This window comes from Schistocerca americana, chromosome 9 (assembly GCF_021461395.2).
Source record: "Schistocerca americana isolate TAMUIC-IGC-003095 chromosome 9, iqSchAmer2.1, whole genome shotgun sequence".
Taxonomy (NCBI): Eukaryota; Metazoa; Arthropoda; class Insecta; order Orthoptera; family Acrididae; genus Schistocerca; species Schistocerca americana.
Genome location: NC_060127.1, coordinates 204805027 through 204877115, shown reverse-complemented (window position 1 = coordinate 204877115; position 72089 = coordinate 204805027).

The following is a 72089-nucleotide window of genomic DNA, read 5'->3' as shown; positions in this document are numbered from 1 at the left end:
TTTCTGAAAGTATTTGTAGGGAGTGTAGCCATGTATGGAAGTGAAGCGTGGATGATGAATAATTTAGACAAGAAGAAAATAGAAGAAGAATGCTGAAGATTAGATGGGTAGATTACATAACTAATGAGGAGGTATTGAATAGAATTGGAGAGAAGACAAATTTGTTGCACAACTTGACTAGAAGAAGGTATCGGTTGGTTAGGCATATTCTGGGGCATCATAGGATTACCAATTAAGTATTGGAGGGCAGTGTGGAGGGTACAATAGGTACGTGGAGATGAAGTAGCTTGCACAGGATAGAGTAGCATGGAGAGCTGCATCAAACCAGTCTCTGGACTGAAGACCACAACAACAACAATTTTCTATCATACTGTAACCATTATATCATGTTACTTTTAGTTCCCTACTTCAAAAGCAGTGCACATTGCGCTATTTGTTGTAATTTTCGTTAGTTCCTAATTTGTTTCAGTAGTTAGTTTTAACCATAAACTCGACAAAACAGTAATTTGAGATTCAACAGCGTCACAGCACATCACATCAAATCAAGTCAAAACATTCCAAAATGTATTGCATATGGCGGCATTTCCACAGGCCATCAATGGACTGCTGTCACAGAAACGTTTATCGCAAAAAAAGTCTTGATGGGCTCATCTTCTGCTAATGACAGAAGCTAAACTACTTTCGCTGCGTTCAGTATGTTATTGTGGTTTGTTTTCCATGGCAAAATGCAAATGTTCTATGACCACCTTGTATATTTTTTCCATTGAATGTTCTTCCAGAAGAGAGGCCACAAATATGAAAGTGAGAAATTATTTAGGTTTTACAACAACAGAATAGAGCTGACATTCTTACTGCATATAAACAAGAAATTAAATTGATTACGCAATTTTCATTAAAAAAAACGTTTTAAATGAAATAGACAGCTCTACAGTAGGAGAAAAATACAATGGTTTGTAACATTATTAGCTACTCATGGAAAAATCAGGTTTTGTTTATGCCCTTATAAAATTGTTTTATGTGTTCGTATGTATGTATTTTCGATGCCACTAAATGTCACAGTATTGAAATATTGTTTCACTTCTCAGCGCTTTTCCGCACAAAAATTGATCAAGAATATACATTATGCATTATGATGTTCGCTTTGGACATTAGTGAACTGTATTGTTGTTAATTCCCAAATACCAATGCTGTATTCTGACTTTTTGTAACACAGATGGTGACTCATCACTTGAATCTGTTCTAAGCAAAATACATACAATATATGATGGTCAGTGTAAATACCCCCTGCAATGACAGTGCCATGACATGACATGACGGGATGTGATGGTCAGCGGTAGTTGGTTCTAACAAGCAAAGAAGTGTATTTAAGACACCAAGACATGATGTCCAAACATAGAAGAGATGAAGGATAAGATGATCAAGGTTGCTGAATATACAGTTTCGACATGGACTACTAAGAGACGTTGATTTTTTGTTCCAAAGTACTAAGGAAGCAGGCATGGTGAGAGTGGTAGTCGATCCAGAATGAAACTAGATTTTAAAAATTTAAGACAGTTCAATTACAGACACAAAGAGTGAAAAGGAACATTGAGTGTACATATGATAAAGAGCAACTCTGTGAAAATGAAAATGACTTTCATTGAAACAGCATGCTACTTCTGCAAAATTTTTAACATTACCACTGAACGGACATCCTCCTAAATTTTTGTTTTCAAAAAGGAAACAGAAAGCTTGCATTATTCAATAAAGGAAACTATGAATTATCAGCTAAATGTTTGAAGGATGTATTGAGTAGCGTCAAACGAAAAGATTACTTCCCATTTCAATTCCTGATGTAATGTTTTTGGAATAAAAACCATCAGATAAGAAAGAACTTTTAGAAATTATTCAAGACATTTTTAAATATATGTGTATATATAAATTTATCTGTAATATATGAAGGGTGAACATTGTTAACAAAACTCACAAATAGGTTGTAACCGATTTTCTTTGAATTTATACATAATGCTCTAATGAACATTGGGATGTGCAGAGGGTAGATATTTTTTAATATAGACAATTGGCTGGTTGGTTTATTTGGGGTAGAGGATCAAACATCGAGGTCATCAGTCCCATTGGATTAGGGGAAGATGGAGAAGTAAGTCAGCCATGCCCTTTCGAAGAAATCATCCTGGCATTTGCCTGTAGCGATTTAGGGAAATCACAGAAAACCTAAATCAGGATGGCCAGACAGGTGTTTGAACCTTCATCTTCCTGAATGCGAGTCCAGTGTGCTAACCACTGCACCACCTGGCTCAGTGAATATGTATAATGTATTATTATATATGTAATGTAGAAAGAGAAAAGTTCCTGACCAATTTACTTTAACATTTTGCACGATACTCTAGTCAACATGCAGTCAGGTACAGGCTATATGTTGTTACAATATAAATACATATAAAATATATAAAGTGGATACATTGTTCGTGAAACTCATGAAAAGTTCTTGACTGATGGTTGGGTTGTTCAGGGAAGGAGACTAGACAGCAAGGTCATCGGTCTAATCGGATTAGGAAAGGACAGGAAAGGAAGCCGGCTGTGCCCTTTCAAAGGAACCATCCTGGCATTTGCTTCGAGTGATTTAGGGAAATCACAGAAAACCTAAATCAGGATGGCCGGATGCGGGATTGAACCGTCATCCTCCCGAATGCGAGTCCAGTATACTAGACACTGCGCCACCTCGCTCGGTCTTGACTGATGTACTTCAAATGTTTACACAATACTCTAATTCAGACAGACATAGCTATATATTTTAATATATATAATATCCAAATGTATATAATAGTACATACAGGTGAAACATTATTACCAAAAAACTTGAAAAGTTGTTAGCCAATTTACTTCAAATTTTCTATGATACTCTAACAAGCATTAGGACTGGCACCAGCTAGATATTTTTAAATATATATAACATATAAATACATAGAGAATATACAAATGGGAATTGTTGTTACTTAAATCTCAAGAATTTCTTGCCCAACTTACTTCAAATTTGTACAAATACTGCATTGATCATTCCGATGGACATAGGTAATATATTTTTAAACATATATATGTAATATAAATGCATATGTATTATATAAAGGTGAATATTATTATCGAAGATCTCGAAAGTTACTTGATATATTTACTTCACATTATTACATGGTACTCTAGTGTACATCCAGACAAACAAAGTCTATTTATTTTCATATGTAACTATATATGTAATGTACAAATGGGAAATGTTGTTACCAAGAATCTTGAAAAGTTCTTGACTGGTTTACTTCAAATTATTACTCGACACACTAAAAAACATTTGGATGGTCATATGCTGTATGCTTTTATAACAGACAATGAACAGGCTGTTTATTGAAACTGGCTGCAATTTAAAAAATGCTGTGCTGTGAAAATGTGTGCTTTTGATTTCTTTCTTACAGTCTCTTTCAGTTCCAATACAAGGGCATGTAAACCATTAAAAGAATTGTTTCTCCAATATATTAGGTCTCTCCTTATATATATTTTCCAAAAAAATTGTATACACAACAATCTGCTGGTTTGCCTTGTTTCTCACTGTTGGTCTTACAGAAGACAAAAAGTTGTATTTATGACTTATTGGCTAATTATTAGAGTACTAATTCAGAATCTTAATTGTCTGAAGCTTTGTAATCTTATCCATTTGAGGATTAAAACAATGCGAAATACTGTCACTGAAGCTTTTGTCCTCAGAGATCCACTAGCTGGAAAGATGTCTCTCATATCCTATATATCAATGATCCCAACTGATTTAAACTTTCATCTGCAATAGCAATAAGCAAGGCTCTAGGTCAGAGAGAGGTGTAAAAGAACAGAGAGGGGAGAAAGAAATTGATCCATAGAGGACGGAGGAGGAGTAAATAGAGTGGGGGAGGGGAAGAGGACATGGACAAAGAGAGCAGGGAGGAGGAGATGGGCACAGAGGGGATGGGAAGGCGTTTAGAATGTATCTGCAATACTTGTTCATTTTTTGTAATTGTGAAGCATTGTCAGATTCACTAGTGCTTATATAACAATGAATGTCTGGGTTTAACTACAGATAGAGAATTAGAAAATATTAAAAACCAAATGAGAAAAATGCTAAGAAAATGTTGAATCCATCGAAACAAAATGGCGAGTACAGGAACAGAAATAATGAAGATAAGAAAATGTAGAATGATGTTTTGTTACCATCTAGTTCACATAAATGGAAACAGTTTATCCAAGAGAGTTATAAACATGCCAACCATAGCAAAAACCCCTTGATGCAAGAGGCTCCAAGAAATCAGAACTCTTCCGAAAGAGATAAAGACTGAAGAACATGAAATTCTGAACAGAGATACATTTCGAAAGAATTCTCGTATTTTATATGCTCATCTGCAGAGGAAACGATTGGTGCTGACCTCTGTGCAGGTAGCAGCAGGCTGATAGATCCTTTGTGTGTTTATTTTAGCAGCTCATAGACAGAAATGAGTTACTCATTTAGATTCGCCTGTGTGGTTGTGTAGTATAACCGTACATTTCTTGTTTGTTTGTGTTTTTACAAGGCATAATCTCGTGTTTCAGTAACTGTGTAGTGTGCATTCACACTGTCATTTGTTTTCATTTTATCATCCAATGGCCATAGCAGATCTCAGTCAGGTGCTGAGCTCTGTATGAGCAGCACCAGATCACTTGTGTTTTCATTTTACGATCTTCTAAATAAGAGCGAGTGGTTCATTTAGATTTATCTGCGTGATCTGGATGTTTAATCATAAATTTCTAGTGTTTGTGTAGGATAGGCTTCCACCATCTTTAGTATGGATAGAGACTGTGCATGCTGTGTGCAGATGCAGGTTGATTGGTGAGCCTTTGCTCACAGTTCCAGGTGGTGCTGGCTTCAGTCATACAGCTTGAGACTGTTGCAATGGGAATCAATGTAGGGAGTCAGACATGGCAATCCAACAGGCGTCCAGCATGTTCCCGACTTCCTCTGATCATTTCACTACTGTGGCCGGCACCTATTGCCCACATTGACAGTTTCAAGGTGTAAAAGACTTTCCAGAGGATCGATCGAAAGGCCTCCCTAGTTTGTCTGACTTACAGGTTTCAGGTGCTATCTGTGGCTGATAAAGATCTTGTGCCAGCTGCGGTCACTTGCCTTGTTTGAGAGGAATCATCCTAGCTCGCAAGCATTAATGGAAGGTGGAGTTATTAGTACACTACTGTAAGGAAAAGTGTAACACTCAGAGACAATTGTCTATAACACGCCATTATAAGACAACGCGTAGAACAGTGGAACCATAATAAGTGATTTAAATGGCAGAGAGTTGGCGTGCATATTGGTGCAGCAGTCCATCGTTTTGTGTAAGTAGACGGGACAACATTACGGAACGCTTAGTCATCATACACAGTGGATATGTGTAATCAAGTGCCACTATGCGTCGCCAATATCACAAGGTGAAATATTGGCATCTGAGTGCATTCGAAAGGGGCACAATGGTTGGTTTGTAAGAGGTGGGTCTGTCGTTCCATGACATTGTGGCTCATAGAGGGCAAACTTCTTCAACAGTGAGGTGTATGCGGAAACAGTGGAGGGAAGAGGGCTTACACAGTGTCAACAGGGTATTGCAAGACACAATGTGATCACAGTGTGAGATGCCTGCAGTCTTGTCTGTTGGCTGGTTGGTTTAAAAGAAGTGGGATGGGACCAAACTACGAGGTCATCGGCCCCTGTAGTCTTGTCTGCTTGGTCGTAATGTACAGAACAACGTTATCCGCAATGTTCATTGACATTGGAACACTGCAATGTGTGGGGACACGTCTGAATTAACGGTTCACGCCGTCTTCTGTGGCTAAATTGGTGGCATGCAAGCTATTGCGTTGGCTTTCATTGACCACAAACCACAACACTGGAGACTGTAATGGGCGCATGTGGGCTGACACAAGCATACTAAGTGGTAAAATGTAGTGTTTTCAAACAAATTACACTTCAACTGTCCTTCAGTGCAGTGATCACTGTGCCATGGTGAACGCAATCGGACCGACTGATTGTTGAGTGGCACAGCAGACAACCACTAAGTGTAATGGCTTGGGGTGCCATTGCCTAAAACACATGATCTTGCCTCCTACGCCTTGAGGCCAATCTGAACAACGACTACTACATCAGGAAAGTCTCACAGCTTGAGACATTGCCCCTCCTGCAGATCGTTCCACGTGCCAAATTTCAACAGGGCAATGCCCAGCCATGTGTGGCTTCTTCAAGGAACAATGTGTGACACTGTTTTCCTAGGCAGCCATTTCGCCTGACATGTCACCCATCGAACATGCCTAGGATGTGGTTGGTCAGCAACTTGTTCATTTAAGTCCACCTGCAGCTTCAGTTATTGTTTGGGGACATACCTACAAACCACATGGCAGGGTATTCCCTAGCAGCGTATACAGGTTCTCTCTGATTCTTGCCACGACGTCTAGTGGTTCTCATTGCAGCATGTGGTGCACTACTCCGAGCTGAAATTCCAGTCACAGTGCATGTATAGGTCTGTAATGCTAATCATTTGTTTAGCGTCATGTCCCTAATCGGTGTGATAAATTTCATTGTGATCACGTCTCTCGGTCTTGATGTTTCACTTTTTTTAAACAATAGTGTAGTTGACAGCTCTAGTGTTAGAAGTGCGATTGAGCTCCTTAGGGATATAGCTGCCAAGGAAGGACAGAAGTCCAATGTGCACTTTGTGTGCATACCAAGAGGAGTCATCCCAGATGAACAGTTCCTTCTGTATGTCTTGAAGAGTGCAGGATGCAATCAGCTACAGGGGTGACTCATTTGGTACTAATGACATGTGTCTCTTTGGATTGGAAGTGATCCTCTCTGGTTTTCAGCAACTATCTGAAGCGGTAAAGACAGCCAGTCTTGCTTGCTAAATGTAGGCGAAGCTTATCAAGTTGTAGCATCATTAGCAGGACTGACTGTGTACATTCAGTACAGAGCCGAGAGGAAGGTCTGAATCAGAGGCTCAGATGGGTCTGTAACCATGTGGGCTACAGATGCCTTGACATGCAGCATAGGGTGATCGGGTATTGGATTCTTGCAAAAGTGTGGAAACGGGGTTCAGTCTCAATTGGAGCAGGTCAAACACAGGATGAATGTAGCCCTAGGAAACATCGGTATTATGCTTGTAAATTTTCGTAGTAGTGCTGGCAAAGAATCAGAGTTCCAAGCACTCATAGAAAGCACTGAAGCAGAATTTGCTATGGGAACTGAAGTTGCTTCAAGCTGGAGGTTAGTGCTGCCAAATGTTTTACTAAGAACCCCACAGTGTTCACAAAGAATAGATTAAATTCATTTGGTAGTGGCATGTTTGTTGCTGATACAAATAGTTTACTTTAAAGTGAAACTGAAGTAGATACTTGCTGTGAGTTAGCATGGGTAAAGATTAAAATCAACAACCATAATACATTAATAATTGGCTTCTTTTACTGCCCCTAGACTCAGATGATAACAGTTGGTGAAGAATTCAAGGAAGATTTGAGCCTTATCCCGATCAGATATCTGACTCATAAATTATAGCTGGTGGTGGCTTCAATATATCCCCAATATGTTGGCGAAAATGTGTTTTAAAGTCGGCGGTAAACATAAATCATCGTTCACATTTGTACTAAATACATTCTTTGAAAATTATTTTGAGTAATCAGTTCAGGACCCACTCGAAGCGTAAATGGTTGCTATAACATACTTGACGTCTTGGCAACAGATAATCCTGCGCAAACAGGGAGCATCATGATGGATACAGGAATTAGCGACCACAAGGTCGTTGTATCGAACATCCAACTCCATCAAAAGTAGATCTATTTAAAAAAGCAGATTAATGGACACTTACCTAAGAGACAGACTCTATTCACTCAAACAATGTAAAAGTAGCACAGATATGTCTTAAATTCAGAGAAATAGGGTTGGTGGCAACTGAGACATTTATGGCAAATAAATAAGTAAATAAATAATAATAAGAGATGGCACAGATTAGCAATAAATTTAAAAGAACATATTATCTCTAAGACTGATAATGTTGTAAAGCAGCTGGAAATTTAGTGTGGACTTCAAAGCAAGATGAAGATGCTTCTGATAGTTTCCAGAAGAAATCTGACTGAAAATTTAAAGAGATTCTGGAAGTACATAAAGTAAACCAGCGCCAAGATACAATCAAACTTTCACTGCACAATAGCGATAATACAGATATCAATGACATTGCCACAAAATCGGAGTTACTAAAGACAGTTTCCATCATTCTCTCACCAAAGAAGGTGAAGTAAATATTCCATAATTCGAATCAAGAACACCTGGCAGAATGAGTAATTTAGAAGAAGATAACCTTTTCTAGATTTTTGGGTGGCTTTTGAGTCCATCTTTCACAAGTGGCTTCTAATCAAACTGACTACCTATGGGGTATTGTCTCAGTAGTGCAACTGGATTCATGATTTACTATCAGAAAGATCACATTTCACAGTAATTTTTGGAAAATCATTGAGTAAAGAACAAGTAATATGTGGTTTTCCCCAAGGAAGTGTTAAAGGCCTCTCCTGTATCTAATCTACATTGATGATTTAGGAAAAAATTTGAGTACCCTCTTAGGTTGCTTGAATATAATGCTGTCATTTAGCATCAAGTAAAGTCAACAGAAGATCAAAACCAACTGTAAAATTATTTACACGACGTATTTATATCCTGGAAAAATTGCTGATTGACTTTAAACAATAAAAGGTGTCACGGCATCCACATGGGTACTAAAAGGAATTCATTAAATTTCAGTTACACTGTGAACTGGATAAATTTAAAGACAGCCTATGTAATTAAATATATAAGAGCTAAAATTATGAATAAATGAAAGATTTAAAATTAAGAAGAACTGAAATTGGAGTGTTCACATAGACAACGTTGTGGTGAAGGCTAACCAAAGTCAGCATTTTATTCATATAACATTTACAAGATGCAACAGACCTGCTAAAGAGACTGCCTACACTTGTCCATACTCTTCTAAGAAATTACTGCATGGTATGGGATCCTTGTCAGTTAGGACCGACAGAGGACACCGAAAAAGTTCAAGAAGGGCAGCACGTTTCGTATTCTCCCGAAATAAGGGAGACAGTGTCATAGATGTGATATCTGGGTTGGGGTGGCAATCATTAAAACAAAATCATTTTTCGTTGTGGCGATCTTTTCAACAAATTTCAGTCACCAACTTTCTCCTCCGAATGTGAAAAAATTTCAAGATGTCCACCTGCATTGGGAGAATGACCATTGTGGTAATATGCGAGAAGTCATAGTTTTCACAGAAGGATTTAGGTGTTCATTTTCCCTATCTGCCGCTCGAGAGTGGAACAGTAGATAAATAATTAGACAGTTGTTCGATAAGCACTCTGCAAACCACTTAAGTGAGTAGTAGGATAGTTGTGTAGATGTATACTGAATGAAAAATTAAGTAGAAATCAGAAGTAGTTATCTGTGTGATCTACAGGTCCAAACAAAGTAAAGGAAAAGTGCATGTACTCATGTAAAAGTGAAAATTTTGTGTTTGATTTCTATTCCTATGTCAACAAGACATCATAGCTGATCTGTTAGATCAAGAACTATCTATAATAATTACTCATACAATGCAAATTTGTGACAGACTGAAATCTATTGTTCTGTGTGAAATACAGCAACTTAGTATTTACAACTTACTATGTAAACAGACAATGTCAGTAAAAAGTAAATTCTCAGAAGGTTAATAAACAAACAATTAATTATTCAGGTTGAAGTTATGGTAATGAAAACCCATTCCAGGAGATAGCAGAACTAAGAAACGTTAAGTGCCTAAGGATGGTCTTCCATTACTCATGCAAAAGTAAATTGATTGTAACCACAGTATTAATTGCTTCAAAGGGTAAATGATGAACAGTTTTCAGGAACTTCGGTGTTTGCATTCATATAATTGGTGGTTCTCTTACTTTTAACTGTGATCTTGACATTTTCCTTCTTGGGAATCTGAGGTCTCTCATGATAACTAGTAAGAGGTTAAGTAAGGAAGTTAAGTAGTTTGCAAAGTCTGTTCCAGAGGTGAAATTCAGAATTCTATGAACGCAAGTGGGTTACAAATGGATTTTATCCAATAGTGCAGTAATTACCCTGCTGTATTAGCCCAAGTAAACACCCACCCAGGTAGCTGAGCACGTTATTTTATTCAATAGTGTAGTAATTACCCTGCTGAATTAGTCAAACACTGTAGTGTCTCGAGAATTCAGAGGCAAATTCTAGAGACCCTCGACTCTCCACCGTCTCGAACCCTCGATATTTTATGTATGAGCATGAGAAACGGGACTGTGTCTACTGCGTCACAATTATGTGTGTGCAGGACTGGCATGTATCAGGCAGTTGATCGGCGCGGGCAGGTATCTGCCCCCTCGCCTCTGGAGTTAGACACCCAGCACAGGGCGCAAGCGCGCCATACTCCATGATGGTGCGACATCACTCGTTATTAGGAACAGTGGAATGTTGTCGAAAGAAAAAGAAAAGACACCTATATGAATTATTCACTTACTTTCGTGAGGTCCAGATGGTGGACTAACTAGACCTTTGAAAGATTTATAGTACTTTGTTTATGGTATAGAATAAGTAATAGTATCTGATGGACCATAAATTGTTAAACTAACGAAAAATGATTCCTGCATGTGAAAGCTATTATATGTTGTGAAAATATAATGGGATTGTGTTCAATGTATCTTGAGTGTACAGTGTTATTTTAAGATTAGAGAAAATTCCTCCTAAGCAGCATCTTATCTTCGGAGAAGAAGTGGGGTAGACCATCGCAGCTGGCTATCCTGAAAAGAAGATCGGCAAAGCTACTTCGCGTAAGTTCAATAATCAAGGGGGAGTGTGAGTCTTGCACAACACCACACTGTTCCCTCTAATCACCGGAAACTGCCAGAACACCCACCCAGATAGCTGAGCGTTGTTAAAGTGTCACTTCCAGGATCAGATCAAATTCACCTCATGAATAAAAGACAAGGGCTAGTAAGCCAGCTAACATGTACATAGTTTTCAGGAGGTTTTCCAACTCCAGCTCTGGAAACAGCTGACTGGTACTCACATTCCACCTCAGGTATACGCTTCACAAACTTTTAGAAAATATTATCACACTTGCTCACTGGATTCACTCTATAGACAGACAGATGGTGTACACAGATTCTGTCCCTTAGGGGAATGCTGGTGTCAGGAAGGGCATACAGCCACAATCTGTCACTAACATGGCTGTAACCCACATACTCATAATAATGCCAGCACCACACATTAACAGGAACGGGCCAGGAAGAAGAAGATGATGAGTTGAAGTAAAGTTACCAATTAAAAAATAATTAGTTTTATGTGTGAAGCTTTAAAGGAAGTTTATCTGGATGTAACAAAAAAATATGACCGTACTGCAGCGATTAGTCAAACTGCGTGTTTGTTAAGAAAATGAAAGGAAACAGCTCTTCACATAGACAATAGAGCTTAGTAGGAGTAGACTGAGTGAGGGAGACATAGATAGCCACATTCTGCACCATTCTCCACATATTTATGTGTGTAGGTTCAAATTCAAATTTACAGCTATCTTGAAACTGCTCCACATGTGAATACACCTTACAGAGTTGGCTCCATTGCACTACAGCTTACGTTATGTTCAGCATACAAAACGCAGACATTTCTTTCTTTTTGGTCAATTTTTAAAAATCTAGTATACCTATTACCTTTTAGACTGCCACCACTCAGGTACCTTTTACTAATTCACAACTTTGCTGTAAGCTCAAAATCTATAGTATTCTGCCTCTGTAGGAACTATCAATGACACTTCCTTCCTCAGAAGGACATTCATACATCATATTACCTCCCACAAAGCGATCATAACCGCTACAATATATAGTTATATATCTCCGTTTCCTCACTAAGGTGTCAGTCCTCCCTTGTCAGTGCAAATACTCGTTTTCATTCCATACCTATATAAGGGCACAGTGTTCTGCCTGGAAGCACATACCTCTCTTCTTTCCTCTTTACTCCTGTGTTTTGAGATGACTTACTCTTGCTTATTGTGGACTCATACCTGGCTGCCTGGTTTCCATCCCTTCTACCTCTTAAACACTCCTCTATACTGCATTAATAATGATCAAAATGTATTATGATTCTAGAACTTGCACTGACTTACCAAACCTGACACCAGTCTGTAGTGCTATGGACCACAGTAAGCTCTTTTGTCTTTTGGCTCTAATCTGGATATTAGCATGATCTCTGATTTAAGCTAAATTGCACTTTCATCTCTTTCTTTCTTTCCCTCTCCAATCTGATGTCAATCTCTTAATGACATCAGATTGGAGAGGGAAGTAAAGCCAGAATGGAAAGTGCTTATTAAGATGTCATTCACACAAATAGAGGAGAGTTACCCCATAAAATAATACAATACGATATTAAGCTTTGGAAAAATTAAAAATAGGATGCTCTGACAAATATTGCACGTATGCAATCCACAAATCGCCGTAACAAATAAATTACTCTTGATAACTTGCCACAACTGTACCGCCCATGTTGACCGTAAGATAATTTATAATCTAAGTATACCCCCAAAAACTTAACATTACTTGGTTCATCTGTTGGAAGCTTGTCTTTTACACTAAATACCTTGAGCTGCATTTGTTTTGATTCAGCAGGAATGCATTTGCTTCCAACATATATGGTGCTTGATCAATTGTCTTTGGAACACAGGTTTTAAGAGTTCTAAAATCATTATTACTGTGAAGAAAAGTAGTATAAGCTGCATCTAGCACTGTATTGGATTTAAGAAAAAACACAGACAACTTGGTTATGTTGCTGCATATAAGGTTTTTAATAATTTAAAGGTGTCATTTCTGATGCCATAAATGTACATTTTGTTCAGTATGTTGTCCTCAATCATTAATAGCAATATCTGCATCTATATATGTATAGGATGAATTTTTTCACTAATGGTTCCATATTCGAAATCATGAAGGATGTACTCGAAGAGTTCAGGCAGCAGATTTGGAGGAAAATGTTACTAACACTGTGGAAGGCGACTGCCGTGCCAGTACCTGGCAGTTGGCCCACCAGTAGAGGGTAAACCAGACGACCGAGTGGAACATTCTCCATGACAATTGTTACTACCCTTACGACTTGCAGTATGTGCAGGGCTTACTAGCGACAGACTTTCCATGTCAGGAGCAGTTTTGTCACTGGTTTCTTCACCAGGCAACCATGATTCCGGGATTTGTGTCATCCATTCTACTCACAGATGAGGCCACCTTTACACAGAGTGGTATCTTCAACCTTCATTATAGTCATCTATGGAACAGTATGCAGAACCCCCCTGGGTTAGTGACAGCGAATCCTGGAATGTGTGGACTGGGATAATTCGCGGCTGTATTTTGGGACCAGCCTTCCTTTCAAGTTGCCTAACAGGTTGAAACTGCCGGTGTTTCTTGTAAGTGACTTTTCCTCCCCTGCTGGAAGAAGTGCCATTGATGATTCGAAGGGTTATGTGTATGCTACATGATGGTTCTCCAGTCCCTTCGCCGTTAACGTGCGAATGCATCTGTCATGCCTCCCTTGTCTCCTCTGTTGAGCCTCTACTGGACGCGGCTACATATAAAGATGCCACCACGATGTCTGTACCTATACGCTTGACACTACATATTTACATAAAGTACTTTTTCTCTTCGTAGTAACTACAATTTTCTACATGTTTATCATATGATCATCTCAATCATATTCAAATCATTAACGTAATTTACCTGTGAGAGTACAGCAATCTATGTGTTTGACTGTATTGCTTAATTTCATTGTATGGCTGTAGAGATATGAGCTATTTGTCCTTGAAACCGGCCAAGAATGTTTACAAGAGAATAGGATCCTTATGGCTCTGTAGCCAAATCTCGTTACACGTCTTTAGCATGGTGTAAGTAATGTATATGTATCGTGCATAAAATATTTCCATTTGAATTTCTTAAGTGTGACCCATTATTCTAAGATAAGTATACTTACTGTCATATTATGCTGTGTTTACTGCACAGCTACATACGACCTCCTTATATGATGTAAGCGTCTATATGGCGCCAAAGCAATCCTTAGGTTACAGATATGTGTGAAGAGACAAAACGGTTTTATCCCATGTGACTTAAGTGTCTTTAAGGTGTCAAACAATCTTTATGTTGCAAGCATATGTGAAGACATAAAATACTTTTGTCTTCACCAATAAGTGTGACACTCTCATATCACATAATCATCTATATGGTGATGGAACAATGATAACGATGAGGCAGGAACACACATATATGAGAGGAAATTTATTGACGAAGCAGTACAGTATTTACAGAGGTGGAATGTTGTGTGTTGTGTGTGCGTGTGAACTGTGTGTGGCAGATCCGTCATATTGGTTAATGTCATTCTGGATTGTTAGTAACGTGTGTGCCTGCAACTTCCAAGCGATTCTTTCATTGAACTACAAACCAAGCCTAGGCAGTGCCACTTATTATCAGTAAACAGTAATTTCACTATTCCTGTGTAGTAAAACATTCTGACAGCTTGTCCCAAGCAGTAACAGCGTCTGTGACATATTGTATCACGGCTTGACTTTGGGTAATATTCTCTCCAGTTAAATATTGAACTCACTGGTATTTTTATTTCTTTTTTTTGGCTCATTTGTAACTGGTTCGAGACAATACAATGAATTATAGTAATGAATATTAAAAATTTCATACAAACTCTCGGCGCTTGAGCATGGCTTTTTTTAAAAGGTCCAATCATGTATTTTCAACTGTGTTTCTTCTCGCTGTGTTAAATCGGACTTCTTGATAAGACAGCACCCTGCGACGATGGTGGATCGGCTGGACGACTTTTTGCTTAGATGTATGGAACCTTTTGCCATGCCAAGTCACCCAACAATCTTACAATGACTAAAGATACAAAATAAAACATACATAGGTTAGTAATAACAGTATATTCTGAAATAAAAACACAATTTAAAGTACGCTACTTACATTAAGTAATTGCGAGTGCCGTTTGGCTGCAACTTGTGAATGTATTAATAAAATAATGCAGTATTAATGGTGGTGTGGCAAAATGCATCCGATCTGGACAAGAACTAGAAAACAAAGGGTGCCTCTAATTCCCCCAGTAATATGACGATCAAAAATCTTAAAAATGTTTCCAGCAGCTGCATACAATATTTATATAGCCGTGGACTATATCTATTTCTTTATTTCATTACTTATAATTAGGTTTTCTGCTAGTAAAAGCTCAGCATGCAAATGTGCCTTTAAAGTATGTACGTTATTCAGAGTCAAACATCTTACGTTATGTAAGGCAAATATATTTGACTCTCAAGAGAAGGTATAGGAAATAATTCATATCTTTGAACTTGCATCCTATTCAAGTGAATAATACGTAATTTTTTCGGATATTCTACATATCTTCGAACTTGAAGCCATTTTAACCCAATTGACTGCACTGTTTTAATAATGCACTTACAATACAGGGATGTGTGTAAGTAAGAAATTCAAAGGTAAACATCTTACACTATTTTATGGAAGTATGTGTTACCTTCAAGTGAAGGTAATGGAAATAATGCGTATCTTTGGACTTAGTTGCAGAAGCTTGTATCTACATTCTGACTGGCTGCCTTATTTTAATATTTCACAGGGACTGGCTGGAGAGGAGGGGAGGTGAGGGAGGTTAAGGGTTATAAACCACAACTGGGCTTGTTCCATCATTTTTTATTCTTTTCCAACAGTGCAACTGGGTTAGTTACACCTTCTTGTATTTTGATTGGCTGTTTCATTTTAATAGCTCCTATAACACTGGGTTATGGTTGTCTGGAGAGGGTGGCAAAGAGGAGGGCGGCAAAGGGTGCAGAGAGCGTGGGAGTGGCTTCTTACATGGTGGTGTTATTGATAAGAGTGATGACATCACCAATAAGGGCGATGAGGCTTGCGACATCACAGATAGGATGCTGATCAGGGTCATGTTATGACACAAATGTGAATGAACCCATCTCAGGTCCAGGAAACTGAGCAATCTCCAAGTCTCAAATGGAATCGATTCACAAAAGAGCACCTGATATCCAATTATCACAGTCAACAGTGCACGACCACATTAAAAAATGTTTATAAATGGAATGATTCAGAGCAGTGTTTGTGAATGAGTTATCTGGCAACAGCATGGAGGACTGAATTGTAGCCTGCCCTGCTGCATTGGCACAATTTTCAAATGGTTATGTTGCTCACAAGTGTTATTTTCTGATCACCTTACGATATATTACAGTTCACAGAGGAGGAATGTGGTTTCATGGTCTAAGGAGTTGCAAGAGATGGAAAGGGATGCACCTCATGCTGTGATAGGTACTGGGATGTCATCACGATAACTGTTTGGGCTAAATAATGGGAAGTGTACGTAAATGGAAATTCTTATTTGGACACATTGCAAACATGGTTATTTATTTTGCTTATTTGTTTCGAATTCGATTGAGCCATGATGTGATAAATCACAGTGATATGGAATGAGCCAGGTTTACATCATTATAGAGATACAATAACAAAAATGGAGCAAACTGGTGAGTAAACTTAAAATTTTTAAGCAAAATTTAGAAGGTACATTTCGAGTGAAAGTGATATAAATTATGGAGAATAACTTAAGCTGTGGAAAGAGAATATACATACATCGATCACATTAAACAAGAAAGACGAATTATGACTAACATTATAAATATAAAGTTTTAAAATGTAAATACAAATGACAGTACAAAATTACAGAAACAATTATTGATTAGTCTGAACGTACTCATCTAGAGAACAAAATGATTTATCCACAAGGTATTTTCTTAATTCAGAATTAAATGTAGGCAAGATATTAATATGAACTTGAATACCTGTTAAAAAAATTTGAAAACTTTTGTGGCAGAATAGTGAACACCTTTTTGCACAAGACTTTGTTGTTTTTGATTGCTATGCAAATCATTTTTGACCTTGTATGTGATCATGGTATGCACTATTAGATGAAAAAGTAATGGTTACTAGACACCAAAAGCATCAAAGAAAACAAATATTGAAATGTGGTGGTTAATGTTTGGAGTGTACAGAACAGGTTTCTGCAAGGATATCTTGGATGAATGTCACTCATGATTCTAACTGCTTTCTTTTCTGCAAAAAGTTTTTCTGAAGATTGATTACCTCAAAGAATTGTACCACATGAAGTGAAGTGATAGAGTCAAAATAGCCAAAATAAGCAGCTTTTATCGAATTCATATCACAAACAGGGGTAATAATACACATGGCATAAGCTACTACAAACAGTCTTTTTTGAAGGTCTGCAGCAGTGGTAGTCAACCTGCTCCCTGTCATTAGCAAAAAGAGTAAGTTGACTGTCAGTGTTTGTACCAAGTGGAAGATCGTTGATGAAGATAACAAACAGTTAATGTTCCAAAATGTATCTTTGCAGCACTCCACATTTTAATGTGCCCCACTCAAATGAAACTGGACAGCCATCAGTACCATCACCTTCTGTTTCCTGTTCTGTTGATATGATCCAGTCCAACTACTGGTGCTGCCATTCAAACCATACAGAACGCTCTTCTTCTGAGAGAATGTTGTGGTCTTCAAACTCGAAGGCCTTTGACAGGTCGCAGAAAATTCCAATGTGTGATTTTTTTTTTACTTATTGACTCAGGAATTTCATTTGTGGGAGAGCAAATAGCCCACTCTGTTGATCTGCTTTTTGGAAACAAAATTGGTTTATGTTGAAAATGTGATTGTTAAGGTGGTTTAAATTCTTTTATACATCAGTTCCTCCAATATTTTTGAGAAGCCATTTAGAAGAGATACTGGATGGTAGTTTCATAAACTAATTAGTTTGGAACCTTTCTTGAAAAATGGTTTTACTGTAATAAACACATTGATCATGTGTGGATAGAGGAAGTCACACCTTCATGTACTTCCATAATTAACAGTTTCAACGCCACTGGATTGGGCATAGTTCAACAACATTTCCAGACCCATTGAAATAGCCACTTGAAGCCCAGACCTTACAACATTAATAATATTGGTCATCTGAGAGCGTTGTTGATGGTTTGCACAATATATTGAAAGATAGAGACTGCATAGCTTTAAATATATTGATGTTCACTCAATATATTGTACTGTGTATGAGTGGTATTGTTCAGTAAAGCGCAGTACCAGCTAAGATAGAGCGAAATTCAATTCGTTCTGAAGGAATTTCTTCAAACAACTGAACAAAGTGAATGACATAAGATCAGGAACGGTGGAAGTGGATTATCATATTAAGTCACAATGAAGTTCTTTGAGGAATGAAACTTTTTACTTTAGGAAACGCCAGGCACCTCATTATCCCCAGTAGTAGAGAGACCTGAAGATTTTAGTGTCTTGATATTAAGCAGAATTGTTTATTTTACTTGCAGAATTTATGAGAATTGGCAAGTATCAGGTTTGCTGTCCAGTGAGCATACATTGTTCCCTTCTTCCAACATTCGTCAAACCATGGACTTAAGATCACCTAAGTTTACAATCAGTAATCAAGAAAGTACTGTTTTATTTCATTTGCAACAGCTATTACAGTAGAGAAATACATACATATACGTAGGCAAGTAAGTCTTCATCATAAATAATGCACTTTACTTGTTTAATTTGTAACACACATACAGACATGATGGATTCACAATTTCATTATGTAAGTATTACAAAATACAGCACACAGTTTTGACTGTATTACTTAGACTGTGTTGCTTATAAGATAAGTAGTTCTTTTCCATTCACACTCCTACACACACATTGACATAAAGGAACAAAATATCTGTCTTTGTACTGATAATATCCACATTATTCAACTTACTAATTACCTTGATCGCCTTTATAGTGATTTAGTTCTCTTGCACGACACACTCTTACTCTATAAATTTGTACAAAACAGAATAAATACATATAGTAAATGCTTACACATTGAATATATCTTACCTTAATGAACTATCAGTAGACAATAAAACACATCGTCAGGTGGTAACTGGTTCAAATTCCAATATGACTGATCTGCCTCAAAATGACTGTGGGTTATGCAACATCTTCCAGTTGTTGATGGGGTAACTGCTTTAAAAGTGCAATGTCTGTATAGGTTCTAACTTTCCTGCAGAAGTGAATAGCCTTTTTAGCATCCTTAACACTAATAGAGGTGATACATGAAGTAATTTCTACAATTAGCTATAAAATATCTTATTTTATTAGTTTGTAACACTCTATATATGCTATGCAGGCTTTCATTGCCAGTGTCTATGTTCCTGGGGATTTTTGTTTCATGGGCATTATGCTGTTCTCCAAGGGATAATTCTCTGCCTAATGTTTTGTCTTGCAATGCTGGAGACATGCCAGAGGCTGTAAAGGCTCGGGTAGCAGTAGCAAATTTAAACAAGCCCAGCTAGCCAAAATTCTTATTCATGTCCGCCTAATGGTCAGTGTGTGCTGGCTAAGAACAGAGATTCACGCTGGCCTGTGTTATGGAGCGCTTAGTGGGGAAGAGTTGGTATTGTTCGCTTTATCTAGCACTAAAGCCAACAACCTCACTAATTACAGTTTTCTTTTATTCTGTCAAACTTATTTGTTCTGTGGCCTCTCTGTTAGTCCTACCATAATAACTACTAGATCTTGGTAAAACCATAGTATTATACCCCCGCCGGCGAAACATTGCACTTGACATTTCGCTTTTTGTCTAGTTAGGTTGGCTATACTGTAATAGCGATGTTGCAACAGCAGCCTCTATACACACAGCTGACGATACAGTTTTCCGTCCCGTCTCGTAAATGCAAGCGATTGAGCAATTACAGTGTATATAAAAACACGTTTTTAGTTGTACTACAATGACAGGAAGTAAATAACCGTATAATAATGCATGTAAAAGCATAACAATGCCCACCCTTTCGATAACGGAGCAAAGAAATACAAAAAACAAGCATCTGACGACTGGTACTTTAAAATCAATAATGTACGTAGTTTACAAAATAAATAATAACTGAGATTGCAATAAATAACCAATATTAGTAATTTTTCACTCACCAATTTACAGCGATAATGGTGCAATTCCATCCAGCTCGCCATCGTCACTGTTGTCCGATTCATCGCCAAAACCGTCTTCATCGTCATCAGCAAGACAAATCATTAATTGTTCATGGCCACTGATAATGCCTTCTATTGTCTGTGCTGCTCGTATAAGCTTCTCGACGTGCTCTACTTTTTTTTGTCCATGAGGCTGCATCCACAGTCACAAGAGCTTCACGCAACAGCTTTTCCACCTCTGTTATTGTAAAGGACTTGTTGTTGTTCCTTACATACATTTTTACATCACTCCATATTAACTCAATAGGGTTGAAATGGCAGTGATATGGTGGCAGCCTTGTTACAGTATGACCCTGCTCCTTGGCAATTTCGTCTACTTCATATGTAGGTGTCGTAGGCTTTATTTTCTTTAACAAGAGAATATAACAGAACCTTTGTCATACTCATATCCGCTGCAATATTTCGAGCCTGTAACCACTGCACCATAACTTCTTTCCGATCATTTGTGGTTGGGGCTTTGTTCTGTATCACTGAATGATATGGAGCATTGTCCATTACAATTGTTGTAGGGAGAGGAAATTGTTTTAAAAGGTTCCTGAACCACTCAACATATTGTGTGTGATCCACATCTTCATGGTAATCACCAGTCTTTTTTTATCTAAAAATTAAAGTGCATCAGGGACAAAAGCACTGGAGGAGCCTGCATGGACCATAATTAATCTAGCTCCTCTTCCCGTCGGCTGATGGCCGCTACTGCTGGGTGTGTTATCCGTCCAACATTTACTGACAGCTTCCCCGGCACTAACCCACGTTTTGTCTAGCCAAATTATGGAATGAATGTCTCTGCCCACAATTTTGTGCAAGAAAATGCTACGAGTGGTAACAATATGTGCCCTCTCTAGCAGTACTTTGCGTCCGTCTAGCGTTTTGTAGCGGAAACCCATGTTTTTTAGCACAATTTTTAGTGATGTTTTGCCACCCCTGAAGAGTTCACTTTCTTTTAAAGAGATTAATAACTTAGCTACAGTCGGATACTCTTTTCTGCTGTAGTAAGCATAAACATGCCTACGAATTTCATCAGTCTGGAAAGAATCTGAATCTGTGATAGGATTAGGCCGCTTTTTCTTCTTTCCCGGGGTTGATAAAAATGTATTATTTGATCCAGAAAGCTCGGAATCATTACGGCTCACTTCAGTATCTTCCAAGTTTTGTAGTAATACTCCCTTACTTACTACAGTTCTTGCACTAATACCAAGAGTTTTCGACGTACGTTCCACCACTTTGTCGGCAGGAATTGATGGCTGTCCATGAATGCTTACATAGTTTTTCTCCTGCTCGTAAAACTCACGAGTTCTGCGTAGTAACTCCAGTGCCTGGCTGTTTAGCGGCACCCCTAGACGCAAAGGATTGTCACTAGGTGAACGAAGTCTTTTTGGTGGCATTTTCCAAGTATGTACACTCACAACGTAACAAAAGTCACAACGATATAGCACACAGTACAACGAAAACATGCGGTAAACAACATACAATTCACGTTGTATACACATTCACTAAACAAAGCCGGCAACGCGGGAACTTTGACGTCACAGCACGTGAGTAACAGCAGTGCTCACTGCGCTGTGATTGGCTGGCGCCCCACGCTGAACGCCTAGCGCCTATTGTTCTTCACTTGTTACTCTGTTACGCTGCCAACTTCATATGCAAACGTCAAGTGCAATGTTTCAGCGGCCCGGGTATAGAGAGACGTATTTTTTGGTTCGCTGGTGCTTGATATGCTACAGTCAAATTATCTGTGTTTCTCAGATGATAATTACTCTTGTGTTAGTTAAGACTGGTGTTAATGCTTCTATTTGCAGTTTCTATGTACATGTGTGCAAGGAAGTTTGTAGACACCTGGTGTGGCAAGTGGTGGACATAGCTCCTTTGCCTGTAAGAGTGACGTGCACTTCCTCTTAGGATGTAGCCACTGACTTTGTTGATCAGCCCATCGACTGCTCGCATATCAGTAGCCTACTTCAGAACACAATCCTAAAACGACAACACCTGTCTTAACACTTCTGTTTCTTCATACTTTGTTAAGTCCCCTGTGCCAATGCAGTGTTCTGTAACCACAGAATTTGTTGATGGCTGAACTACGCTTTCTTCTGTATTCCTTCATCTTTCTTTAATTGTCTGCACTGTTAGCCCGATGTGTGTTTTACCACATTTATGGAACCCCAAGTCATCTTTTATCTTACTTCATAGTGCACACGTTTTCTGAGGTGGGTGGAAAACGCATTTAATGTTATGTCGAGCCAGGATCCGACGATTTTGTTCAATACGTTGCCAGCTTATAGCAGATACACCATTGTCTGATCCTCCTCGTCATGTCGTATTTTTTGTAACTGTATCTTCTACCTGAAAGTACGTCGGATTTGTCTCCTGCCGAATCTGTTATTCTTGAATACGTCCTTAAGGTGGTTGAGCTCCGTTGGTGGAATTTCTTCATTCGATGTAATACAGGTCTTGTTTACCAGTGTATGTAACACTCCTACATGCTGTGAAGCACAATGACAGCTGGCAACATCGAGACACAAATCAGTTTGGACACACTGTGTTCTATAGAACCATACATTTTGCGCTGGACTAAGAAGTCCAAACAGGGGAGTTCGCCATTCTCTTCCATCTACATAGTGATACTGAGGTGCAAAGAATTCAAATGTCCAGCCTCAGAGCATAGCCGAGATCAGCAGCTTATCAGCTGTATGCACATTGTTTACATCATTTAATTTAGTGCTATTCTAACTTGCTTCTGAGCAGAAATGAACAGTTTTTAGTAGTGGTATATATTTTTGTTGTAAGAATTTCCGTATTTTTCTAACTTTTACCTTGAGTGAGTTTACTTTCTAGTGTAGTTTTCCGCCGCCATGACCCTTTGTGAATAGTAAATATTCAGTAGACTTTCAGCCTCAGATTCTCGGAGTTTAATCTCACGTTTTGCGAGTGTATATTCAATTAACCAGTAGCATTGTAGGGACTCAGCTGTTTGTTTTGAGACGAGTTACCGCTGTAGTCAGCCTAGTTAGCCACTCAGTTTGGTGCCAGCTATCGCCTGTGACACATCTCCAGGACATCAAGTTATGTATTTAGCTTTTCCTGTGTTTTCGTAATAGTATATATATTTAATTGCGTGCGTGTTTTGGAATTTAGGAAGTTTAGTCTCGCTTTTTTTTAAATTTGTAAGTGTCAATTCAGGCAGTCTGTAGCACAGTTGTCAATTCGTCCGAAGAACCAGCTGCATAGTTCATCCATATATCTGCATGCCTTTGTTATAGGTCAGGGGGTTACAAGTTGCTTACCTAGGTTTGTGCCAGCTTTTACTGTTTACTGTTCAGTTAGTCTTGCTAGGATGGGTAGGATGTGCGCCTGCTGCATACAGATGCAGGAGGAGCTGGATGCTGTTTGCAAACAGTTGAATGTGGTCTTAGAAGAAACATGGGGGGCAGAAGTTTGGTAGTTATTGCAAGTTCCAGTGTTAGGCGCCTTATGGTGTTCGTTAGAGCCGATGTGGACTCCGTATATCTTCTGGGGATGTCTCATCTGGGATGTGGAGACGGCCTTGCCTGTTGCTATTGAGAATACAGGATGCATTTGTCTGCAAGCAGTGGCTCATGCGAAGAACAACGACACCTGTCGTATGGATTTTGAGGCCATCCTCAGTTCTTGCAGGCGGCTGGCGGAGCTATTGAAGGCTGCTAACCTTACACATGGGGTGCAACCAGAGCTCTCAATTTGCAGCATCTTTCCCGTAGTTGATTGGGGTCCTTTGGTTTGGAGGTCAGTGGAGGGTCTCAGCCAAAAGATTTGCCCTCTCTGTAATGGTCTTGGTTGTAGATTTCTGAACCTGCGTCATCAGGTGGGGATTTGTAGGACACCCCTTGATAGGTGAGGGGTGCACTACAGAAACGAAGCAGCTACCCGGGTAGTAGAGTGCTTGTGAAGTGTACATCGGTATTTTCTTAGGCCAGGCAGTAGTTTGAGGTACTCTCATGAAGACTCACCAATGGATACACATGTAGGGAAATCAGACCATGTTCAGAGTAAAGACAGTTCCATTGTAAAAATTTTATCAATAAATTGTCGAAGTATTCGTACAAAGTTCCTAAATTTATTGCCCTCCAGGAAAGTTCTCAACCACATATTATTCTTGGGACTGAGAGCTGGCTAAAACCAGAAGTAAAAAGCTCTGAGATGTGTAGCGAGTTTTGGAATATTTATCGGAAAGACATTAAACGCCGTAGGAGAGGGACTGTTCACTGCAGTTGACAAAAATGTTGTCTCTACTGAGGCTGAATGTCATAGTAAAGTTATCTGGTTGCACATAACAGGTCTAGGTGAAACTAAGTTAACTGTTGGATGTTTTTAGCAACCACCTGACTCCTCTGTGACGGTTCTAGATTCATTGAAAGATCGTCTATGGTCAATTGTGCATAAATGCCTATTTCATGCAATACTAGTTGGTGGTGACTTTAACCTACCGAGTATGGACTGGGATGTGTATGTATTTATTGCAGGGGGTGCAGACAAACAGTCTTGGGAAGTACTTCTAAACACGATTTCCGAATCTTGAGTAGCTAGTTTGGCAGCCCACACACAACAGGAGTATCTTGCACCTTGTACCGACCAACAGGCCAGACCTTACCGATGGCATCAGTGAAGAGATGGGGATTAGCGATCATTATGTCATTATAGCGACTATGGTTATGAATGTTAATAAATCAGTCAAGAGGGCTAGGAGAGTGTTTCTGCTAGAAAGAGCACATAAACAGTTGTTAGCATCTGCAATAATTTAGTTCCAGAATGATGGCCATAGAGGATGCCAAATTTAAACAGACGCAAAATCTCCAAGATTGGCAATCTTTTACAGAAGCTCGAAATTTAGTGCGGACTTCAATGCGAGATGCCTACAACAGTTTCCACAATGAAACGTTGTCTCGAAACCTGGCAGAAAATCCAAAGAGATCCTGGTCGTATGTGAAGTACGTTAGCGACAAGAAACAATCAATGTCTTCACTACGCGATAGCAATGGAGATACTATCGAAGACAGTGTTTCCAAAGCAGAGTTACTAAACACAGTCTTCCGAAATGCCTTCACAAAAGAAGACGAAATAAATATTCCAGAATTCGAGTCAAGAACAGCTGCCAACATGAGTGACGTAGAAGTAAATATCTTTGGAGTAGTGAAGCAACTTAAATCACTTAATAAAAGCAACTCTTCTGGTCCAGACTGTATACCAATTAGGTTCATTTCGGAGTATGCTGATGCATTAGCTCCATACTTAACAATCATATACAACCGTTCGCTCGACGAAAGATCTGTACCCAAAGACTGGGAACTTGCTCAGGTCACACCAATATTCAAGAAAGGTTAATATGAGTAATCCACTAAATCACAGACCTATATCGTTAACGTCGAGATGTTGCAGGATTTTGGAACATATATTGTGTTCGAACATTATGAATTACCTCGAAGAAAACTGTCTATTGACATACAGTCAACATGGATTTAGAAAACATCGTTCCAGTAAAACACAACTAGCTCTTTATTCACATGAAGTATTGAGGGCTATTGACAAGGTATTTCAGATCGATTCCGTATTTCTGGATTTCCGGAAGGCTTTTGACACTCTACCACACAAGCGGCTCGTATTGAAATTGCGTGCTTATGGAATATCGTCTCAGTTATGTGACTGGATTTGTGATTTCCTGTCAGAGAGGTCACAGTTCGTAGTAATTGACGAAAAGTCATCGTGTAAAACAGAAGTGATTTCTGGCGTTCCCCAAGGTAGTGTTATAGGCCCTTTGCTCTTCCTATTTGGGAGACAATCTGAACAGCTGTCTTCCGTTGTTGCACTTGACACTGTCGTTTATCGACTAATAAAGTCATCAGAAGATCAAAACAAACTGCAAAACGATTTTGAAAAAAATATCTGAATGGCTCGAAAAGTGGTAGTTGACCCTGAATAATGAAAAATGTGAGGTCATCCACATGAGTGCTAAAAGGAACTCATTAAACTTCGGTTACACGATAAATCAGTCCAATCTAAAAGCTGTAAATTGAGCTAAATACCTAGGTATTACAATTACAAACAACCTAAACTTGAAGGAACATATAGAAAATGATGTGGGAAAGGCTAACCAAAGACTGTGTTTTATTGACAGGACACTTAAAAAATGTAACAGACCTACTAAGGAGACTTCCTACACTACACCTGTCCATCCTCTTTTAGAATAGTGCTGCACAGTGAGGGATCCTTATGAGATAGGACTGACGGAGTATATCGAAATAGTTCAAAGAAAGGCAGCACGTTTTGTATTATCGCGAAATATGGGAGAGTGTGTCACAGAAATTATACAAGATTTGAGCTGAAAATCGTTAAAAGAAAGGCGTTTTTCGTTGCGACCGAATCTTCTCACGAAATTCCAATCACCAACTTTGTCCTCTGAATGCGAAAATATTTTGTTGACACCGACCTAAATAGAGAGGAACGATCACCACGATAAAATTGAAGGGAAATCAGAGCTCGTACGGAAATATATAGGTGTTCATTCTTTCTGCACACTATTTGAGATTGGAGTAATAGAGAATTGTGAAGGTGGTTCGATAAACCCTCTGCCAGACACTTAAATGTGATTTGCAGAGTATCCAGGTAGATGTAGATGTAGATGGTCAAAATTTAAACTGATTGCAAATCGTGATCTGGAAAAGTATGTGTCTAGTAAGTGGATTAAAGATGGAAAACATCCACCTTAGTTTAATAACGAAATTCGGAAAATGCCGAGAAAGAAAAGGCTGTTGCAATTTTGGCTCAAAAGAGGATGCGCAAATGACGACAGGCAAAAATTAGTAGAGATTCGTACGTCTGTGAAAAGATCTATGCTCTAAGCATACAACAGCTGCCACCGTCATACATTGGCTAAAGGAAAGGATCTGGTACACATGTCGCCAAGTGGACACATCTAAGGAGAATCCGAAAAATTCTGAGCCTTTGTAAAGTCTCTAAGCGAGTATAAGGCTTCCATCCAGTCACTTGTTGAACATGCTGTTTTGCCAGTAGAAGAGGCAAAAGGGAGGCCAAAGGTTTAAATTCTACATTTAAGAAATCGCTGACGTAGGAGAATCGTACAAACGTACGTTGTTTGACCATCACACAGAGTCCCGTATGGATGACATAGTAGTGTAGAGAAACAATTGAAAGCGTTGAAAACAAATAAGTCTCTGGGCCCAGGCGGGATCCCAGTTCGGTTCCACAGAGAGTACTCCACGTCACTGGTCCCTTACTTAGTTTGCATTTATCGCGAATCTCTCGACATGCACGAAGTGTTAAGCAACTAGAAGAAAGCGCAGGTGACTCCTGTATATAAGAAGAGTAGAAGAACGGACCCGCAAAATTACAGACCAATATCCTTAACATCAGTTTGTTACAGAATTCTATAGCATATTCTGAGACGGAAAAGCTCATATTCACGAATCAACAAGGATTTAGAAAGCACTGCTCAAGCGAAAACCAGCTGACTCTTTTCTCACGTGAGGTACTGCGAACTGTGGATGAAGGGCAACAGGCAGATTCCATATTTCTACATTTCTGAGAAACATCCGACATGGTACCCCGCTGCATACTGGTAACTAAGGCATATACATACGGAATAGGTTCCCAGATATATGACTGACGCGAAGACTTCCTAAGTAATAGAACCCAGTATGTTGTCCTCGATAGCGAGCGTTCATCAGAGACAAGCGGATTGTCAGAGAGCCCAGGGAAGTGTGACAGCACCGCTCTTGTTCTCTATGTACATAAATGATTTGGTGGACAGAGCAGGCAGCAATCTGCGGTTGTTTGCTGATGATGCTGTGGTGTATGGTAAGGTGTCGAAGTTGAGAGACTGCAGGAAGATACAAGACGACTTAGGCAAAATTTCTAATTGGTGTGATGAATGGCACTAGCTCTTAATGTAGAAAAACGTAAGTTAATGCGAATCAGTAGGAAAAACTGTTCTCCATCATTTGAAAATCCTGTAATGTTCGGATACAGCATTAGCAGTGTCCTGCTTGATACAGTCACGTCGTTTAAATATCTGAGCGTAAAGTTGTGAAGCAATACGAAATGGAACGAGTATGTCACGACTGTGGTGCAGAAGGCGAATGGTCGACTTCAGTTTATTTGGAGTATTTTAGGAAAGTGTGGTTCAACTGCAAAGGAGACCACATATATGATGCCAGTGCAACCTATTCTTGAGTACTGTTCGAGTGTTTGGGATACACACCAGATCGGATTGAGAAGACATCGAAGCTTCTAGGTTTGTTACTGGTATCTTTGAACAGAATGCAAACTATGGATATGCTTCGGGAGCTCAAGTGTTCGAAGAACACTACTGAGAAAGTTTAGAGAACCAGTATTTGAAGCTGACTGCAGAACGATCCTACTGCCGCCAGCATATATTTCAAATAGGGACTACGAAGATAAGATACGAGAAATTAGGGGTCATATGGAGGCACATAGATAGTCCCTTTTCCCTCCTCTACCTGAAGTGGAACAGGAAAGGAAACGACTAATTGTGGTAAAGTGTCCCCTTCACCATGCACTGTACAGTGGCTTGTGGAGTATGTATGTAGTTGTAGACGTTTTTCACTCCCATGTGGACACACCACAAACGTGCCATCAACGTATCTTAGGCTTCATTGCAGCTGTTCCCAAAGCTTTCTCTTCAAAATCCTTCATAAACAAGTTTACCACGAGCAGTGACAGAAGGCAACCCATGGCAACGCCACCCGTTTCGTCACTGAAGAGAAAGAATGGTGATGTGAGAACAAATTCGAAAAGCTTAGTCATTTCCGGGTTGAATTTCTCCCTGATCAACTCGAGAAAATCGGCAAACAGCACTCTGATGAAGAGGAAGATCACATCAGGGCCATACTACTTGCACCCATTGAATTAAATGTACAGAGTTCCTGATGGGGTGGCGGTATTTACCGATGTAGGGGCTTAATACTGCTGCTTAGATGTTTGCGGAATTGATACATAGCTATGCCTATGTTGCTCACAATTGGACATAGAGGAACATCTGCTTTATGAACATTTGGTAAGCCATGGAATCTTGGTGGTGCGGCAGCTCGTGCCCGAAGTTTCTTGACGATTTCCTTGGGCAGGGACTATCATAGAAGATCAGTGGTCTTCTTCTTCACTATGGTGGTCACCTCTCCCTTACAGTGACTCCTCTTCCACATCATCGCTGGGGAGGATGGAATTTACTTGGTCTATACCACTGATGAAATACGCAACAGGTGTAGCAGTCAGTGTTGGTGCGAAGTTGAGTCCATTTTACAGGACTGATTTTGTCACATTGTCAGTCTCTTTCCTGTGAAGCTGATTACGGTTTTTCTTTGCCCTTCTTGAGGCTTTTGCTCTCTTGTTGCCAGACACTAGAACTTGGAGACTTGTTCGGTAGTAGCACTGCATCAAGATAGTTCTGCATGAGCCCAAGAGCCAGTATCAGTCCACTCCCAATAATCAGGTGAGAATAGACAAGTCATCTGTGAGTGGAGTGTCAGTAGTTCCTTAGGTGTGTCCACTTGGCGACATGTGTACCAGATCCTTTCCCTTATTAGGGCCAGACTAGCTCTTCTTGTGATCCATTGGGAGGTTGCAGGTTTTAGATGATGTGTGATCCTTGCAAATGTTGGTATTATGTTATAGTCATGGCACCTCATCAGGAAGGCGAGAAAACTGTGCAGATGCTCTTTCCTGTGTCGAAGCTTATTTACATCTACATCTACATCCATACTCCGCAAGCCACCTGACGGTGTGTGGCGGAGGGTACCTTGAGTACCTCTATCGGTTCTCCCTTCTATTCCATTCTCGTATTGTTCGTGGAAAGAAGGATTGTCGGTATGCCTCTGTGTGGGCTCTAATCTCTCTGATTTTATCCTCATGGTCTCTTCGCGAGATATACGTAGGAGGGAGCAATATACTGCTTGACTCTTCGGTGAAGGTATGTTCTCGAAACTTTAACAAAAGCCCGTACCGAGCTACTGAGCGTCTCTCCTGCAGAGTCTTCCACTGGAGTTTATCCATCATCTCCGTAACGCTTTCGCGATTACTAAATGATCCTGTAACGAAGCGCGCTGCTCTCCGTAGCATCTTCTCTATATCTTCTATCAACCCTATCTGGTACGGATTCCACACTGCTGAGCAGTATTCAAGCAGTGGGCGAACAAGCGTACTGTAACCTACTTCCTTTGTTTTCGGATTGCATTTCCTTAGGATTCTTCCAATGAATCTCAGTCTGGCATCTGCTTTACCGACGATCAACATTATATGATCATTCCATTTTAAATCACTCCTAATGCGTACTCCCAGATAATTTATGGTATTAACTGCTTCCAGTTGCTGACCTGCTATTTTGTAGCTAAATGATAAAGGATCTATCTTTCTGTGTATTCGCAGCACATTACACTTGTCTACATTGAGATTCAATTGCCATTCCCTGCACCATGCGTCAATTCGCTGCAGATCCTCCTGCATTTCAGTACAATTTTCCATTGTTGCAACCTCTCGATCACCACAGCATCATCCGCAAAAAGCCTCAGTGAACTTCCGATGTCATCCACAAGGTCACAATCTACCTTAGTGCCTTCACACTCGTGTCTCAACAGTTCATAGGCGAAGTAACATTGCTAAACTGTTCGCTTTGATCCTGTACCCATTACACATGTTGTACAAATGGAGATGATATTTTAATTACTGACGACGCCTTTTGGCATAATTGTTTCATTATTCTCCAGTGCATGATGTAATTTTAGAAATGTACTTCTGATGAAGGTATATTTATATGTACCGAAACCTTGGTCAAGAATTTTAATAAAAAAATTCTACCCTGCAACTGTTTTTGGCTGCCATCCTTTATTGTGAAGAAATCATTTATGTATATTGTGAATAGCAATGGTCCTATGACACTCCCCTGCGGCACACCTGAAATCACTCTTACTTCGGAAGACTTCTCTCCATTGAGAATGACATGCTGCGTCCTGTTATCTAGGAACTCCTCAATCCAATCACACGATTGGTCTGATAGTCCATATGATCTTACTTTGTTCATTAAACGACTGTGGGGAACTATATCGAATGCCTTGCGGAAGTCAAGAAACACGGCATCTACCTGTGAACCCGTGTCTATGGCCCTCTGAGTCTCGTGGACGAATACCGCGAGCTGGGTTTCACATGACCGTCTTTTTCGAAACCCATGCTGATTCCTACAGAGTAGATTTCTAGTCTCCAGAAAAGTCATTATACTCGAACACAATACGTGTTCCAAAATTCTACAACTGATCGACGTTAGAGATATAGGTCTATAGTTCTGCACATCTGCTCGACGTCCCTTCTTGAAAACGGGGATGACCTGTGCCCTTTTCCAATCCTTTGGAACGCTACACTCTTCTAGAGACCTACGGTACACCGCTGCAAGAAGGGGGGCAAGTTCCTTCGCGTACTCTGTGTAAAATTGAACTGGTATCCCATCAGGTCCAGAGGCCTTTCCTCTTTTGAGCGATTTTAATTGTTTCTCTATCCCTCTGTCGTCTATTTCGATATCTACCATTTTGTCATCTGTGCGACAATCTAGAGAAGGAACTACAGTGCAATCTTCCTCTGTGAAACAACTTTGGAAAAAGACATTTAGTATTTCGGCCATTAATCTGTCGTCCTCTGTTTCAGTACCATTTTGGTCACGGAGTGTCTGGACATTTTGTTTTGATCCACCTACCGCTTTGACATAAGACCAAAATTTCTTAGGATTTTCTGCCAAGTCAGTACATAGAACTTTACTTTCGAATTCATTGAACGCCTCTCGCATAGCCCTCATCACACTACATTTCGCTTCGCGTAATTTTTGTTTGTCTGCAAGGCTTTGGCTATGTTTATGTTTGCTGTGAAGTTCCCTTTGCTTCCGCAGCAGTTTTCTAACTCGGATGTTGTACCACGGTGGCTCTTTTCCATCTCTTACGATCTTGCTTGGCACATACTCATCTAACGCATTATGTACGACGGTTTTGAACTTTGTCCACTGATCCTCAACACTATCTGTACTTGAGACAAAACTTTTGTGTTGAGCCAACAGGTACTCTGAAATCTGCTTTTTGTCACTTTTTCTAAACAGAAAAATCTTCCTACCTTTTTTAATATTCCTATTTACGGCTGAAATCATCGATGCCGTAACCGCTTTATGATCGCTGATTCCCTGTTCTGCATTAACTTTTTCAAATAGTTCGGGTCTGTTTGTCACCAGAAGGTCTAATATGTTATCGCCACGAGTCGGTTCTCTGTTTAACTGCTCAAGGTAGTTTTCAGATAAAGCACTTAAAAAAATTTCACTGGATTCTTTGTCCCTGCCACCCGTTATGAACATCTGAGTCTCCCAGTCTATATCCGACAAATTAAAACCTCCACCCAGAACTATAACATGGTGGGGAAATCTACTCGAAATATTTTCCAAATTATCCTTCAGGTACTCAGCCACAACAGCTGCTGAGCCAGGGGGCCTATAGAGACATCCAATTACAATGTCTGAGCCTGCTTTAACCGTGACCTTCACCCAAATCATTTCACATTTCGGATCTCCGTCAATTTCCTTCGATACTATTGCACTTCTTATCGCTATAAACACGCCTCCCCCTTCACTGTCCAGCCTGTCTCTGCGGTATACATTCCAATCTGAGTTTAGGATTTCATTACTATTTACATCTGGTTTCAGCCAACTTTCTGTCCCTAGTACTATATGGGCGTTGTGACCGTTTATTAATGAGAGCAGTTCTGGGACCTTTCTGTAGACGCTCCTGCAGTTTACTATTAGCACATTAATATTGTTATTCCCTGTTGCATTTTGCCTTCTCCTACCTTGCTGCGTCTCAGGAGGCGTCTTGTCAGGCCTAGGGAGGGGATTCTCTAACCTAAAAAACCCCCATGTGCACTCCACATGTACTCCGCTACCCTTGTAGCCGCTTCCGGCGTGTGGTGCACGCCTGACCTATTCAGGGGGACCCTACATTTCTCCACCCGATAGCGGAGGTCGAGAAATTTGCACCCCAGATCTCCGCAGAATCGTCTGAGCCTCTGGTTCAAGCCTTCCACTCGGCTCCAAACCAGAGGACCGCGATCGGTTCTGGGAACGATACTACAAATAGTTAGCTCTGATTTCACCCCGCGAGCGAGGCTTTCCGCCTTCACCAATTCCGCCAACCGCCTGTACGAACTGAGGATGACCTCTGAACCCAGACGGCAGGAGTCATTGGTGCCGACATGAGCAACAATTTATTCAGCTTCTTAAGTCTCTGATACATCTATTCCTGATAGAGGAATGTGGTATGTGATCTAAAGTTTCCTGGTGAATTGACTGTTTGTACTGTGTCCAGCTGGGAGCAGTCCTCTTTGTAAAGTGATACTTTGTCAGCACACATTGCCATCTTCTTTAGGTGATTCCTGTAGAATGGGCATCTTCAGCACACCCGATCTCTCTTATACAGTGATTGCTCCCCATCCCTTCCGACACTATGCAGTTGCACTCTATTTAAGGTGGAGTGGTGGAGGCACAGGATTTCCAAAACCTGGGTGCAATGTTCAGTTCCTCAATGCTTCTGTAGGAACCTTCGAACGTGGAAATGGCCCCCAGGCAATGCTCAACACTGGTTCCCAACCTCTGCTTAGGTGTCATCATTGTCTCTGTTGTTTCTCGTCTGTCAATAGGCTGCTTCAGAACGCAATCACTAAGTGACAAGGTGTAGTGCAACCCCTGTGATAGATTGACAATGCAGCTAATGTCTTCTCTATTGTTCACATACTTCATTGAGTCCCCTGTAGCCAAGCAATCTTTGGCAACTGCAGATTTTGTTTGTTGATGAGGTACTGTCTTATGACAGAATTACTATTGAATTTTATTATATTTTGCTAAGAATGAGTACGCATTTCTGTTTTTGAATGGTGTTTTTTGTACCACTGAGTATGCTTTATACTCTTGACTAAGGCAGTCTTCCTTCCAAATGCTAAAAATGCAACAGTAGTTATGCAAGTGTGTTCACATTTTAGTAACAGCTTTTTTTTTCTTTTGGTCATCAGTCTACTGACTGGTTTGATGCGGCCTGCCACGAATTCCTTTCCTGTGCTAACCTCTTCATCGCAGAGTAGCACTTGCAACCTACGTCCTCAATTATTTGCTTGACGTATTCCAATCTCTGCCTTCCTCTACAGTTTTTGCCCTCTACAGCTCCCTCTAGTACCATGGAAGTCATTTCCTTATGTCTTAGCAGATGTCCTATCATCCTGTCCCTTCTCCTTATCAGTGTTTTCCACATATTCCTTTCCTCTCCGATTCTGTGTAGAACCTCCTCATTCCTTACCTTATCAGTCCACCTAATTTTCAACATTCGTCTATAGCACCACATCTCAAATGCTTCGATTCTCTTCTGTTTCGGTTTTCCCACAGTCCATGTTTCACTACCATACAATGCTGTACTCCAGACGTACATCCTCAGAAATTTCTTCCTCAAATTAAGGCCGGTATTTGATATTAGTAGACTTCTCTTGGCCAGAAATGCCTTTATTGCCATAGCGAGTCAGCTTTTGATGTCCTCCTTGCTCCATCCATCATTGGTTATTTTACTGCCTAGGTAGCAGAATTCCTTAACTTCATTCACTTCGTGACCATCAATCCTGATGTTAAGTTTCTCACTGTTCCCATTTCTACTACTTCTCATTACCTTCGTCTTTCTCCGATTTACTCTCAAACCATACTGTGTACTCATTAGACTGTTCATTCCATTCAGCAGATAATTTAATTCTTCTTCACTTTCACTCAGGATAGCAACGTCATCAGCGAATTGTATCATTGATATCCTTTCACCTTGTATTTTAATTCCACTCCTGAACCTTTCTTTTATTTCCGTCATTGCTTCCTCGATGTACAGATTGAAGAGTAGGGGCGAAAGGCTACAGCCTTGTCTTGCACCCTTCTTAATACGAGCACTTCGTTCTTGATCGTCCACTCTTATTATCCCCTCTTGGTTGTTGTACATATTGTATATGACCCGTCTCTCCCAATAGCTTACCCCTACTTTTTCAGAATCTCGAACAGCTTGCACCATTTTATATTGTCGAAGGATTTTTCCAGGTCGACAAATCCTATGAGAGTGTCTTGATTTTTCTTTAGCCTTGCTTCCATTATTAGCCTTAACGTCAGAATTGCCTCTCTCGTCCCTTTGCTTTTCCTAAAGCCAAACTGATCGTCACCTAGCGCATTCTCAATTTTCTTTTCCATTCTCCTGTATATTATTCTTGTAAGCAGCTTCGATGCATGAGCTGTTAAGCTGATTGTGCAATAATTCTCGCACATGTCAGCTCTTGCCATCTTCGGAATTGTGTGGATGATGCTTTTCCGAAAGTCAGATGGTATATCGCCAGACTCACATATTCTACACACCAACGTGAATAGTCGTTTTGTTGCCACTTCCCCCAATGATTTTAGAAATTCTGATGGAATGTTATCTATCCCTTCTGCCTTATTTGACCGTAAGTCCTCCAAAGTTCTTTTAAATTCCGATTCTAATACTGGATCCCCTATCTCTTCTAAATCGACTCCTGTTTCTTCTTCTATCACATCAGACAAATCTTCACCCTCATAGAGGTTTTCAATGTATTCTTTCCACCTATCTGCTCTCTCCTCTGTATTTAACAGTGGAATTCCCGTTGCACTCTTAATGTTACCACCGTTGCTTTTAATGTCACCAAAAGTTGTTTTGACTTTCCTGTATGCTGAGTCTGTCCTTCCGACAATCATATCTTTTTCCATGTCTTCACATTTTTCCTGCTGCCATTTCGTCTTAGCTTCCCTGCACTTCCTATTTATTTCATTCCTCGGCAACTTGTATTTCTGTATTCCTGATTTTCCCAGAACATGTTTGTACTTCCTCCTTTCATCAATCAACTGCTACTAGAAACAATACATTTTAGCAGAAATCAATGTACTACAATCTTCTTACCACTCCAATGAAAATTTAAAAGCTAATAACACGCCCTCATGCTTTCATCGCTGGATTTACTAGTGAATTCTGTATAGCTCGAGTTTACTGAAAGCAGTATCATTCAATAAGGTGGAAGTACGTTCACACTATGTAACAAAATCCCATGTAAAACATGCACTTCTATTTAGTATATTTTTGCTGCATAATGGTAACTGGCATAATAACTACATGCTATGTCACTAATACTACAATGCATACTCTGTGGTAAAAAGCAACTCCATTCAAAGCTTAAATATGTATTCATTCCATGGCACGATGTAATAAAGTTGAACAGCAGTTCTGTCAATGAGTTATCTATTAATCGCAAGAAAGTAAGAAAAATGGATCCAAACAAAAATAAAGTAGCATGCGAGCAATATACTTACAGCACATTTAAAGTCAGCAGTTCTTACACAGATTCATAGGCAGGAACAAATGTCCACAGAATACCACGCAGCAAAATTAGCGTCTGTTTAACATCAGACAAAAGCAAATATGGACTCATTTAATCCTCCCAACACTATGTATGTGAGCAAACATCAGGCAGAACGTGAGAAACACATCACAACGCATTTTAGGATGTGCAATACACACACAAAGTCATATTCAGTGACAATGGTAGGAAAACAACCTCTGTTCTGAACAAAACCAAAACAGGTATGGCAGACTTTAAATCACCTAATAAGAAACCGAGATGATGGGTTCATAAACTTTTGTGCTCCAAGTAGCCTGCAGTGGAACAAGGCTGTCTTACTAGAAGTCCATATATGAGCTTCTCCCTCTGATACTGGTGTCATGTATTGCTGCTTCAACACGCTCCCATCAAAGTTTAGTGGCACTGTTTTTCAATATTACTTCAGTTGAGTATATCTGTATGGGCATTGGTCATTCAAGTTATGGGATTAGAACCGAGCCAAAAATCCTATAAAAGGGAAAACATACATACTGGATTTGGAGCTGGATTTTATACTGAAATAAACTTTTTGTGGGCTGTGGTGAATATATTTATCACTAATGTATTTCAATACAGCATTTATGGTAATATGGCGTACCAATTCTGTGCCCCCTGACATCTGGTGGTAGTTTGCTGCATCGGCTCTGGTTTCTGTTTGTTGTGAAATATACACTTGTTGGGAAATATATTTAACACAAAATTAATATGTCTTTTGTGAACGTTGGGTAGCATACTTACCACCAACTTAGTGGTTTTACAAGTCTTTTTTGAACATACCTTACTGGGGACATACCTGTAATCTTGTAATAGTACACTGTACCAGGTGCATAAAACTGCTACAACTACTACTTTCTGTTTGTTATGAGATCAGCACTATTGTCACTTGTGAATCTGGAAAAAACTGCTTCGTCTCTAGAGTGGGAAATACACTTATCAATGAAATAACAGCTCACAAAAATCTGTGGAAGGTATACATATCACCAGTTTTTGGTCCTAAATCACAAAAATAAAATTAACAAAAAATAAATATAGTTAGTTAATCACAAATATAACACGATACAAAAAAAATAACTTCGCTTAGTAGCTACAAAAAATGCGCCCACAAAACAGATAACACAATTGCATCAAACAAATTTGTAGTAGATTTAACATCTGTAGCTAAAGATTCATTCGTGAATTGCTTTAGAATACCAAAGGTCAGTATCGAATACTTGTTGAAGTGGGGTTTAATAGCTATTCAAAATACGGTACTCATTTTATAGGCGCAATCCTGGCTCTAATAAAGCTAGAAGTGACACTTTGATATTTGACATCTTGTGATTATCAGTCATCGTCCCCAGTTTTATACCACATTCCCAAAAGCATGATTTCAGGGTTCTTGTGTGACACTGGATGCTACTGGCAATGACCTAAAACTCATTTAAAAACTAATATTTTAGTCTTTCAGCCCCCACTAAGTAAATAAGATGAAATATTAAAATTATTCTATGATGAATTTTGGAGTTACGCTTCATGGAGCAAAAGGCACTGTAACACAATTGGTGATTTCCTTTATTAATGGTACACTCAATCTTTAATTATACTACCACCAGAAAACTTGTTACTCCCTTCCTCAAATCCGCTTGGCAAACATTTAAGAGCATTGAAGTTGCCATTACGAGAATGTTAATGTACGGCCAGTATCGCGTTGTTTTCCATCATTTATAGAATTAAATGAGCGGCAGTGAAACTGCAAATCACCTTTCACTAATATCTGAATAATACTTGCTTACTCGTACACTGAAGATCACAACAACAACAACTCATACATATCATATAACAGAAACATCATTCAGTTTCATCACATAAAGTAACTGCACCAGCAAAGCATTGAACTACCAGCAATCCTGCATGCAGACCATTAATATTACGTTCCTGTTAAACTACGTACCGTGGCTCAGGGCAGGTACCATTAAAAAAGGGAGAGAAAGAAAATCATGATGGCAGAGTTGCTTGGTCCTCACCATAGGGCCTACAAAATAACTCATAATCTACATTATTTTGTTGCCATGCCAGCTTACCATATAGTATATAATGATCAATTTAAGAGCAGTAGTAGCATTATTTTTATCATGCTGACACAAGTATCTCACAGGTATTTTAGAGAAAATGCTTGCTGTCTTTTTTCTAAATAAACTTAAAAGTAGTAAGTTTTTTAAGTAGGCTGTAATTTATTTGATTTATAACTATACAGTTCCTATGGAAGTTTCATTGATCGGTCTGTTTGTTTGCCAATTTTCGTTGCGTGTGTGAACCCGGCTTTATAGACGTAACACTCTTATGAAATTTTAGCACTTTTTTGGTCGCTGATGTAGGCACTGATAATGTATTTGTTGTAATTTTTACAGTACTTAAATTACGTTTCCTACAAACCATCCACAATATAAGCAATGGTTATCTTTTTCTCTAAATTACATGCCGATTCGCAATCCATACTCAGTGACATCTTGCATGTATAATTAATCTTGGTCGTAGTCACCCTTACAAAGAGACATATAATCTATAGAAACAAGTACCTGGAACTAAATGTGATGGGAAATGGGTGGGAATGTTCTTGTGCGTAGTCAAATCATTGCTTGCATATGCTTCTTTGTTATTGAAACATCTGAGTCAATTTCCTATTTTCCTGCGTATCTTTGATGATTTCCTGCCGCGCATACGAAATTTAAATTGTGCGTCAAATTCGAAAGGAAAATAACCTGGCTGATTATTGGCTCTTGTTTTATTTTAGTATCTGACAATAGCTTGGTTCTGAACTGTTCATTTGTTAAACGTGAAATGTGAGTATATATATTTATGGACGAAACAAGTACGAATCCATTAGCAATACGTTCTGTCAGGAACAGAACAGACGCAAATGAGTAGATGCAGTATGAGGAAAAAGGGTGTGAAATTAGTTTTAAATGGAAGACTACTGTCGTGCTGGAACATAACAAACATCTGTCATTGCGGGTGATACTGTTTTAGGTTAGATGCACTGTTTACTGTGCTGTCAACACGCATCTGTAATACTGTGTTTAGAAGTTATTAATCTATGTAGTCTCTGTATAAATGCAAAAAAGAAAAGAAAAACAATACACTTTTTACGTGTATTCATGTGACTTCCAATTTACAGAGGTAATAAAAATATACGGCACCTCAGTAAGCAGTTACGCTTATTCATAGATGTTTGAATTTTGCCCTTATATACCGAAATATAAATAGTTTTCATTGCGGGTGCCGACAAAATTAATACTTTATACGGAATTGCTTACCAAATTACCACTGACACTGCTGGTGGTAACTCTAGCAAGAATCGTTCATATGACGGAATAATATTTTTATTCGGAAAAAAAATATTCAGCTCTTCATGGGAAAACAATATTATTTCGCTGAAGCAATCTTCTCTGATTCCTCATATACGGCTTGCGTAATGTAGTTTTACTTGTACAAATGACACAAAAATATATGAAGATTCACTAGAAGTATTCCAGAAGTGCCTTGTTACACATATCATGAATAAAAATCAAAGTATCTTATGACCCGAGATTTTAGTAGGCCTTGCACAGTGCCAGGAAGCTGAGATGATGCATTATCTAAATTTTTCTGTGATAATGGCAACTTTTAAATAATGTTTTTAAAGGTTAAGGACGATTCTTATGTAATGTATATAAATAAGTCTTTACGAGATTCTATTCCTTTTACTCAAGTCTGTCTGCGTAGATATGTAATTATAGTTACATCAGACAACATAACTTTTTTTTTTAGTACATCAGATGAATTGTGAAAAGATGATTGTTCCATAGATTTACAGTCCAGACAATGTGATTCCAGTTTGAATTTGTAGATGAACAAGACTGGAAAGTTTTATTCAATTTATTAATGTCACCTGTTGGAGATTATTTCCTCAAGAGAAACATTTTTGAGTAAGGGTCATTCCATATCAAATCACCCAATAAAAAATAAATTTTACACCCACCTCCTTAGATTTTCATGAAATTTGGCTCAAATGGTTTTAATACCATCCAGACAACACCTGCAATTTTTTTTTTTTTTGCTGTATCTCTTACAGTTTTTTTTTTATAAATTTTTAAAGTTTTTATGCTTTGCATTTTCTGAACCTTCGGAAATGGTCAGTTTAATTTGTATTCAAAACTTTAAATTTGCTTATCTTAAAAACTCTTTTAGATAACATCATGAATTTTTGCAGCAAGTTTATTTATTATACATATTTGAAGATAAAAATGATGCTATTTTTTTTCTTTTTTTTAGCGGATGTTTTGTTTTATAAGAATTGCAATATCTCGAGTCTCAGACCTGATAGAATGCTCAAATTTGTTTTAATTTACTCTTAAACATATAGGCTACTTGATAAAACAAAAATAGTGATGGCTTTTTAACATGTTTATTAATTATAGTAGATTACATTAGAATTATGTACAAAGATAGTTTACTTACGACACTTATGTATAACCCAACTGATTGCTTGAAACATTGAATTTTTTGAGTAATTTTGTCTTTTTAACAAACATTAATGCTGATTCAAACTGTTTTTCCACTTCATCCAAGAGCTTTCAGTTCTTTTGATACAGTCTTTTTTGAAGTAATACATTCTCCCAGTGCCGCTTGATTGAGGTGTGTCTACTACACAGACTATGTGCTCCAAAGGCACTATGCAGGAATCTTCTCTTTCAGGCCAATAAAATGATGCAGCAGGTCCTGAAGGATGTAGAAACAGAATTTCTGCATCTTCTTCATCATTGAATATTGTTTTTACCAGTCCAAAGTACCAGTTACCATCATAATTTGCAGCCACATAGCAATTTATGGATGGTTCAACACGAACCCAATCAGAAGGAGAATGGAAAGAAAAGACTAATGAGGGTTTTACACTATCTGTAGTCCTTCTAATTTCAAGGTTGTTTGTTGGAAGTGGTTTGAAGTTACGAAAACTTCTAGTTCCAGGAATGGTTCGGGTTGCTGAAAAACGTTTTTCTAGTTTTAACCGTAGCAAATCAGCTTCTTTTTTGTCAATAAAGTGAAAATGAATGTTTTCAATATTTTTTTCACAAAACTTATACACATCGATTGCTGTCATTATTTGTTCTTTGTCTGAAAGCTGTAGACTGGCTTTCCTTAAAATTCTTTTAATAGTTCCTCCTAGGCCATCACAAATTGACTTCCCATGACTTGTTGCAAAAAAAGAGTGTTGGGCCTTCAAATTAAAGTCTCTCAAGTGTTCAGTCAAATTTTTAAAACTGTTTCTATTTTTGTACCGCCCAGCACAACCATCTGTAAAGTAGTGAACTGAGTCAATGTCAGTATGATGTAATGACTGCCACTTTGTAATTTCTTTTTGTACAAAGTTAACAAAACCAGTGGCATGTTCTTGGTCATCACTAATAAAACAGTGGTTGGAAACAAAAACATTGTTTTCCTCATTTCTTAGAAAAACTCCATCTGGGTGTAAGTACAACCACCTCTATTCCAGTGGTAACTTTGGATCTCATTTTGTATAACAAAGGAATAATTTTCACTGAAATCCATCACAATAATTGCTGTTTTGGGTGGTGGGTCTTCTTTCAATCTTTTAAAGGCTGCTGATTGGGATTTTTCTATAAACGAGTGTGGGGTGAGCTTTTCCAATGACCTAACCAATAAAGAAATGTAGTCTTCAACACTGATAGACTGTTTGATCATTTCTGCCCTGTCTGTGTTAACCCACTGACTGATTACAATTTCTTCTTCTAAATCATAATCTTCACTTAGTTTTTCAGTTAAGCACTCTGTTAGTGCAGTATTTGCAGGACAGCTATTGCAATGATGTAGCATGCAGTTTTGGTTTTCTGTGTTGCACACAAGCATCTTAATTAGGTCTTTATAAGATTCTTCAATTTTCACAGCATCCAGTAATAGTTTAACATTCTGGTGGATATTGCATACACATACAGTGTGTGGGCCTGCAGCACCAGCAAGGATACACCATTTAGGCCTCAAGAAACAAAATTTTGAAAATCCTACTTCTACCTCGGGATTCTCCCATTTGAAAGAATAATAGAGTTCTCTCAAGTTACACAAAATGAGTCTTTTTTGCATGTACACATTTTTTTGAACACTTACTTTGTCTTTTGTTCCAGGTAGCACTCTGGAACTTTCATCCTTTTCATAAAAATCTGTTACAAGTCTTACTGTATTTTCAGAAAGATTTTTACCTTTTTTTGGACCAGGAGTTTCCAAAATACCCTTTTCAGATTTTAGCTTTCTAGCTTGTCACACCATGTACTCACTTACATTAAATTCTTTCATCACTTTATTTCGAGTCCAAGAATCTGGAGCCAAGGTCAGAATCTGGATTTTTCGAGACCTCCCAACAAATGAAATCTTCTCTTTCATAAGAGAAATCATTACATCAAAATCCTTTGCTTTCTCAACCATACTTTTATCTTCTTCGTCATCATCAGAACTTGGTGCATCATATTTTAATGCTTTTGAAACCGCCTTTTTTGCAGTCTTTTCAATACTGCTAACCTTCCTTTTAAAATAAGACCCTTTACTTTGTTCTGACAAGCCATAAAGCTTTATCGGTGTTAAACCTAAATAATCAAGAGCAATGTTTGTTTGTACGAGGGATTCGTTTCTGGATTCCAATGATTCTAATTCAACCATGACTTCATCATCTGTTTCACTTTCATTGACTTCAACTCTTAATTTTTCCTCACAAAAGTTACGGCATGTTAAGCAAAGCTTTTGTCCAGGTTTTATGCTAATATTTTTTGTCAGTAATTGTTTAGAAAGATCCAAGCCTACACTTCTCAACATGTTGTTTGATACTTTTCAAAAACATTTAAAAAGTAGTAGCTGTGGTGTGAACGTATATTCTTAAATTCACACAGATTAATTCCAGATCGTAAGTGGATCAAATCTTTTTCTTCCTCACTCAATTTTGATACCGGTTGTAACTTTTTTGAAGGTGTGTAGGTTGTTTGGAAACAGTCAGATTTTTTAAATAACCCTACACTACAGGTTTGAATATCTGACATACTGATTTCACTTTTGGTCTGATTACTGTTCTAGTTACTTTTATAGGATATTGGAAAAGAATCTCTGTAAACTAAGCAACAGTACTTACTGAGAGTTCGAATAAACTTAATAAAATACTATCCAAGCACTATTTAACACTGTACTAATTTTTTACTTCAAAACACAGGAGTAACAATACAAAATCGAAGTGTACATTGTTACTCCAAGAAGACAAAAACTTATTTTCGGTGTCTAAGTCACTTGGCATTTTTTATTTTTAAAATATAATTAATATTATTTTAAAAATTAGATAACTATTAAACAGGTTAAAAAGCCAACATAATTTTTCTTTTATCTAATAGCCTATACAATTAAGAATATTTTAAAACAAATTTGAGCTTTCTATCAGGTCTGAGACTCTAGATATTGCAGTTTTTGTAAAACTAAACATCCGTTAGCTTTTTTTTTTTTTTAAAAAAAAACAACTTATAAATTTTTTTTAATTGGAAGAATTTAATATATTTTTTTAACATTAGATATAGTACACAAACTTATTCCAAAATTTCATACTGATATCTTGGGTATTCTTTAATATACAAATTTTTTTAGTTGTGAGGACACGTTTGAGTTACAATTTCCGACTGCTGAAACAAAGCCAAATCTAAAAACTTTAAAAATTTATAAAAAAAACTATATAAGAGATAGAGCAAAAAAATTTTACAAGTGCTTTCAGGATGATAAAAGAAGTAATTGTACCAAGTTTCATCAAAATCTGACATGGTTGGTGTCAAGGCCTGGGTGACTTGACGTGGAATGACCCGTAACTCTTATCTAAATCATTTTCCATGTCAGAAAACTGTGTAATTCAGCACTTGTAAGTTAGAGAGATTCCCATGTTTTATTACGAGATCTTTCTTCTTGATCACAAAATTGGATTATATTTTCATGTATTAATCGTGCTAAGTTGACACTCGGCGTGCTGGCCAGTGGGAGCGGTTTTAAATGGGAAATGCCTTTGCAGTCGCTCCTATCAACCGTCGCGCCGAGTGTCAACTTTGTTTGCCTGTGCAATGTAATGTATATGGAAGGCAACACTGATGTTTAAAATAACAACCTGTGAGATTCGCCAAAAAACAGTATTGAGAGGAGCTGAATTATTCATTCAGTACATAACAATCTCCTGCTATCAGCTATGTACCTTTTTGAAGAATGCCATGTTTGAAACATACCGTTGAACCACATTTGTATCAAAATGTAAATATAACCAATTATAATGCAACCAGCTGTAAAATATTTTGCATACAGAACAACACATTACTGGATTTTAAAATGCTATTCATCCCCAGAAACCTGACTCCTGCAAACACTTTTCACTGGAAAACTGTTGAATATTCTGTGCTACTATTACACACAATTTGTCTCAGTAATGTGAAGAGAAAAAAAAAGTTTGAATTGACAGTGGTGAAAGTACTGGGCTCATACTTGGGAAGAATGACAATCAAAACCCAGTCGATTCATCCAGATTTATCTTTCCTTCGTCAATTGAAGTGAACACTGAGACATTTCCAAGGACATAGCAAACTTTCTTCCCCATCTTTGTCCTCTTAAATCTTAAGTTCTAGTCCTTCCTTGCTCTCTTTCGATGAAGATAAGTTAAAAGTCAGGTTGAAATATCAACAAAATAAGGAAAAGGATAGATTATAGTTTAGGATCATTCCGCACACAATCATCCAGCCAAAAGTAGATATAAAACCCAAGGCTTTTGAACTTGTTCCAAAACTTATATGTGAAATGTATACATGAAGATAAGAAAATATCCAAAGTTTCATCGAATTCTAACAAGCACTTTCTGAGTTATCACTAGTTAAAGTTTTAGGCTAATTGTATTTCTGAGGACAATTAAGATGTAACTAAAGTGTGCATGCTTTTACAGAATTTGAAGCAAAATCGTTAGGTTTGAATCAAGAGCCTTGAAATTTTCACTGGTTTGTTCTAAATTAAACACTGAAACTGTTAGATCTACAAAATTCCGATTTATAATGTTCATTCATATCGAAAAACTGTACTGAAACTCAAAATATTGTTAATTTCAAAATTGTGTCGTAGGCGTAGAAAATTATGAATAGCTAAAATCTCTCCAAATAACTCAATACAACGATATATTTTTGAAAACGGCATAAAATTACCTTTTAAATGGTGCAAAAAAAATTGCTGGGGGTTCCAAGTTGTAACAATTTTATCTTATATTGAGGTCAAAACAAGTTTTATCTATTCAAAAGGTATGGAACGGCAGTTTAAAGTTCAAAAAGGTTATATAGAAGTAAAAGGTTTTAAAACTATAATTTGAAAGATCAGCAAATGAAAACAGTAATTTATTAGTACATTTTTTGTTATATATTTTTAAATTGGGGCAAAGATTTTACTGTAGTTGGGTTGTAATTTTATTTATGTTTTTTTTTTGTTTTATTTAGCTGAAGTTAGTCAAGAAACGTACAACATTTTTGGAGTCAAAAGTGTGTTAAAGTTCAGATAAGGCAGTACTACTATGCAAGTACGCACATGAAAAATTCAGCAGTCTGCCGGTTGTCTTCGTCAAGACATGCAATTGAAGTCACGACGTGAAACCCTCCCTCCCCTCATGTAGAAAACTGTTGAATGAGGCAATGTCTACTTTTCAAGATATTGCTCTACTTGAAAGTGATGAAGCAAATGAGAGTGAATTAACCACTGCAAAAAGAGTAGTAGAAACAGAAAAGTTGAACAAAATGCTTTTAGGGTTGGGTGTGACACCACTTAAACGTCAGTCATTATCTACCTAATCGAAGAAAAAATATGCTAAAAAGAAGTTTAAAAAGGTAAAAGACCAGGTTAAAAAAGTTGTTATTTGTTTTGAAAGTATAAGAATACAACAATTCAAGTGAATCTGACAGTGCAACTAAAGGTAATGAATTGAAGAAAAAAAATCTGAGAATCTTGATCATTTAGTGGATGCTATAAAGGGAAAACTGTAGACAAACTTTACCACATGGGAAAAAAATACAGATATTAACAATCACTCCAAAGTCTTAGTCTTGCAGAAAACTTGTGGAAAAATATAATGTACCAGAATATTTATTGCGAAAAGCCAGAATGCTTGCAAACGAGAAAGGTGTTTTGGCTTTGACAGAACCCAAACATGGCAGAATCCTTCCCTAAGAAACAATAAACCTTGTCCAACTGTTTTATGAAGATGACGAATTTTCTTTCTTGTTGCCAGGTGCTAAAAACAAAGTTAGTATAAAAAAAAATAGTTACAAGTAGAAAATAATTCTTTTATGTAACTCAGAGGAACTGTTTATTGTGTTTAAAGAAAAACACTCAAATATTAAAATTGGATTTTCCAAATTTTGCTCCTTAAGACTGAAATGGTGTGTGCTTGCTGGTTCACCTGGAACTCACAGTGTATGTGTTTGCTTGTACCACCAAAACATTGAGCTTCTAGCAAATGCTCTGCACCAGCATGATCAAGAATCAATACACACCATGATGGACAAATTGTTTTGTGATAGACAAAACAGGGACTGTAGGTTAAGACGTTGTGATGTGTGCCCGAAAACAAGTGAATCACTGTAGCAACATCTAAGAGAAATACTAGAAGACTATGATGAAGATGAAGACATTAAATTTTCGCAGTGGGTTTCAAGTGATGGCAGAATGACTTTACAAACAATGCTACCACCATGCAAGGAGTTTACTGATTTTACTATAAAAAATTGAGTCTCTGATACCTCATTATTATGTCATAAAAACTCAAAACTCTTACATGAAGCAGAGGAAAGAAAATTTGGCATTTAATGCGGTTTTAGTTCTTATGGATTTTGCAGAAAACTATAACTTCATTCTGCAAAATGAAGTGCAATCCTACCATTGGGGCCACTTGAGCTGCTCAGTTCATCCAGTAGTGATTTTTTTCTAAAAATGAAGATTCCACCATAAAAGAAACATCATTGTGTTTCATTTCAGATGATCTAAAGCGTGATGCACCATTTGTTTATTCAGTACAAGAAAAAACCATAGATTTCATAAAACAAAACGTGCCTGACGCTGACCAAATTGAGTATTTTATGGATGGTTGCAGTGCTCAGTATAAAAACTTCAAAAGCATGATAAATTTATGTTTTCATTATAAAGATTTTAAATTAATCACAAGCTGGTCATTTCATGCTATGAGTCACGGTAAAACAACATGCGATGGGATCGGGGGAACAGTCAAGAGAACTGTTACAAAAAAATCTTGCTGAGCAGTAGGCAAAGTGAGCTGATTATATACACTGAACAAATGTAAAATTTCTGTTAAAGTTTATTCTCAAAAATATTCTGCTTAAAGGAAGAAGAAATTGAAACTAAAGGAACAGTGCTTGAAACTAGATTTCAAACGGGTTAAGCAATAGTGGGTACATGAAGTTTCCATTATTTTAGGCCAACTTCTTGCGAAGAAATTACAGCCAAATGAGTGAGTTCAGACTTGGAAATTTTGTCGAAACAAAATATTTTTATGACTGTCCCAACTATTAAACCTAAGCTACATTCTTTTGTTGCATGTTTTTATGAACAAAACTGGTGGATTGGAATGGTTATGGGTTTCAATGAAGAAGAAGGGAACTGTGACATTCTTTTTATGCACCCTCATGGACCAGCAGGAATTTTCTTTTGGCCTCAAAAAGAAGAAAGATGTCCTGTTCCACCAGCCCATCTTCTATGTGTAATAGCTCCTCCAGAGATAGCACCTCAGTTCAGCAGATCATATAAGATTGATGCTAATTCCCAAAAGGAAACCATCAAAACATGGAACAATTTCAATTCTTTATTGTAAAAAAAAAAAACCTTAATGGACATTTAAGTGTAGGTATTGTACATACAGCTTCATATAAACGTAGTATAGTACTTCAACCGAATAATTATTAAAGTTATCGAAACCTCTTTGTACAAAGGATTTGTTTGAAAACGAGTAATTGCCAATTCATGTATTCCAATGTAAGTAAACCTATTTTGTAAAATTCTCAATGTGTGTGTCTTTTATTTTAAAATAATTTATGCATAAAACTTGAGTTAATCTGGTATTTTCACAGTTGAATTGACTTCAAATATTTGATTATTGTATCAAACATGTATTTTACAAAGTAAATTACAAAATTTGATTTCAATTTGTTATATAATTGTTACAACTAAGAACCCCACCAATTTTTTGCACCATTTGAAATGTAATTTTATGCTGTTTTCATAAATAAATGGTTGTATTGGGTTATTTGGAGAGAGATTTTAGCTATTCATAATTTTCTACGTCTACATCACAGTTTTGAAATTAACAATATTTTCAGTTTTAGTACAGTTTTTCAATATGAATGAACATTATAAATCATATTTTGTAGATCCATCAGTTTCAAGGCTCTAGCTTCAAAACTAATGATTTTGCTTCAAATTCTGTAAAAGCGTGCACACTTTAGTTTCATCTTAATCACCCTCAGAAATACAATTAGCCTAAAACTTTAAATGGTGATAACTCAGAAACTACTTGTTAGAGTTGGATGAAACTTGGAAGATTTTCTTGTCTTTATGCATACAATTCAAATATAAATTTTCATAAACATCTGTGACAAGTGGGTGCAGGGCCCTGCATGACTTAGTATAGAATGACCCTTTAGCTGTATTCCAGTGTTTGCTGTGTTTGTTGTTAGAAGTGTGTTAACTATTGCCATTGATACGACAGATTCTGTTTTGTTTTGTATTGTATTAGTCATTCAGCTATATATTAGTCATTCAGCTATGAAAATAACTGCTTTGGTGGTCATAATGTTGTTATAAAATTTTCTGACACCGGAGAATATCCTGTTCATGTAGACACACAAGAATATCCAAAATGAAAGATTCACATAGAACAGAATACAGGGTCTATGTACCGCAATAACTGATGACATCAGTACAATTAACCATGAGTAAAATGTGGTAAAATGCCAAGTTTCTGCATTCAGATACCAGGTAGTATTAAGTGAGATACTTGTAGATGCTATACAGGAACACTGAAGTAAACAATAAAATTATTTTGTGACTCCAAGGGGACTGTCAAAGAAAGTCTCAAAAGTATGACTTGGTAGAAATAAAAAAGAAAAGCTATGGTATATGTCCTGGACATCTGCTTTGGAAATTCCAAGAACTTGTTTTCTAAATAAAATCTGTAGACTCTTCTTGGCTTATACATGCAATTCCCAAAAGTACTGTAAAAGTTATATTAGATTAAAAGAGTGTGTTACTGGATACGGACCCCCCCCCCCCCTCCCCCTCCTGAAATCTTGGTTGTTGTGACGGAGTGATCGGTAGTGTAGCACGAGGTCTAGGTTAGGCAGAAGTTGATAAGGTATTTGTGATCTGACGAAACCAGTGAATGTGGAGCCAGAATATAGGTTATGGTGACAGATGGATCTGTAGCATAGCCTAATTTTTATGTTTGCACCAGATGCATCTTATGTACGTATATTGCACATAAACTATGAAAAATGCAAGATGATCCACTACACAACTTTTAACCACAATTTGCACAAAGGCATATCATATCAGCATCCATTTGACACCCGATGTGTGATTGGGACAGGAAGGAGTCACAGCACGTGGTAAAATAAAAAGATTTTTTTATTATGCCTGTTCCATGGACATGGAGAAGTAATTGTATTGGTGAGGGCAGGTAGGAAAGGTTTCACCACCAGTTAACAGTATTCTTATCAATAGGCTTTGTTGTCATAGTCCTATGGTCTCAAACTAGATTGGCCATTTCTGGTACTGTATCCCCCTTGTTTCCTTTCATTCCCTTCCAACTGCATTAAATGTATCCTGCTGCTTTTGAGCCCCCCCTCCCCCCCCCCCTCGTCACCCTGTCACCCCTTCCCACTCTGATTTTTCCACCTGTGATTATTATACTTCCCTTTCTTGTAACTTTACTGCTGTGGCAGAGTACCCTCAATGTAGTTTCGTGTTTTTATTTGAATTCTCTATCCACAACTGAGAAGGGACATGAACTACAGACAAGAACACATACGAATGATGAATTGTCTTCCACAAAATCATTAAAACCTTTCTCAAGCATTAAAAACATAAAATATACCCTTCTCCAGTAGCTAATTTTTTTTTTATCTATACTCTGTAAATTTGTAAGATCATGTCAGAGAGCAATTTCAGTTACATTCCATCCATTAATGTGATATGGGAAGAATGACCATTGAATTTATCTACAAAATACAGAAAAGGATAGATTGCTACTCACGGTAAATATGACACATTGAGTTGCAGACAGCACAACGAAAAGACTGTTATGATTTAGCTTTTGGCCAAAGCCTTCTTTAGAAAAGAAAACACACATACGTTTATTCAAACAAGCAAGCACACCTCATGCATACATGGTCGCCATCTCTAGCAGCTGAGACCTGGGAACACTTCTATTAGTGGACAGAGGAAGCTTTAGAATATATCCAAATTATGTCTCAAGAAAGCAGAAAAAATGTAATTTTCCATTTGTTTCTTACCTCAGCGGTTGTTGTACATCTTAGAAATCTATCACTATGAACAAAATGACAAACAGTAACAGCTACAAAAATGCATACTGCAGAATTGTAATAATAGTATAAACAAGAATATCAAACACAATGTATTAATTTAATGTGTTCAGTGCCAGATTCAAGAACTGCAGGTGCAACTGAAATGCATTAAAAAAACAAATTTTAAAATATTTTGAGTTTTTCTTAACCACTGCATGAACTCACAAAGTTAATTCAAACCAGCCCCTCTTCATAATAAGAATGAAATTTTTTATCTGTGCACGCATTATCGGTAATCGTCAGTAGGCCAAGATAAAAATCACAGAGCAGACTACATTATGATGAAAACTGTAGTGGAATCTTCTTATTCATATTACCATCCCTGTTGAAATACAGCAAAATTTAGAAAATTTATTTATTTTGCTTCATGGAAGAAATATAAGAGGAAACTGGCTCATACTCTAGTAATTCTAGTTCCAATTGTAAACTTGGATATGCCTCGGGAAACCACCCCAAGCTCTCATTAAAAATGTTGATACAAAGGCTTGTCGTGCAGTCTACTGTCAATAACAGTATAGCAGTATGTGCTGTCAGCAATACCAATCAAAAGTGCCTCCTTAACACGTTCGCTGCCATCGGCGCACCAGCGCGCCCGGCCGATACTAGTGCACATGCCGTGGACGCGCCTGCGCGGCGAGAGTCTCAGCTGTTGCGAGGCACCACGGTTTAGTCGGGCACAGCCATTCGGTGTGGTTTATTGCGCGCAGGCACTCTAAGAACGTATTGCTTTCAATTTTTACGGGTGCGGTTCGCATTTTTCCCCTACAGTTTTTCTCTGTTGTGGGACTGAAAATGGAAAACAATCGTGACACGGCGGGCCCTTCAGAACCTAAGAAACGCAAAATACGGGACACCATAAACGTAGAAAAACTAACGGATGCGGAATTATTACGAATATCAGAAGAAAGAGATTCGGAAACGGAGTTGGCCAGTGGGGAGGACGGGTGGGAATCCAGTGAAGAGTCTGACGGAGCCGAGTTTGCTTTAGATAAGACAGTTGTGAATCCAAGCGACAGGGAAAGGGCAGAAGGGGTGGTAACAAGTGGTAACGTAGCTGATACAATGGTTGCATGGGAAAGCGAGCCAGTTGGAATGGTAAACTGCCCGTTTATAAAAAAAATGAGCGACTTTTAATTCAACCAACAGGAAACACTCCTTTAGATTATTTTCGTCTCTTGTTGTCGGATGAATTTCTATTGAAAGTTGTAGAAGGAACAAATAGAAACGCAACTGAATTATTCCTTTCTGTGGGAACCAAAGAACAATCACGAATAAATTGTTGGAAAGATGTGACAGGTGGCGAATTGTTAGTGTTCTTGGGAGTTTTCCTGCACATGGGAAATGTAAAGATGAGGAAGTTGCAGGACTATTGGAAAAAGAACCCTTTATTTCACGTGAAAGGAATTGCCGATAGTATTTCACGAAATCGTTTTCTTCTAATACTACGTACATTGCATTTTTCTGAAAATCCAAAACACCAAAACAGGGCGAACCAAAACCATCCGACAGGTTGTATACAATACGTCGAGTTACCAATTTTTTCAATGAAAGGATATGCCATGTGTACTACGCTGGACGGGAACTGTCACTGGACGAATAAATAATCCTTTGGCGTGGAAGATTACTTTTCCGCCAATACATCAAAAATAAAAAGCACAAATATGGCATAAAGCTATATATTTTGGCAACTCCCACTGGAATGGTCCTAAAGTTCGCGGTATACACTGGCATGCTGGACGATTTAGGAGGAAGAGACATGCGCAAAAAATTGTTCTTCATTTACTGGATGAAAAGTTGAATGCTGGTCACCACGTGTACATGGACAATTACTATAATAGCTTCGCATTGACTAAGTTGCTCCTGGATAGGAAGTCTCACTGCACGGAAACTCTGAGGGCGAATAGGAAGGATACACCAAAGGAAATACAGAAGGCAAAATTGCGAAAAGATGAAGCCGTTGCCAGATTTGCGGAAGGAGTTATGATGGGTAAGTGGCGTGATAAGAGGGAGGTTGGCTACATTTCTAATGCATTTACAAATGAAATGGTTGAGGTTGAAAACAAAAGAAAGAAGAAGAAATCTAAGCCCTTGGCCATTGTAAACTACAGTAAATTTATGTCGGGAGTTGATCGGCACGATCAGATGTTTTCATATTACCTCTTGGGACGAAAAACCATACGCTGGTACAAGAAACTTTTTATCCACGTTATGAAAACGATGCTGACAAACGCACATGGCCTACACAATAAATATTCTGGCACAAAAATGCCTCTCCAAGAATTCAGACTGTTATGAGTACTTTTGCCACAAAAGCAGGTATATCGGCCAGTCATAAATCCCCAACATGTTGTGGTAAAACGTGAATCAACTGGAAAGTCAAAAACACCGAGGAAAAAGTGCAGATCATGCGCCAGCCGAGGACAACGAACAGACACGATTTACGAGTGCCCAAATTGCCCAAATAAAGCAGGGTATTGTTTGAATTGTTGAGTTAGTGTTATTCACTACCTCTAAAGCCAAATAGCACTTTCGCTTTTCGTTCATTTTTCGGCAGTTATGTGTAGGTACTATTCTTGAACTTTGTATTTATTTTATTTGTTTGAGTGTAGTCGGTAAAGTTCATGATTTTATCTTTTCTGAGATTTGACATACATTGTATTTCAGACGTTTCTTCAAGATCTTGTGTTTGTTTTTGAATGCTGTTTCTACTATATTTTTTGTTCAATAAATATGTCGTTTGTCAGTAGGATGTTTCGGAAAAATAAACGAAACTCACTAGCGTGTCCATGGCCACCCGCTACAGAATGTGGCCTGATATGCCGCTGACTCCTTAGTGCACAAAAAAAAGAAAAAAAATCACAAGAGTAAAATTTATCTTTTACTTATAAAATAAATACATTTTATATTACTTTTAGCAATACGGTTTGAGATTCTATTAGACAAATAATTGGTTATGTGGCAACGCAAGGCCAATTACAGTGGCAGCGAACGTGTTAATAACATATTCACCAGAGCATTTGAATGACACAATGTGTGTGTCAGCCTCAGGTGAAACTGAGTAACATAAATTGTTACTCAGAGATTCGTTACTGTCACCTGACATTGAGTATGTGTAATTTAAATGTACTTGGAGCAATTCTGTGCTCTCTCTCTCTATGGTATGATGTGTGCGTGTGCATGTGTGTGTGTGTGTGTGTGTGTGTGGAAAAAAAAAAAAAAAAACTCTGCGTCTCATTGTTACGGTTTCTTCCGATTCCATTTGCTTATGGCAGGAGGTGAAAGATGACTGTTTAATGTCACTGTGTGGTCTGTTTTAGCCTGACTGGTCTCTATGGGATTGAAGTGTACGGGGATGTAATGCTATAAGTTGCTTGATTCCTGATTTAATTCTGTTTCTCAAAACTTTGTTAGAAGGCTTTCATGGGATTGCTCCCATCTGTCTTCAGGTGTCTCCCAGTTCAGGTTTCTCAGTATTTCTGAGATGCTCTTTGGCAAGTCAGGCAAACCTGTGACAATGCTGCCTATTATATACATTAAGTATCCCTTGTTCTATTTGGTATGGGTCCCATACATGTGAGCAATATTCTAGGATGGGTTGCATGGGTGTTTCATAAGTAATCTCCTTTGTATGTTGACTGCATTATCCCAGTATTCTATTAACAAACCACTTTCTTCCAACTGCTTTATCCATGACTGAGTCTGTATGATCATTCAATTTCATATCCCCACAGATTGTTACACCACGTACTTATATAAGGTGACTGATTCCAGTTTGACTCAGTGATATTGTAGTCATAGAATACTGCATTTCTGGACTTTGTGAACTAAAGAATTTTACATTTCTTAGCATTTGAAGGAAGGTGGCAGTGAAACTTCATGCTAGATTGAAACTGTGTAACAGACTGAAACATGAACTCAGTATCTTGCTTTTTCATTATGGCAAGTAACCACACTTTGAAATCATATCAAGATCTGAATGGGTATTTGCATAACTTTCTGGTGATTAGTATTGAACATCTGGAGCATATTACATCAACTAAATATTCAGGGGTAATACCGAGAGGCAGTACAAAGTGGAACAAACAAGTATGGCCTGTAATAAGTGAGGCAAATGGAAGACATAGATTTTCAATTACAGTTCTTGGGTTTATTACAGAATAACACTGTGGAAGTCCCACAGCAGCTGTCCGACTTCATCAGGTGATGGGTATTACTGTAGTCACTGCTGCAAGACGTGACTGGTGATACATAACGGCATCAATGTTTATCGAGATCATGAGCAGGAATTGACATGGCTGAGAGGTGCTCACAGTTGTATGAAACTAGCAATCAGAGTACCCCCTGCTGAGACCCGAAGAGAGGCTTTCCACATGTGTACTATGAGCAGTGATGGTGCTGTTGAACTGTACTGTGGTTAAATGCTGAATTGACTCTGTAATGTATTGCATCAGATCAGGGATTGAAGGTTCTTGTTTCTCTCGTTTTAATTTAATGACAACCAATGCTGGATTCCAGGTAGTGCTTGGTTGAAATCCAAAATCACTGTTGATAAGATCATCTGCTGTATGGATATGGATGGTCTCCTTAACAGTACAAACCTAGACTGATGACGCTGAAGATAAAGCGTTAGATCTCTCAGAAGACATCCGATGCTCCATGTTCAGACAGTCCACCTCGTTGGTTCGGTGCATGACTGTTGATAGTGTGGAACATAATGTTGTAGCACAGTATGACACGTCTGCCCAGTATAAGACTTCTCACACTGCCATGGTGTTTCCAAGATTATATCTTTTCCTCAATTTTGGTGGTGGAAACACACATAGTGTGTCTCGAGGATCTTTTCGATTCTTGAAGACTTTCTGCCAAAGTACAGCAAGAAGACCACTGCAGTGGGTATCTCCGCATCTTCATTCACATCCCTCAATTGAACTCACTTTGATTCGAATGCATTACATATCTATTTAACAGAATAGCCAGACAGACTATTGAAACATTGTTCTTAGGTGTTGCAACTCACCTGGCAGGTTGTCAGTATCTGAGACCACATGTACTTAACAGATCACACACTTTGACTTGACTCCCAAGCGGAGAGTGCTGGAAGAGAAAGCTTGTGATCAGCTCATAGCACACTGGCTGCTGAGACGTGCCACACCTCCTTTTCCCAGAGCAGCCTTTCTATAACTTTTAAAGGAAATGAATATGAAACATATTTATACATCGTAGACGTGACACAAGAAGTTGATGGTGACTTGCTAGAAGGAACAGATATGGCTTCTTCGCTCAGTAATTGTAAGTAGCATTAACAGTCGCTATGCACAACACCACACACGAATCAATACTAGCTCTGCCATAACTACTTATTGCTATGGCGTAGAATACAGTTATGTAACTGAGGTTAGCCACGTGTGTGAACAATTTGGAGTGGCACTTTCATCAATCAGAGAGGGGCTGAGTTAAATTGTGCAATCAGTTTGTACCCAGGGGCACAAGACATTATTGCTTTGTCCAAGACGACAGGTTTGATCTGCAAATATAACTGTGTGAATCTGTTTGTGGTAAACATTTGTGTCCCAGTGTTCTGTTGCTTTTTCTTGTAAACATGACATCCAGAAATGGTGAGCTGCCAATTTTTTCCACAATGGTGGTGAATTGATTATTGAAGTTGAGTGAGTTCAAATGCTATAGAAACAGAGGTCAACATACCATCAATAGCAGGAAGATTGGAGAGTTATCAACCGCAGTCCTTTTGCCTCAAAGTCTGCTATAAAATAGTTTGCCACCTTAGGAGACATGGGTCTTCCCATGTCAACATTTCCCACTTTTTCAAAGTAATGGGTGGTAAATAAGAAATAGATTGAGATAAGCACATATTTAAATAATGACATAATGTCTTTCTCAAACCTACTGCTAATAAGCTCCAGTGAGTTCTGTAGGGGCACTTTCATAAATAAGGATTCAACATTAAAGCTAACTAAAAGATCAAACAGTGGAAATTCCTGGTATCACTATCAATAGTGTAGGAAAAGGCAGATGGCTACTCACTGTAAAGAAGGCATAAGTTGCAGACAGGCGCAATTAAAAGACACATCTATAAAGCTTTTGGCCACAGTATTCATCAGCAAAACAGAAACACACACCATTCATACACACAAGCAAGCACATCTCATGCACATATGACCGCCAGCTCTACATGGCAATATGTGCCTGGTTGTGTGTGTGTGAATGGTGTGTGTTTCTCTTTTGCTGATGAAGGCTGTGGCTGAAAGCTTTGTGTAAGCATCTTTTAATGGTTCCTGTCTGCAACTTAACGTGTCTTCTTTACAGTAAGTAGCAATCTGTCTAACCAAATGATCAGACAGTTGTAGTGTAACTGTTTTCAGGCATCCTATGAAAGTCCTTAAACCCCAAATGTTATGGTTACATTTGCCTACGAGAGGTCGGAACAGTGATGTAAGATGTTTAGCCAAAAAAATAAGTAAGTGCTCCAGTGTTATTATGGTCCACCTCCATAGTTCAGTGGTCAGCATATTAACGGCTGTGTAGAGGACCCAGGTTTGATTCTTGGTACTGCCAGGAATTTTTCAGTGGTCTGAGGACTGGAATGGAGTGCACTAAGGATTGTGAGCTCTATAGAGGAGCTACTTATTGAAAAGTAGCAGCTCCAAGGGAAGCCAACAGCAACCAGGTGAGTGGTGTGTTGATGTGCTGATGCTGACCCATGCCCTTCCATACAACATCAGATGATGCCATCTGCAAACGATGATATGACGCTCAATTGGTTAGTCTGGGCCGGAATGTGCAGATTTGCTTCTGCAGTGTTGCTATGGGCCAAAGAGGTGGCCTATTCTTCTTAATCTTAGATAGGCCCTCTAGTTCTGGGGGAACCACAGGCTGTTGATGCAGGCACTTGATGTCTGCCAGAATAAAACTCATCTTGAAGTCTTAGAGTTTTTGTGAGAGTCTTGCCTAACCAATCCTCTCCTTGCTTGTGATATGCAGGATCATAACACAATGCATTTATCTTGCTGTTGTACTCAGTACGTATGAGAAGGACGACAATGATCCCTTTGTTGGCAGGTAAACGGATGAGGTCTTGGTCTACTCTTAAGTCTCACAGAGCGTCTCCTTCTGCTGAAGTTATACTGAATCTTGGGTTAAAATTCAGCAGATATGTCACTGAATCTCTTCTGCAACCTCTCTGGAAACTTTCAAGATTGCCTGTGCTATTCCAGGTATCACATTGTTGACTGAGGCTGTACCAGGTGTCATTGCATAATTCAGACTTTCCTCAAGCACTGAATCCACTGTATTATCCTAAGCCTTGTCCATGAGATTAAAACAGTTAATACATCCACAAAAATAATCAATGTCGAGATTTGCTTTTGCAGTGTTGCCACGGGCAGTTACATTAGATTAAACACAGTCCATCATTGTGGTACATTTTCTTGTGATTGGCTTCAAGTGGGGCTTACTTTGCCATTTGGTGAACCTTTGCTTGTTGTTTGGTCCAAGCACTAGCAGATTCTCAAAAACAGATGTAAACTATCCCGAGTAAGTTTATTAGCAAAGCTTAAGAACTGGCTGTAAATGATGACTAGGAATATACTGTAATCCCATGTATATCACTCACTTAGAGATCTTGAGGATAAGATTAGAATAATTACAGTATTCACAAAGGCATTCAAATAATAATTCTTCACACACTCCGTAATTGAGTGGAACGGGAAGAAACCCTAGTAACTAGTGCAACGGGATGTACCCCCTTCACTCCATCTCACAGTGGTTTGCAGAGTATAGATGTAGATGAAGGTGTAGTGAAAGTAATTTCATGAGCACAATTTGTAGCTCCTGTCGCATGTAACTTACCCTCTCTCTCACAAGGACTGCACTCACTCGTCACTTAATTCTAATAGCAGATGCCAAGTCATTATTATGTTTAAATTTAGCAAACATAGGAAAAGTCTGCTTGTTATGGTGTCTCAATACAAAGGACCAGTGTGCCCAGCAACTACCTCTCTTAGTACATAATTTGTCAAACTCGTTTATATCTTTTGCCATGTTCTACCTGTAGAGGTACCGGTCACGACTTTTCAGGCTTTCCTGGCCAATCTTGAGGAAATATTCTTCTCAGGTTTGCTGCCAGATGTTATTGTGCAGGTCCCAGACTCATTCACCGAAACAAGTATTCGACATCATCAACTGGTGGTGGTAGTTGCTCTGAACACTGTCACAAGATGCAACTGACAGAACTTGCGCATCTTTCTTGAAATTTATCGGGGCCACGAGTAGGAAGTATGCTTGCATTGAGAAGAGCTCACAGTTAGATGAAAGTAGTATTTGTAGTGTTCCCTGCTGGGAGCCAAGTATCACCAGTTGCATCTTGCAACAGTGACAATAGCAACTGCTACCACTCAATAATGTTGAACAGTTGTTTCGATGAAATATTGTGAAGCTCGCACGGTGTTATCTGGCGACATATCTGAGAAGAGTATTTGCGGCGATCCACTGGGAAAGCCTGAAAGTCAGACATAGATTTGTTGAAAAGGGTCTGGGAAAGGCCGATAGATTTGGACATCGAGCCACTTATGAGACACTAGTGCGAACAATTTATACTGTTGCTCCTGTCTGTGTGACGTCTTCATCGAGTGGGCATGATGGAAGATAGTGAAAGAATTGAGAGACACGCTGGCAGAATTGTAACAGGTTGGTACAGTGAAAGTGCAATGGATATGCTCAGGAAACTAGAATGTGAATCTTTGAAAGAAAGGCAGCATTGTCTCTCAAAACCTTGATGGGTAAATTTAAACAACCAGTATTTGAGGAAGATTGTGGGACAGTTTTGCTGCCACCATCTTATATTTATTATGAGGATATTGAGAGTAAGGACACACAGAGAAGCATATGCAGAATCGTGTTTCCCTTGTTCAGTACACAAATGGAATAGAACAGAAAAGTGCAAATACTAGTACAGAGTAGGCTCTGCCTCCCATGGGACAGTGGATTCCAGAGGATGTATGTAGATTTACATGTGCAGGTTCAATGTCTAAAAGAAGTTCTCTGAGACTGGATTACAGTGCCTCTTGTGAGGTAGCTTGTGGGTCTGAAAAAAGTTTATGAATAAAATTCAGATTCTAAACTTTCAGTGAATTTGCTGTTAATTATTTGTTTTGCAAAATCATTGTCGAAGTTCACAAATGTCACTGAAGTGTATGTGAAGGGTGGGAAAATTAAATTAATCCAGAGAATATTTATAAGACCACAATGGAACTGAACTTTGTTACTGAACATGAGAACTGCCATCACTGAAAATGCTGGAAACTGTGACACTGATGCATCAGTCACTTGCTTTTATAACCTATGGCATGCTGTTACGTGACTGCGCAAGCACATCTCCCGCATTCTCTGTACTGAGTAGTTCACTATGTCATTACATTTGAGTGAGTGAGAGGAGTAGATGTGTTTAGTGACCAGTCGAATAAAACACAAAACGGCGTTCACGGTAAATAGCATGTGTTTATTGTTGTGTTACGCGAAACACATTTCGTGGAAAATGTGAGTGGAACTGCTTGTGCAATGGTTTAAGATTGGAAGGATTTGCAAAATCTTCCACAAAGTCTACAATGCAAAAGTTAGTGGAAAAATGGAGCAAAATAGGCTCTGTAGTGAATAAAACTGTTACTGTCCAAAAACAGTTTGAACACCAGAAAATGTTGCACAAGTAAAGGAAAGGCAGGATCAAAGTCTGAATGACATTTACCTGTGCAAGTGGGAATTAAGACATCATCTTGTTGAAATGTTATAAAAACAGACTTGCATCTGCATCCTTACAAATTTACTATTATACACAAGTTAAAAGCAACCAATCGAAGTTTTGCATGTTCAGTTCTACCTGTGATTTCTGAGTGAAATGGAATCACGATTGTTGTTTCCTTAGTTTTTAATTTCTTCAGATGAGGCACATCTCAGTCTGTCAGGGTATATAAATTCATAGGACATATGCCATTATGCATAGAAGAGCTACTGAAGTAGTTGGAAGACCCATCACATAATCTTGAGATCGATGTTTGGTGTGCAATTTTTGGTCTCTGCATTGTAATGTTAGTATTCAACCAAACTGTTAATGTTGACTAGTATGTCCAGAAACATTCTAATCTAAATTAAGATCAACTTCCAGAGGGTGAAAGACTGTGTGGAAATTTTCATCAATACTGAGCAATAGCATATACTGCCCCGACAACCTTATCACAGGTGGAAGAGGCATTGCAACCTCCTGGTCACCTCAATCCCCTGATCTCTCTCCCTGTGAGCTTTACCTGCGGGTTAAATAGAAGTGTCAGATGCAGTCAAATAATCTTGACACGTTGGAAGGGCTACAGCAGTATTGCTGCTATCCCTCAGACAGACCTGCTACACATATCCCACAGTTCGATAAACTGAGCACAGTGCTGCATCGACAGCAGTGGTGACTATTTCTAGCATCTTCTGTGGTGTTTGTTAACAAGGATCAGTCTCATATCAGTCTCATTGTAAATATTTTCTTGGTCAGTTTCATTACGACTCTCCTACATAACAGAAGCAGGACAAAAATTTCAACAAGTCTGTTCTGATAAAAGTTGTGTTGGCTTTGTTAGTAACCTTAAGAGAAAATAGCGGCATACGCATCATTATTAGAAATTAGAGCCACAGCTTAAGCTCTGTTGTCCACAGCTTCTGTTTTCTTCAGAATGAAAGCTCACCGAGACTCTCAGCAGAGGCGACGAGTGTCTGTTGTCAGTTACATCCACGCGACAAGTGGTCGCCTTCGCAGACCACCCAGGGTGGAAAGACATGCACCAGCTCGCCGCTGTAGCCCAAGCAGTGGAAGAGCTAATCAACTTTTGCCAGCTGTACTCTCTCAAGATGATGTGGAGCCTGAGGAACCTCATGCTGTTAGTACCAGTAGAAGGTAACACCAGCTTTCTGTATATTATGTTTTCACAGAATGCTATTAACTTGAGAACTTGAGTTTTGACACTGTATCAAAGTCAGCAAAGAAAAATTAGAAAAAATTGTGCAGTCATAAATTTGTGTTCAGTGGTAGGAGGGAGTGCCGTGAACAACACACTAAAAATCCGTCACTTTTTTATGTTTTTCTTTAATTTCAGAACTAAGAAGGCTAGTGAAAATATTTCCAGGTACAAAATTAAACTACATTAAATTTCCTACAAAAAAGGTCCTACTCAATTTTTCTCTAGGATTAATAGTTTCCGTGTTCAGGGGATGGAAAAGTTACAGATTATTAAAAATATTATTTTAATGGTGTGAAATTAATGTGTCTTTAAATGAACAAAACAAATGTTAAGTATATGTATCATGTCTGAGTTCAGTAGAGCCGTATTAAGAGAGAAATTGTGTCCTGGGGGTGTTACATGGTGGAGGGTGGTCAGTGTGGGATAGAAGTGCAAAGGGAGGTAGGTTGTTGGATTGCATTCGTGTGCGTCCCTCCTTCATAGATCTGGAAATTGAAGGTTGAGCTGATGAATACCCATGCTATGTACCCCACTGTGTAGCAAGAAGCAGCTATGGGGTGTTTCACAAAGTTATACCAACACTCCACAGTGCACTTTATGAGTTACTAGCAACTCAGTGTACATATTTTCTACAAAATGCATTAACACTAAGCAGAATGCAGATATGAGTTACTAATAATGCTAACGCAATCTCTGCACACCTATGCAGCTGTAGGGAAAATTGGTTCTTAGCCATCCTGTATGGCAGGTGTAATGTTCTTCCAGAAAACACAACTTTCCCTACCATAAGTGATGCGCACTTTTCAATTTATAGACAGGCTATACGTCCCCAGCATTGCCTACCCAGTTCTCTTACGTGAATTGACAAAATAACTTCACTGAGCTTGTCTTTATACCATGGAGTCATTTTTGGTTTATTTAATGAGTATGTATTTGTAAGTGTGTTGTTGTCATTGATGTATGTGGTGTTGGTGAAAATGGATTGTATTGGAAAATATGGCATCTTTCTGCTGTCTACTATTGACAACATATTGTAAAGCGTGTAGTTATGTTGTAGTCATTGGTGGAGGATTAATGAATGACCAGAAAATTACTTCACTTCTCTTACCATTAATTGTGTCACTGATAGACTGCATAAATATTTTCTATTTGGAAGTTGGTGACACTTGTAGAGTGGGTTGCACTGAGTAGAACCTCTTACCATACATCCAGAGTATGTCTTCCAAGATGGATGTGAATATGTCTGAGCAGTAGTTCACTATAATGCATTGCTTGACTTATTTCAAAATATCTAAAGTCGAGGCTGGAGTGACGCACTTGATACCCTTCACAGTGGGAAAAGTATTCCATACAGTGATAGTGGAGACAAATCGACATTGTCGAATAGATATTGGCAGTGTATTATACTTCAGACAGGTTTGCTGTGTGGCAGACAGTTCACAGTTCTGTCTTGAGGTTTTTTACGTAAGAGCTCACTTAACAAATGCAAGGTAGTACTCACTTAATAAACTGAATATAAGTTTACTATATAACCAAGTCTGATGTGATGTAGTGCCGTAGATAGAGTGGAGAATCTTCTGATTGATTTTCAGTTTGCAGACCTGAGAAGTAGGTGCGTGCATGAACACAATCCAGTGACCTATCCTTCTCTTGTGCTTCTACCCCACACATGCCCCTCCCTCCTCCTGTCCATACTGTTAAACTCATGCATCATGATTTATCCCTTAATACAGGTCAGCAGCATGTAGACATGATATACACATTAAATTTTTGATTTTAACCCACTTCACTTAAAGGTAAACATTAATTTTATAGTGTTAAAACAATATTTTTAATAATCGTGTGATTTTTCCATCCCCAGCAATTTGGAAACTATTAGTTCTGCATAAAAAATGAATAGGACCTTTTCCAGAGGAAATTTTATGTAATTTAATTTTGTACTGGAAAACATTTTCACTAGAGTCTGCTGTTTTTGAATTATTAAAGGAAAACATGAAAAAGTGACCTTTAAACCCCTCACTCCTAGTCCAATGTTTGCAGCCCATTGTTCAGGGTTTGTGGATGTTGTTTGTGGCACTCCCTTTTACCATTGTACAAAAATTGACAACTACATGATGATTTTCCCCCCAAGTCGACCTGTTTTGGTCTTTATTGACTGGGCTTCTGGAGTAGTGGACACAATCATGTAAGTTTCGTAACGCTCTATAATGCCTACATTATGTAATATGTGAACAGGAGCAGAACACGGAATAGGGGTAGTCATTGAGTTTTAACTACCACTTTGAAAAAATAAAATTTAGTAATTAATTTGATGTTTGTTTGGAGGTATATGTGTGTAGTGCTGATACACGTTGAAATCCCCAAACCACAGTACCGCAGCATGCCGTTAGTGGATTCACAAACAAAATAGTGCAGCCCACCACCACTTTATAGGTGAGCTGCACCATTTTGTATGTGGATCCTCTAGCGGCATGCTTCAGTTCCGTGGTGTGCAGATTTCAACACATATCAGGACTGCACACATGTACCTCCAAACAAACATAAAATTAATTACTAAACTTTATTTTCTGAGGTAATAATTAAAAATTAATGGCCAACCATTGTACTAAACTTTTTATGTAAACCATATTTGATATTATTCATTCTTTCTTTTGTCAGACGTTATGTCTGGTCTAAAATGGAAAGTGACGCGGACCTTGATCAAGCGTGACTTCCTTTCAACTGTACGGTATATGTTATATTGCATTTAGGAACTTTCGGGTAATTGAACATGTATCAATAATTACAGATAGCTGTAGTTGTATATATAAGTTTGGATGTAGCTGTATTGCATTGATGTACTGGTGGATATTGTGTGGTATGACTCCTGTAGTTGATAGTATAATTGGTATAATGTCAACTTTATCCTGATGCCACATGTCCTTGACTTCCTCAGCCAGTTGGTTGTATTTTTCAATTTTTTCTCCTGTTTTCTTTTGTATATTTGTTGTATTGGGTATGGATATTTCGATTAGTTGTGTTAATTTCTTCTTTTTATTGGTGAGTATGATGTCAGGTTTGTTATGTGGTGTTGTTTTATCTGTTATAATGGTTCTGTTCCAGTATAATTTGTAGTCATCATTCTCCAGTACATTTTGTGGTGCATACTTGTATGTGGGAACGTGTTGTTTTATAAGTTTATGTTGTAAGGCAAGCTGTTGATGTATTATTTTTGCTACATTGTCATGTCTTCTGGGGTATTCTGTATTTGCTAGTATTGTACACCCGCTTGTGATGTGATCTACTGTTTCTATTTGTTGTTTGCAAAGTCTGCATTTATCTGTTGTAGTATTGGGATCTTTAATAATATGCTTGCTGTAATATCTGGTGTTTATTGTTTGATCCTGTATTGCAATCATGAATCCTTCCATCTCACTGTATATATTGCCTTTTCTTAGCCATGCGTTGGATGCGTCTTGATCGATGTGTGGCTGTGTTAGATGATACGGGTGCTTGCCATGTAGTGTTTTCATTTTCCAATTTACTTTCTTCATATCTGTTGATGTTACGTGATCTAAAGGGTTGTAGAAGTGGTTATGAAATTGCAGTGGTGTAGCCGATGTATTTATATGAGTGATTGCTTTGTGTATTTTGCTAGTTTCTGCTCGTTCTAGAAAGAATTTTCTAAAATTGTCTACCTGTCCATAATGCAGGTTTTTTATGTCAATAAATCCCCTTCCTCCTTCCTTTCTGCTTAATGTGAATCTTTCTGTTGCTGAATGTATGTGATGTATTCTATATTTGTGGCATTGTGATCATGTAAGTGTATTGAGTGCTTCTAGGTCTGTGTTACTCCATTTCACTACTCCAAATGAGTAGGTCAATATTGGTATAGCATAAGTATTTATAGCTTTTGTCTTGTTTCTTTCTGTCAATTCTTTTTTTAGTATTTTTTTATTCTTTGTCTATTTTTTTCTTTTAGTTCTTCTTTAATATTTGTATTATCTATTCCTATTTTTTGTCTGTATCCTAGATATTTATAGGCATCTGTTTTTTCCATCGCTTCTATGCAGTCGCTATGGTTATCCAATATGTAATCTTCCTGTTTAGTGTGTTTTCCCTTGACTATACTATTTTTCTTACATTTGTCTGTTCCAAAAGCCATATTTATATCATTGCTGAGTCCTTCTGTTATCTTTAGTAATTGGTTGAGTTGTTGATTTGTTGCTGCCAGTAGTTTTAGATCATCCATGTATAGCAAATGTGTGATTTTGTGTGGGTATGTTCCAGTAATATTGTATCCATAATTTGTATTATTTAGCATGTTGGGTAGTGGGTTCAGAGCAAGGCAGAACCAGAAAGGACTTAATGAGTCTCCTTGGTATATTCCACGCTTAATCTGTATTGGCTGTGATGTGATATTATTTGAATTTGTTTGGATATTAAGTGTGGTTTTCCAATTTTTCATTACTATGTTTAGGAAGTGTATCAATTTAGGATCTACTTTGTATATTTCCAATATTTGTAGTAACCATGAGTGGGGTACACTATCAAAAGCTTTCTGTAATCAATGTATGCGTAGAGCAGCAACCTTTGTTTAGTTTTAGCGTGATATGTCACCTCTGCATCTATTATCAGTTGCTCTTTACATCCTCATGCTCCTTTGCAACAGCCTTTTTGTTCTTCATTTATAATTTTGTTCTGTGTTGTATGTGTCATTAATTTCTGTGTAATGACTGAAGTTAATATTTTATATATTGTTGGTAGGCATGTTATGGGGCGATATTTAGCTGGGTTTGCTGTGTCTGCTTGATCTTTAGGTTTCAGATAAGTTATTCCATGTGTAAGTGTATCAGGGAATGTGTATGGGTCTGCAATGTAACTGTTAAATAATTTAGTTAGATGTGAATGTGTTGAGGTGAACTTCTTTAGCCAGAAATTTGCTATTTTATCTTTTCCAGGGGCTTTCCAATTGTGGGTAGAATTAGTTGCTTGGGTGACTTCATGTTGCAAAATTATCACTTCAGGCATTTGTGGTATCATATTGTATGTATCTGTTTCTGCTTTATCCACCGTGCATGCCTGTTATGTTGTACCGGGTTTGACCATATGTTGCTCCAGAAGTGTTCCATGTCTGTTATGTTTGGTGGATTGTCTATTTTAATGTGTGTGTTATCTATTGTCTGGTAAAATTTCTTTTGGTTTGTGTTGAATGTTTGGTTTTGTTTCCTTCTATTTTCACGTTTTTTGTATCTTCTAAGTCGTTTGGCCAATGCTTGTAATTTCTGCTTCTTTTCATATAATTTCTCTATCGCTTCTTGTTGTGAGATTTTACCTAACCTTTTTCGTTTTTTTTTTTTTTTTCTGACATTTCATTTCTTATAAATTGTGTTAGCTGTCCGATGTCTTTTCTCAGTTTTTCTATTCTGATCTGTAGCCTGTGTTGCCATGCTGGTTTTGTGGGTTTCTTCTGTGTGTTGGTTGGTTCTGTTCTGTGCCTAGTGTGTATATTAAGTATAGTGAGTGCTCCTATATAAACCAGTAGTTTTAACTCTTCCATAGTTGTGTCTTCATTTATTTTGTTGTGTATGATTGTGTTGATAGTTTTTATTGTTGTTTTGACTTGTGGGTTATTTGGCGGTCTATGCAAGAATGGTCTAGTGTCTGTTTTGTGTCTTTGTATTCTATATATGTCAGCTGAAATTTTTCTTCTATATCTAACGTATGTGTTACTTCGAGTTCTATTTGTGCTTGTTCTGGTGGCTGTCTTAAGATTTCGTTTTCCTCTGATTCTTTAATTGATGTGTGTTGTTCTTTGTTTGTTTGCTCTGGGATGTTTGAGTCCATTACTGTATTTTCTTCTTCTGATTGCACATTATTTTGTTCCAGTATTTGTTGTACTTGTTGTTCGATGTTTTCTAATTCTGACTGGGGTATCCTGTTATTTTTTATTATTACACGGATGTGATCAGCTAGTCGTTGTTCTGTTAAATATTTTAATTCTGGGTATCTGATAATAAATGTTGTGTATACTTGTGATCTGTATCCAGTTGTGTTGGTTCCTAGGTTTGTTGCTTGGTAATAACAGAACATGAGGTGTCGATTAACTTCATCTGACCATCTCATATTCTGTCTTTGTTTTCCTCTTAGGGTGGTTGCAGGAAGCATATCCTGCAAAACACCTCTATTTGGATTTAAATCATTTTCCAGTTGGCTAGCAGTGTCATTACCATTGTGGGCGGGCATAGGGTTCAAACGTCGTCCCTGACCATGACGGCACTTGTCCGAGGCTTCTTTAGTTCTGTCCTGAACCAACTAATCACACTAAAAGGGGGGTTAGCACTATTAGTGGTTTGTTCTTTTCGTCGCCTTTTACGACTGGCAGAACATACCGGAGGCCTATTCTTTTCCTGGGCCTCCATGGGGTATTATTATTATTATTATTATTATTATTTCTTTTCTTCTATGGTGCTACAGTCCAGGATGAACCTTGGCCTTCCCAACGAGCTTCCGCCATCCATTACAGTCATTTGCTACTCTCCTCCAATTTCTGCATCCAAGCTTCCGTAGGTCTTCTTCCATTCCATCCAGCCATCTTGCTCAAGGTCGACCTCGCCCTCTTTGTCCTTCTGGATTACTAAAGAGAATCTTCTTTATCACCTCAGACTCCTCCATTTGTGCCACATGACCTGCCCACCTTATCCTTCCTGATCTTATGATTTTTGTTACAGGAGCATCGGAATGTATAGTGTACGATTCTGCTTTGCACCTTTTCCTTCATTGTTCTTTCTCATACACAGGGCCAGTTATTCTCCTCAAAACTTTCCTCTCAAGTCTGTCTAGCAGCCTTGCATTGGTTTCCGTCGAGGACCATGTTTCTGATGCATAAGTGAGAGTTGGTGTAACAAGGGTTTTATAAATAGCGAATTTTGTTGGGTGGCCGAGGAGTCTTGACCGAAATAAATTACTCAAGGTGAAATATGCCTTATTAGCTGATATCAGCCTAATCTTAATTTCAGTTGAGATGTCATTAAAAAAAGTGACTATGAAACCAAGATACTTGAAGCTATCAACTCTTTCAAATGTGTGTCCATTCACACTGAAAGTTGATTGGGTTGATATGCTTTCCACAGGCCCTGTATTTAGTTTTACCTTCATTTACCATAAGACCCAGTTTCTTACTTGCTCGACTTAAAGTATGTCTTTCTTTCTGAGCGTTTGATATCCTTGCTCTTATCTTGCCATTACAAGAAAATGATCTGAATCCACGTTAGGGGCACAAAAGGTTTGAACATCCAGCAAGTTAGATTTATGCCTGGGTCTATCAGTATGTGATCAATTTGATTAATGGTTCTACCATCAGATGACCTCCATGTTTCCTTGTGTATCTCCTTATGGGGAAGCCTGGTAGATCCCACTATCATATTCTGGGAGGCTGCGAAGATGATCAGTCTTATTCCATTATCATTAGTGGATCCATGTTTACTGTGGGCTCCAATTGTGGACTGGAACATGTCTTCTCTTCCAAGTTGTGCATTAAAATCACCCAGCATGATCTTGATGCCATTCCTTGGACACTTATCATAAACTTTTTCAAGGGCATCATAGAAATCATCTTTTAGGTCTTCAGTAGATTCTTCTGTTGGTGCATGTTCATTAATTATACTATAATTAAAGAATCTTCCTTTAGTTCTAATTACTGATAGCCTTGGATTAATGGGTGTAAAATTCATCACCAAATGTTTCAGACCTTTATGAACAAGGAAATCTGTACCAAACTCATGTCTGTCATCATCACAGCTATGGAATATAGTGCCCTCTTTCTTTTGCAGTACCCCACTCCCTGTCCATCGAATTTCTTGGATGTCAATAATGCTCTCCCTGAGCTTCCCCTGCTAGTCTAATTACTTCTTTAGTGAGCCTGGGCTCCATAAAGATTGAACATGCCAGGTACCAGTTCGTAGATCGGTTTTCCACTTTTTAACCATTCATTGTCCAAGATCTGTGCCACATTGTCGTCTATTAATCCGTCTGGCTTCTACTCTTTGGGTTTTCGCGACTTTGCTTTTTGAAGCAGGAAGAGGGTGTTAGCCTTGAGCCCAACTCCCAATCTGGAGGACCAGGATTTGTAGTAGGTTTACTTCCCTAGGGAAGCTGGCTTCACTACTCCTCTAGAGCTCTCCCTGCCCTATGTTGTGGGACACACTTCGCCTGGCTCCTCAGTCGAGACCAATCCGGCTTAGGTGACCCTGCCAGTAGCTACACTACCACCGGCATAGCCCTCGATTTCACGGAATCACACAAGCCCTCCTGCCTGGCACTAAAGGTGCCTGCTGCAAGACAGTGTCCCATTGGATAGTATTGTTATTATTATTATTATTATTGTTGTTGTTGTTGTTGTTGTTGTTGTGGTCTTCAGACCTGAGACTGGTTTGATGCAGCTCTCCATGCTACCCTATCCTGTGCAAGTTTCTTCATCTCCCAGTACCTACTGCAACCTACATCCTTCTGAATCTGCTTAGTGTATTCATCTCTTGGCCTCCCTCTACGATTTTTACCCTCCACACTGCCCTCCAATGCTAAATTTATGATCCCTTGATGCCTCAGAACATGTCCTACTAGCCGGTCCCTTCTTCTCGTCAGGTTGTGGCACAAACTCCTCTTCTCCCCAATGCTATTCAATACCTCCTCATTGGTTATGTGATCTACCCATCAAATCTTCAGCATTCTTCTGTAGCACCACATTTCAAAAGCTCCTATTCTCTTCTTGTCCAAACTATTTATCGTCCATGTTTCACTTCCATACATGGCTACACTCCATACAAATACTTTCAGAAACGACTTCCTGACACTTAAATCTATACTCGATGTTAACAAATTTCTCTTCTTCAGAAAAGCTTTCCTTGCCATTGCCAGTCTACATTTTATATCTTCTCTACTTCGACCATCATCAGTTATTTTGATCCTCAAATAGCAAAACTCCTTTACCACTTTAAGTGTCTCACTTCCTAATCTAATTCTCTCAGCATCACCCGACTTCATTCGACTACATTCCATTATCCTTGTTTTGCTTTTGTTGTCGTTCATCTTATATCCTCCTTTCAAGAGAATGTCCATTCCGTTCAACTGCTCTTCCAAGTCCTTTGCTGTCTCTGACAGAATTACAATGTCATCGGCGAACCTCAAAGTTTTTATTTCTTCTTCATGGATTTTAATACCTACTCTGAATTTCTCTTTTGTTTCCTTTACTGCTTGCTCAATATACAGATTGAATACCATCGGGGAGAGGCTACAACCCTGTCTAACTCCCTTCCCAACCACTGCTTCCCTTTCATGTCCCTCGACTCTTATAACTGCCATCTGGTTTCTGTACAAATTGTAAATAGCCTTTCGCTCCCTGTATTTTACCCCTGACACCTTTAGAATTTGGAAGAGAGTATTCCAGTCAACATTGTCAAAAGCTTTCTCTAAGTCTACAAATGCTAGAAACGTAGGTTTGCCTTTCCTTAATCTTTCTTCTAAGGTAAGTCGTAAGGTCAGTATTGCCTCACATGTTGCAATATTTGTACGGAATCCAAACTGATCTTCCCCGATGTCGGCTTCTACCAGTTTTTCCATTCATCTGTAAAGAATTTGTGTTTGTATTTTGCAGCTGTGACTTATTAAACTGATAGTTCGGTAATTTTCACATCTGTCAGCACTTGCTTTCTTTGGGACTGGAATTATTATATTCTTCTTGAAGTCTGAGGGTACTTCGCCTGTC